Below are 63965 nucleotides of genomic sequence, written 5' to 3' on the forward strand. Positions count from 1 at the left end.
TCTGGCTCAGCCCATTAGCTTATAATTATCGTGAAATTGAATTAAAAACACCAAATTAGTCAAGGGGTCCCAATTGATAAAAATGAATAATAAATTTAACAATTAGAGTAAATCAGTAATTAAATTGGTGGCAAAAAGGGTTAAGAAATAGGAGAAAATAATGGCACATCAAAATCCCCCATACTTAGCCTTTTGCACTCCTGGGCAAAATGAAACAAAGAACAAAATCCAAGGATATCAAAGAGAGACAAACAAAAACATTTACATATTTCTCAATGAACATCAAGGAATGAAAGGAATGGGTAACATCTAACATCAAGAGATCTAAAGAGTCAAGACATTCATGAAAATCATCCAAGCAACCCAATCATGGCAAAATAGTTAATCAGCTCAAGTGATAAAGCCTCACAAAATATACTCTATCTCTCAAGTGTCTAGGCTACTATTTACCCTCAAAGCATCCATGAAAACCAACACCACATAAACTTGGCAAGATTCTAAAATTGACAATCAACCCATAAACACAAGCACATGAGGATCAAAAGGTTTTTTAAGGTTGTAATGGGGCCAAGGACAAGGTAGGGAAAAATATGGAATAAGTAGCTAAAACCCAAAGGAATAGAGGAGCATTGGGCAATAAGTGCATATTAAGAAAAAAATAAGAAAACCTAAAGATAAAATTTAAACATAAAGAGTAGAACCAAGAGTCTCATCATTCTTTTTCTATTTAAGATCTTATTCACTCAACTTTATTGCTTTTCTTTTTCTTTTTATAATTGATTCAACTTGAATTTTTTTGTTGCAGCGTAGCATTTGAGAAATAGCATATCATTCAGCATGTCCAACATTTAACCAATATACAATGCACATCAAGTATGACCCAAAATACATCATGAAGCATAGCCAACAAAACATGTTATCTAATGAAACAAAACACCCCACACTTATTCCCAAAACAATTCCAAAGCTCCAAAATTCCTTAAGGTTAAGGTGAGATCATGGTTTTTCACTTAAGGCTTGTAATGAGCTTCAAAATAAAGAAAGGAAAACATAGGCTCAAAGGGCTATCAAAGGAATTAATTCAAGGTAAGTCCATTTGGCTAGAGGCTTATAAGAACAAAATTGCCTAAATCATTTCCAAATATGCATGTGAATTAGGAAGCATCAACAAGAATCAAGCCAAGGCTATTGTGCAAGCAGTCAATGGGGCAAAACACACTAAATGATTATGATGATGGCTCAAATTCTCACAAAGGTAAACTTATCACTTTCAAATTGAGCTTTCAAAACTATCATGACATGTAGAGGAAAAACAAGGATTTAAAATCACAAAATGTTAAGAGACTTTTATTTTCAAAAAAATTACCCATTACTTGAGCATAACCTATAATTCAAAGAAAAACATGCAAAGTTGTACATACAAACAGAACTGACCTAAAATATTAAAATAGAAACCCAACAAAACTAACAAAATTAACAAATTTAACACAACTAACAAAATTAACAAAACCAACAAAACTAGCAAAACCAAAGAACACTCCACCATACTTAAACAACACATTGTCCTCAATGTAGCACAATTAAAAGATTAAAAGCAATTAAACCATCAAATAGAATCGGACAAGTGTAGTAAAAGCAAAGAAGGAGATAGGAAAAGTAGAACTCCCTAAGTCATGGTGGAGGAAAAGTAGTATGGAGTAAGGGTTGTCAATATGTGATTAAGCAACACATACACCAATTAACCCCTTGTTCATAAAGCACGAACGTAATTTAAGCACAGAGACAATTAATCGAACACGAAGCGTGCACAGATTAACAGAACGCATGTGGGTTAATTGGTGAAGGGAAAACCGATAGGAGAGCAACATTAATAACAGAACCTCAAAGAGAGTTACACTTCATCCTTAGAGGGAAACAACACCTGAAATTTAGCCTTCCATAAGTTCAACAAAAGCAGAAAACGTAAATGAAACTAGAAGCATAAACGTAAATGAAGCTAAAAGTAGAAAATGTAAATGAAGTTAAAAGCATAAGAAGGAACAAAAATGAACTTGCAATTGAAGGCAGAAAATGGAAAAATGCATTCACGTGAACAGTAAAACAAAGCTAAAAACGTAAAACCCTAAAACTCCCTGCACTCAGCTTGGGTATTTTCTCCTGAATAATAGAATCCTTTACACAAATCCCAAGGCTGCTATTTATAAGGGTCACTCAAAGTCACTGGGCCCTATTACATTATTTTGGCCTAAAACGAAATAAAATTAACTGAACGCAATAAAAAATGAAATTAAACGAAATCTAACAAAATTGTTTGCTCTCTACAATGTACATCAAGTATGACCTAAAATACATCATGAAGCATAGCCAACAAAACATGTTATCCAATGAAAAAAAACCCCCCACACTTATTCCCAAAACAATTCCAAAGCTCCAAAATTCCTTAAGGTTAAGGTGAGATCATGGTTTTTCACTTAAGGCTTGTAATGAGCTTCAAAATAAAGAAAGGGAAACATAGGCTCAAAGGGCTATCATAGGAATTAATTCAAGGTAAGTCCATTTGGTTAGAGGCTTATAAGTAAAAAATTGCCTAAATCATTTCCAAATATGCATGTGAATTAGGAAGCATCAACAAGAATCAAGCCAAGGCTATTGTGCAAGCAATCAATGGGGCAAAACACACTAAATGATTATGATGATGGTTCAAATTCTCACAAAGGTAAACTTATCACTTTCAAATTGAGCTTGCAAAACTATCATGACATGTAGAGGAAAAACAAGGATTTCAAATCACAAAATGTCAAGAGACTTTTATTTTCAAAAAAATTACCCATTACTTGAACATAACCTATAATTCAAAGAAAAACATGGAAAGTTGTACATACAAACAAAATTGACCTGAAATATTAAAATAGAAACCCAACAAAACTAACAAAATTAACAAATTTAACACAACTAACAAAACCAAAGAACACTCCTCCCATACTTAAACAACACATTGTCCTCAATGTAGCACAATTAAAAGATTAAAAGCAATTAAACCATCAAATAGAATCAAACAAGTGTAAGAAAAGCAAAGAAGGAGATAGGAAATGAAGAACTCCCTAAGTCATGGTGGAGGAAAAGTGGGATGGAGTAAGGAAGTCTCTTCCACCACTGCGTCCACTAAAGAAGGGTTTGTGAGGAATGGCTTAAGTCGGTGTCCATTGACCTTGAAGCTCTTGTTTGTGGAGTCGCTTTTTATCTCAACTATACCATAAGGAAAAACATTAGTAACAACAAAAGGACCAATCCACTTAGACCTCAACTTACCACTCATGAGTCCAAGCCTAGAATTATACAGTAACACTTTTTGCCCAACCATGAAGTCCTTCTTAATTATCATGCTATCATGGAACTTCTTGGTCTTTTCTTTGTAGAACTTGGCATTCTCATACGCTTCAAGGCAGATCTCATCTAACTCACTCCGTTGCAACTTTCTTTGCTCACCAGCTTGATCCATAGAGAAGTTTCAGGTCTTCACTGCCCAGTATGCTTTGTGCTCAATCTCCACTAGAAGATGACATGCCTTTCCAAAGACAACCCGATAAGGAGACATTCCTATGGGTGCTTTGTAGGAAGTCCTATGTGCCCAAAGAGCATCATCAAGCCTAGTACTCCAATCTTTCCTACTTGGCTGCACAATCAGTCCTATGTTGGAAATTTCTGCCTGTCCATTGGTTTGGGGGTGGTATGGTGTGGATACCCTGTATACGACCCCATATTTTTTAAGCAAGGCATGCATTGATTTGTTGCAAAAATGGGTTCCTTGATCATTAACGATTGCTTTAGGTACTCCAAACTTGCAAAACATATTAGATCTGACAAAATCTACAACAACCTTAGCATCATTACTTATAGTGGGCTTGGCTTCCACCCATTTTGAAACATAATAAACTGCAAATAGAATATAAACATAACCAAAAGAGATAGGAAAAGGACGCATGAAATCTATGCTCCAGACATCAAACACCTCATAGAATAGCATGGGTTGCTGAGGCATTTGTTGTCGCCATGTAAGTGAACTTTCTGCTCTTTGACACTGCTCACAAGTGCTACAAGTCTTCCACGCATCTTTAAAGATGGTGGGCAAATAAAAGCCACAGTCAAGCACTTTGCGAGCTGTCCTTTGAACACCTAGATGACCTCTCAGTGCGGAAGAATGACAGAACTACAGGACTGAGTCAGTCTCATGACCTGATCACGGCACAATTTCCCCAAGTAGGGGTCATCCCAAATAAAATGCTTAGCATCACTTTTAATTTTATCATTTTGAGCCTTAGATGCTAAGGGAGGAAAAATAGAAGCAACTGAATAATTTACAATGTTAGCAAACCAGGGAGTAGAAAAAGAATCACAAATACTATACAATATATACAAATGATCATCCGGGAAATCATACCGAATGGGTGAGTCCTCATCAGACACACGTTCGATCCAACTCAAATGATCAGCAACTAAATTTTGTGCTCGGCTCCTATCTCGGATCTCCAAGTCAAACTCTTGGAGCCAGAGCATCCATCGGATCAACCTAGGCTTTGAATCAGCGTTCTTCAACAAGTACTTTAGAGCTGCATGGTCAGTATAAACAATAATGCGAGTACCAAGCAAATAAGAACGAAATTTTTCAAGAGCAAAAACTATGGCTAGTAGTTCTTTCTCAGTAGTAGTATAATTCGCTTGGGCAGCATCTAAAGTCCTGGAAGCATAATATATCACCCTAGGAAATTTATCAATTTTCTGGGCAAGGACAGCCCCCAATGCATAATGTGATGCATCCCACATAAGCTCAAAAGGGGTTGTCCAGTCGAGTGCCTGGATGATGGGGGTGGTAGTCAGTACTTTTTTAAGGCAATCAAAAGCCTTTTTGCATTTATCATTAAAGTCAAACTCCACCTCCTTTTGCAACAAGTTGGATAGTGGAAGGGTTACTTTGCTAAAATCTCTTATAAAGCGCCTGTAGAATCCTGCATGACCAAGAAAAGATCGCACCTCTCGCACGCAAGAGGGGTAAGGCAATTGTGAAATAATAGAAATTTTTGCAGGATCTACTTCAATGCCCTTTGTCGCAACGTGCCCTTCGCGGGCAACCAAGGGTGAGGCTCACGGGTGCGCTTTCCAAAGGAGGAAAGATGTGCGGAGTCGCCACCAACGTTTATTTGTGGAAAACGTCAGAAAAACCAAAGGAAACCGGTCAAAATGAAAATTCTAAGTTTGGGAGTTGTATTTACGCTTGAGGAAGGTATTAGCACCTCTCACGTTTGTCTCAAAGGACAACAGCCTATTTTTTAGAATTGTGGAAATTGTGTTACCTTAACTTTATTTCTTTTTTTTTTTTGAGGTCGACAAAAGCGGGGCTCTTGCTCCTACGTACCCTCCATCGAAGAGGAAATCAGACCTACGTAGTTCTTTATTATGCGTGAATCAAGTGATTCTTTTTACTTGAAGGGTGATCATTTTAAGGCGTTGGACCTTAAAAATGATCCATTTTACTTAGTAAGAAACTGAAATGATAAACTTTCAAAAACCTATTTTTGTGGACGAGCTTGACTAGGCGAGTTTGATTTTAGCCTTAGTTTCACTTTAGTTATTAGTCAATTCAATTAAGAATGAGAAATCGCAAAGAGAAAACGTCCGATTGATTTTTCGCTTTACTTTACTAAAAGGTATTTTTTGATTATTATATTATTATTTTACCTCTTTTTTGATTTCCAACGTGGTTACGGCAAGACCGAACGGTCGGAATTCATTTTAACCGAAATTAACGGATGATACAATTCAAACGATCGGTGGAAATTTATTTTATTTTTAGATTAAGCGAGAAATGACTTAAATAAATGGCTTAAGCACGTCAAAAGAGGGTATAAAAAACGAATGAAAACGAGAATAAAAATACATGAAACAAAATGTGGACCACCACGGGTACATAGAATGAATTGAAAAGCTCGGTTTGAGGTACTTACCCGTTGAAGACTGAAGAAAACGAAGAACGAACGATGAATGTTGAAGAACGGTCGAGAATCTTCGTGTAATTACTCACGGAAACGTTACGGAAGCGCCTCGGCTTGGATTTTCTTCACGGAAATAATTTTCCTCAGCAATTTCGAGAGAGAGAAGTGCCAAGAAGGCTGAACCCCTTTTCTTCTTCACTCCTCCCCCTATTCATAGCAAAATAGGGGAGGAGCTTGCCACCCAGCTCGCCCAGGCGAGCAAGGTTGCTTCCTCCAGAAGCAACAGCCTTTTGGAGGAAGGATCTGGAAGGCCCAAGTGGGCCAGATTGCTATTTCTACCCCCCTTTTTACTAAATGCACCCCCTTCTATTTTTTTTGGTAATTCTTTTTCCCTAACGTTACGAAACTTCACGAATTTCGTAACGATACTTATTTTTCTTCCGCAAGGTTACGAATCCTTACGGATTATGTATTTTCTCTTTTTTAGCTTTCGAAGAAGTTACGGAAACTTACGGATTGCGCAAAAACACCTCTTTTCGATTTCCGCCACATTATGGAATTTCACGGATTGCGCAAGCCTACTTCCTTTTGATTTCTGACACGTCTCGGGACTTCATTCATTGTGCAACAAAGGACGCCAAGTGTGTCGAAGCGGCCAATCAAAGGTTGTATATCATCAAATAATAATCCCCGGACGAAATTAGGGTATGACAGTTGCCCCTCTTTACTTACCTCTCATCGGAGATAAGAGGAAAGCAAAGATAGGACACTGATTTCGTCCGTCTTGCCCTTTCCGTGATGACGACTCTCGTCTCTACTCCTTCTTTTTTCTTCTGCACAAAACAAAATACAAACAACAACCAGAACAACGAATATAATATACATATACACATATACACATATCTGGCAAAGGAACCGATCCGGAAAACAACAGAAGAACATATTCCCCAGTCACTAGAGGCTTCGCGCTTGATAATGGAGGACACATGAATAGCGCTAGGCAATGACATTCATGGGGCTCCGAAAAAAAGTGGAGAATGGAGGATTGCCTTGAGGGTCCGCACTTAGGCAATCATGAAACACAGCTCCAAACTCGAAAGTGGAGGACACATGAACGAAAACGCAATTCATGGAGCTCCGAAAAAAGGGGGAGAATGGAGGATTGCCTTGAGGGTCCGCACTTAGGCAATCATGAAACACAGCTCCAAACTCGAAAGTGGAGGACACATGAACGAAAACGCAATTCATGGAGCTCTGAAAAAAAGGGGAGAATGAAGGATTGCCTTGAGGGTCCGCACTTAGGCAATCATGAAACACAGCTCCAAACCCGAAAGTGGAGGACACATGAACGAAAACGCAATTCATGGAGCTCCGAAAAAGGGGGAGAATGGAGGATTGCCTTGAGGGTCCGCACTTAGGCAATCATGAAACACAACTCCAAACCCGGAAGTGGAGGACACATGAACGAAAACGCAATTCATGGAGCTCCGAAAAAGGGGGAGAATGGAGGATTGCCTTGAGGGTCCGCACTTAGGCAATCATGAAACACAGCTCCAAACTCGAAAGTGGAGGACACATGAACAGCGCTAGGCAATAACATTCATGGGGCTCCGAAAAAGGGGGAGAATGGAGGATTGCCTTGAGGGTCCGCACTTAGGCAATCATGAAACACAACTCCAAACTCGAAAGTGGAGGACTCATGAACAGCGCTAGGCAATAACATTCATGGGGCTCCGAAAAAAATGGGGGAGAATGGAGGATTGCCTTGAGGGTCCGCACTTAGGCAATCATGAAACATAGCTCCAAAATCGAAAGTGGAGGACACATGAACAGCGCTAGGCAATAACATTCATGGGGCTCCGAAAAAGATTGGCAGGACCGAACAGTCCACCGGGTTTTTCCACCTAAAAGGATAACATGATTTTTGTAAAGAAAAATAAATCATTCGCGAGAGCACCACATCTTAGAGAAACAATATACTTGTGCCAAGGGTAATCTTCCTTGTAACCGAGAATGAAAGGTAGGATGTCAACTTTTTGCTTTCAAATGAACATGCAAGGGAAACATCGGGCTAAGCTGAAAATAAATCACTCATAGTGTATAAAACTCACAAGGCAAGTGTTTTATCCTATTCCCAAACCATAATTGCACCATGACTTCATTTTGCACACGATTTCCTATCGAATCAAAGATCAAACGTACGATCACGGACCAATAGGATTTTCTCGAGGATAGTGTTTTTTGGAGAGGAAGCTGGGTGTTTCGGTCTTTTCCTCTTTGTTCATGTGGGGTGGGATATTTCCAGTCGAGAATGATTTCGAGTGGCAATCTGGCTTGAAGAATTTCTGTCCTCTTTCTTTCATTAATCAAGAATTGCTTCTTTTCCCTTTTCACTTCCCTTCGACCTTCGACCGGGAATCTTTCCTCTTCTTTTTTTGTTCTTTTCTTTATTTTCATCTTTTTTCTTTTTCTTTCTTCCCATTTCTTCCTTTTCTTTCTTTTCACTTCTCCTTCCCCATCCCTTTCTTTGGGAAATCGGGTTTTAGCATTCTATTCGCTCTCCCTTGAGGAGATTCTGCTGTCCTTTGCTTCGGGGGAAAGAATGAGGATTCCCTTTTTTATAGGCCAAGGTTCAAAAAGGTCTAAGGTTGTCTTTCAATGGGGTCTCTTATCTTGTGAACCCCAATCTTGATATCTGGGGCGAAACAAATTTGGGTGTCAAGGTGTCGATTTCGGGCCGAACTTCCATATTATTCCATAAGGCACACGTGACAATGATGATTTGAAAACAACGTGCAAAATTAGTCATGGCTACAGCCAGGTGGGCACTCAAGCATCCTGTTTATGGCATTGTGATACTACGGTTGGGAATTTACACAGACAGACCCAATGTTTCCAAGTTATGTTCTTTCATCAGTTCAATGAATTCATCCATCCTTATATCGGTTCATTCCGGAAAATAAACTCTTAGCATCAGTCCCTTGTTTCCAGAAGATACGTTTGCTCTTTACGAATGATTTATACTTCTTAACTATAACATGTCGACCTTCGCAGTCTTTCTTTCTCTTTACTTTTTGTTTTATTTTTATATATGTTCACTAAAACTATACACCTGTGGTCCTTTATGAGGAAAACCTTTCTTTGTACATCTATATTTTTATACATGACAAACTTTTTCTGTACACGCATTAGAACTCTTCTATTTACGTCACACGGTCTATATACAAACCCTATTTACATTCAAAGATTTTTCATTTTTCCCAACACACACTTATAGTTCACACAAAATTTTCTTCATATACACTCGTTGCTCACACACACAAGAATTTCTTTCCATGCATCATTTACACACAAAAACCTTCTATACACATTTTCCTTTTACATACATGTATAAATAAAACCTTTTCTTTTCTCTATGAACATGAATTTTATTCACAACGCTTCTTTCTTTTTATCATGATTTTGGTTCATTTTATTTTTAGGACGACATTCCTAAATGGAAAACTCCACACAACTCCGGAATTTCAAAAAACACTATTGACAACAATGAAGTAAATACTAACGTAACAGTTCAAACGACATGTATGCACAAAACAAAAGTCAATCAAAACGAAACAAACGTTAGTCCCTCAGTTAAACAAAAGATAGCATACAAATGATAAATGATGGAACATACGAATTTGGGGATCCCACGGTCATGTGGCTCCGTATGCCCCCGGACTCTTGGGTCACGGTAACAAAAAGTGGGGTGGTCGACAAAAGCAGGGCTTTTGCTCCTACGTATCCTCAATTTGTGATGAGGAACTCAGACCTACGTAGTTCTTGTTAACTGTGAGACTAAAAATAATCTCGGTGTTTTCTTTACCAAAATGCGAACATGCTTTAGTAAAGAGACAAAACTTCCAACTGATCAGAGCAACATATGCTTTTTGGATGAAAAACAATGTGTCTATCGGGGAAGGAGAGTATGTTGATGAAATTTCCTCATAACCATAAATGAGATTTTGGATGTTAGCACTTCGTTTCTAAACGACCATTTAGAGGAAACACTGGATCCAACAAAGATAGGAAAAAATCACTCAAAGTGTATCAATCTCACACAGGTAAGTGTTTTATCCTAATTCCGAACCATAGATATGTCATGACTTGATTTTGCAAATCATTTCCTATCAAATCAAGGATTACATGCGTGACCATGGATCAATAGGACTTATTTTGGGAATGGTTTTTAGGTAGTGAATTTGGCTTTGAGTGTTTTTGCCTTCTTCTTTTCTGTTTTTGTTTAGTGCGGGGCGAGAAAGTTGCTAGCGCACAGGATTTGGGTTGGCAATCAAAGGGAGAGGACCCCTTTAGGTCGTGGTTTCCTTTTTCTTGTTTTTTTTATTTGGTGACAATTCTGTATTGTTCAAATATTGTCTGGTCTAAAGACCTTTCTGCATGTTTCTTCTGTTTTCTTCCGATCCTTGATCGGGAATTTTCTTTCTTTTTTTTTTTTTGCTTTCTCCCACTCTTTCATTGGGAATTTTCTTTCTGTTTTGTGTCTTCTCCCTTTCTTGTATTGGGAATTCTCTCTTCTTTTTTTGTGTCTTCTCCCTTTCTTGGATTGGGAATTTTCCTTCTCTTTGTGTTTTCTTTCTGGTCATGCATGCACCCATGTGGACACTCAAGCATCAAGTTTTTATGGTCATGTGACACTAGGGCTCAGGATTCATTTTCCCTACTTTAAGTCAACCCAGTGTTTCCAAAATATGTTCTCTTATCAAATCATGCATTCATCCAAGTCCATTTTGGGCGTTCGGGAAAATTTTCACAACACTCACCCTTCAAATGTATACACATTTTTTCAAAAACTGGTTATGATCAGTGAATTTTTCAAAGAAAAGCTGGAAGTTATCTCTTTTCACAAGCATGTCGTTTTTTAGCTAGACAACCTTTATTATTTTTATTTTTATTTTTTTCCTTCCTTCTTATTCTTTTCTTGCTCGCTCTCTTTTTGCTCTCTTTTTTTCCATGAGGTATTTTGCTACCTAAACATACGTATATTTTTGTGAAGTATTTTGCTATATACATGTGTGTCCCAGGTATCTTGCTACCTAAACATACATATATATGTTTTGTGAGATATTTTTGCTATATACATGCATATCCAAGGTATCTTGCTACCTAAACATACATATATATATTTTGTGAAGTATTTTTGCTACATACATGCATATCCAAGGTATCTTTCTACCTAAACATACATATATATATTTTGTGAGGTATGACTACCTTCCGAGCTTGTGCTTGTTTTATTTAAATTCCTAGGATCATGAGCAACTAGGTGTGTCCTACTATTACTTGAGAAACAAAGGTGATCAAACAAGCAGAGATTTAAAAGTTACTAGGTTGCCTCCTAGTAGCGCTTCTTTAACGTCTTGAGCTGGACGCTTGATGGCTTGTCGGTCACGGACCTAGTACTTTGCTTACCTTTGACTTTGGACTTGGTCGCCTATTGGTCGGCCATGGGTCGTAAGCAACGCTCTAACCTTTTTGTGGATGAGCTGAGGTGAACTCTAGAGGTGATGGCGGTGCGTCTGTTGCCCGCTGCTGGCCATCCCCAGGCTACTGTGGTGTTTCGCCCTACGCCTGCCTGGGGACGCAGTACTTCTTGATGAAAGCTCGATTAGTAAGGGGCCTGATGCCCTTGCTGGAGGTGACAGGTACTCCGTAGAACTGACAGAGACCCGTAATTAGAGCTTGACAACTCCAAGACCCTGTTGGACTTCTTCGAGTCCACTGGGTGTCTTGCAGGCGCGATCCCTGCAAACAATAGATGAAATCAGAAATCAGTTGAGCGATGTGCATACTTACCTATGATGATGTGACCTTGCCGGGGGGGAACGGGCACCCTGTAGGACTACAGAGGCCCGTAACCAGAGCTAGAAACCCCAGGGCCCTGTTGGACTTCTCCAGGTCCACTGGGTGTCTTTGTGGGTGCGATTCCTGTAAACAATAGATGGTATCAGAAATCAGTTGAACCATATGTATACTTACCTATGTCACGATGGCATGACCTCGTTGGGGGAACGGGCACCCTGTAGGACTGACAAAGGCCCGCAACCAGAGCTGGAAACCCTAGGGCCCTGTTGGACTTCTTCGGGCTCACTGGGTGTCTTGTGGGCGCAATCCCTGCAAACAATAGATGACATCAGAAATCAATTGAACCATGTGCATACTTACCTATGTAATGACGACACAGACCAACTGATACATCTGCAGGGGGAGATTGGCATTGTGGTCACCGGGCAGAATGTTACTAAATAGCAACGTCATCCATATCCATGTAAAAGTGGTAATGTTGGTGCGCATGATCCACACTCGTCTTTTTGCAGCGGCACGGGTGAAATCTTGCCCCGGTATGCATAGTTGATGCGTGATAGCCTTCCTCTCTGGATGTGCTCGCACAGTTGGTCGCCCTCCAATATCAGGGGGTAGCCCAGGAACCGTTGAAAGGAAACCGTGGCCCCCGTAACCAGGAGCGCAAGTCTCAGTTAAGCATCTAAGGGCAAAGGACCTTATATTCTTCTAAGGTGTGGGTATGGAGCACACTGAAAATGAGGACGTGCAGCCCTCTGCAGGCGAGGGCGTGCAGCCCTCTGTAGGCGAGGATGTGCAGTCCTCTGATGGCGAGGACATATGGTCCTCTAAAGGTGATAGGTACTAGTACCCAAGGGTCCACCTTTATGAGAAAACAAGCGATCGGCCCATCGAGGGGGCCGGTCATCCAACAAGATTGGACACGAGATGTAGGAAATCTATGCAGTTAACATGATATTTAGGGATGCAGACGCATGCAACCTTTGTTGTGAAATTTGGTAACGCTAACCTCATATGAAACAATGCAATGCAATGGAAAGTTGTACAATGTTCATGACATTCTTTCCCTATTTTTTGATTTTGATTTTGATTTAATCTTTTTGGAAAACACAGATTGACTGTCCTTTTGAAAAAGGTGATAATTCATGCAACCTTATCCTATCTTTTGCAAATCTCTCTGAGAACTCCCTCAGAGTGTATGTTCTGTTTGATTTAGTCACTTTACCATTTTGGAGTGACGACAATGGAGCCGTTTGACGTTTAATCAATCTATTGAAATCCCAGGGCTTGTCTCCCTTTTTTTTCTGTTTAAAAACATCGACGGGTGAGAACTTTTGATCTGCCCCTATGTTCACTTGAGGCTCATGCACGATGCCCCTCATTGCCCCAGTGTAAGGCTTTGAGGTACCAATTGTTATCTTTCGTCATGACGTTGTAGCTGGGAACCTATTGGGTGAAAAACTTCTAATCTGCCCCTAGGTTCATTTGAGGTTTATGCATGGTGCCTTTCATTGCCCCAGTGTAGGGCTTAGAGGTACCAATTGTTGTCTCGTTTTCACAACCTCGTAGTGAGGAAGAATGAAAAAAGCAGTTGATTCTTGCAAAAAGAATTTTCCAAGGACGAGAAATAGTTGAAGGATTTTTTCAGTTGATGGATTTAAGTCAAATGACTCCTATGTAGAAGCAAGATGTTTTGATGTCTTTATGATGCTAAAGGATCAAGTGCTTCTAAGTTTTATTCAAGACAAGAATCCAAGAAAATCAAGATATATGATCAAGTTGATTTCTAGAATCTTTAGGAAGAAGTTTCCAAATTGAAAAAACAAAAGGTTTGACCAAAGAATGCTATCATTTCAAATTGAGATTTTCTCTCTGGTAATCGATTACCAGCAACTGAAAATGTTTATCACAGTCACTAGAAATTTGAATTTATAATGTGTAATTGATTACGCATGGATGGTAATTGATTACCAACAGTTTATTGAACGTTTTAATTCAAATTTTAAAGCCTGTAATCGATTACACATGTCTTGTAATCGATTACCAGAGGGGATTTTCAGAAAATAATTTCCAAGAGACATATCTATTCAAATGTTTTATGAATGGCCATTCAAATGTTTTAAAGAGAGTTTTCTTTGCCCAAATAGTTTTATCCTCTCGAAAGATTAAAAGTTTTTCTGAACTGAAATGTCTTATCCTCTCAAAAAAGATTCCTTGGTCAACCACTTGCATATTCAATAAGGAATTTTGATTGATCTTCATTGTACAATCTATCTCTTTTAAGAGAGATCTCTTCTTCTCTTCTTCTTATTTCCGAAAAGGGATTAAGAGACCGTGGGTCTCTTGTTGTAGAGGATTCTTGAACACAAGGGAAGGGTTGTCCCTGTGTGGTTCAGACTTTATAAAAGGAGTTTTACAAAGAGAGTGGAAAATCTCAAGTGGGTTCCTTGAGGACTGGATGTAGGCACGGGAAGTGGCCGAACCAATATAAATCAAGTTTGCATTCCTCTCTTCCCTTAAACTTCTTTTATTTATTGCTATTTATCTTTTGCTTTAAAGAAGTTTATTTTGAATTGTCTTTTGAGTAATTCATGTTAAGGGTGCATTGTTAATCCGAAGAGAGTGAAAGTTTAATTGGGGAATAGTCTTCGTATCTTAATTCAACCCCTTTTTTTTCTTAAGGTAACTGAGGCCATTTGTCCAACATCCTATTCTTGATAACTCACTTCTCTATAAAAGACAAACTTTCCGGAATGATAAAATGAGGTCACATGAATGTCTTGAAAACACAGTCAATCAAATGCTTTTTTTATTTTTATTTTGAAAATTATTTGTTTTGAACTTTACACGTTGTTTTACGGCAGCCCCACCAACGTGCAAGACGAGTAATCTCTGATTGAATGGTCTTGGAAATCCAAACTCAGGAGCACAGGTCGCTTGAGCAAATGGACCAATGGCTTGCACTCAATTCTAGTGAAAGTTGAAAATCCTGATGAGTCATTAGAGACATCTAACAACAGCTTTCAAAATTGCCCCATGTGTGGCATCTCTTGTTAATGTCAGGATTTACATGCGATTCTCCTCAAATTTCAGCCAGCCCGCATCAATTAGACCTTGCACCTTACGCTTCAGGCCCCTACAATGCTCAATGGAATGCCCCGGGGCTTCTCCATGACAAGTGATACAATCCTACCCCGCAAGGGCATTGGATAGAAAACTCCAAGTAGATTGGGCCAGAGATGCAAGAGAAGGCCCTAGGGTTCTTATGAGCCTTAGGGTAGATTTCGGGCCCATGGGCTAAGTATGAACCCACTTATCTTTGTAAATATTAGATTAAGGTTTCATTATTTTTGGGCCTTGTATTTAGGACTCCATAATGTAGGTAGGTACCCTAGAAATATAGGATTTTTTAGCCCTTGTATTTTAGGGCACCTAGACTAGTTTTTGTATTAGGGGTAGTGTTGTAATTTCACATGAACTAAGTGGATATTTGATGTGTGTGGTTGGAAATAAATTTAATTGAATTTGTAGAAGCCCAATCTAATTAAATTTTAGAGGGGGAGGTGAGCATTTGCTTACTACACCCCATTGCCACATCATATAGTCACACTTTGTGCATGTCCTTCATGCTTTTCATGCCTCATGACACCTAAGCACACTTAGTGGAGAATCTTGGAATTGATCTTGGATTAGTGGACTGAACCATAACTAAAATTCACTAATCATAATTAGTGAAATTTTGGCTCCAAAGTTTGGCTCCACAAATTCAATTTCAAATTCAAGTGAAATTTGAATTTCCCTCCAATTTTGTGTGACACTTAGGCTATAAATAGAGGTCATGTGTGTACATTTTTTTCAACTTTGATCATTTGAATATTAAACTTCAGATTTCAGAGCTCATTTGGAGCACAAAATTTTGTGCTCTTCTCTCCCTCTCCCTTCATTCATCTCCTTCTTCCTCCAAGCTCTTATCCATGGCCTCCTATGGTGGTGAGCTTCTTCTAGACTCATATTCTCCTTGAAGTGGCGTCTCCTCTCTCTCTCCCTTTCTCCATTCCGCTGCCATTCATCTTTCAAGAAGCAAAGGAATCCATTGATGAAGAAGATCCTAGGCCTACAAGCTCCAATGGAGCTTGCATCAACAAGCACACGTTGCGTTCGAGTCGTATTCTCAGAGAAATGGAGGTTGATGAACCTTGGTTAGGGTTATGGCTACCATTGAATTATCAAGTAGATATGGGAGCAAGTCAGCATAGGACACTGGAATTGGGGTGAATTCTAAGGCTTTCTCGCTGCAAAATTCATTTCTTGGTTGGTGTTTTTGGATTGTGCTAAAGGTGATGTTCGTCATTGGAAGTGCGGTAGACAGACTTTATGGTTGATTTAGGGATGGCCTTTGTCCATAACTGGGCGGTGGGTAAGGACAAGGTTTGTTATTGGCTGAGTAATGACATTGTTGGGTTGGTGGGAAACTTGGCTGTATTGGAATGGCAGTCACAGCACGGGCTTCTCCTTCATCCTCACCCTCTTCATTTGCCCCAGTTTTCTCATTCGTCCAAGCAGGATGAGTAAATTTGCCTTTTTTTTTCAGACCCACATCGATCCTTTCACTGGCAAAGACCAAATTCGCAAAGCTTTGAAGGTGCGTAGCCCACCATTTTCCATAGTAGAATACTGGTAATGTGTCTACTATCATTGTCATCGTTTTTTTTTCGTCATTGAGGTGCCACGTGAGCTGCCAGGTTCTCCACCTTTGGGCGTATTCTTTGAAAGATCCGTGCCCCCTTTTTTGCACATATTTTGTAGTTGCATCCTATCCGAAGCCATTATGCTGACACAGCCTAACAAAGGCAACCATTAGGTCCTTCCAAGAATGGACTCGGGAAGGTTCCAAGTTAGTGTACCAGGTAACAGCTACCCCAGTAAGACTTTCTTGGAAGGAATGTATCAGTAATTCCTCATCTTTTGCCATGCCCCCATCTTCCGATAATACATCTTTTGATAGTTCTTGGGGCAAGTAGTCCCCTTGTACTTGTCAAAGTCCAACACCTTGAACTTGGGAGGGGTGATGATATTGGGTTCTAGGAACAACTTTTCTAGGTTAGCAAAGGCATAATCTTCACCTCCTTCAATGGCCTTGAGCCTTTCCTCTAGATGATCCAACTTTCCAATTTCTGCCATAGCATGAGGGTTTTTACTTGTCGCGGAATGCAAGAGGTGTAGTTGTGGGTGATACTGAGGGCCCTCCAAAGGGATTTGTAGGGGTATACCACCAACTGCTTGCCCTTCAGTGACATATCGGAGCCAAGGCTCGAAGTCGGCTAGATTGTGATGGGGAATTTCATGTGTCTCCCCCACGGTTTAAGAGACATGTGCATGATCAGTTTGGGGTTGTTGGCTCTCAATGGGTATAGGAGTGGAGTTATTGACATTCTTATTGGAAGTGTACGCCACATTGGGTGGCGTATAGTTGAGAGGCAAGCCATATGGCGGGAAGGCGTGCTCGTTTTGAATTTGCACATCATGGGGGCCGCCCGTACTTCCCAAATCTTTGCCATACCATATCTGAGGTTGGATGATTCATTTGGTTGATGCTGGATGGGGACATCAGGTTCACCTTAGCAACAACGCTGGTAACGGCAATTACAACCGCATTGGCTTCCATTATCTTCTTCATGCTCATCATGGCCTCCATCATTGCGGCCATTTGCTCTTTCATAGCCTCCATGTCGGCCTTCACCTTCTCTTGTACCTCCTCTGCTTTACCCATTACTCTAGCTCTAGCACAGGTTTGGTAAGGGCGTCGTAAAGCGGGTTCTTTTTTTTTATTATTATAACAATGATTAAGTTCTCCCTTTTTTTTATTTTTCAAGGAAAGAATGTAATGAGCAATGCAACCAATGAAAAGCATGGATGTATGCGAATGATGCATAGTTGAAGTATTGCGAATTTTTACACAGGACATGGGGTTGAATCAATTTAGATTTTCAACTTGGTCCATGACATCTTTGTCAAGGTGAAACTGGAAGTAACAGGGACATCGACAGCCCTAAATGTGTTTGGCAGTAGACGAAGGAGCGATGTAACACGATCCATCTTTTGCCCCAATTTTTTGCAAGATGGTTACTTCCATACTTCAACTTTACTCAATGAACCTTTTCGTAAAAGCACGAGCTTGGTTCAACCCCATAACCCAGAGAATGGCAATTTTGATCGCCAATACTTCAACAACATTTCATAGGGATGAAAGACTCGAGAATACGCATGTTATGCATGGAAAATGTAATTATGAGATTGAGATGCCCGAAGAGACATCCTTTCTTAATTAACCACGCATTAGGTACCATGCTCAATCATTTTGTTTTGTTGTTTGTATTTTTTTGTAATTTTAGAAATGGGTTTATGATCCCAACATGGTTGGCTCATGGTACCTAACACATGCAACTAAGAATGCATCATGAATTTTCATGCTTCCCCTTTTTTGTTTTTGTTTTGTAGAGGAAAATACAAGGATCATGTATGAGCAAACATGTAGAACAAAAAGTATGTTGAACGCATATGCATGATGATGCAATGACTCATGCAAAATGGGAATGTGATAACGGACAAATGCAGGAACGATATGTTCATTATGATGCTGAAGAGATGTTTATGCAGTGCATGATATGAATGCATTTACGGACACGAGAGCCCGAAAAATTATCTCTCCTTATTGCGCATTTGGGGGGCGCAGTGCCCCATGTGTGCAGTGAAGACGATATGGATCTTCCGGCTTCCCATGACCAAAGACGAGACCCACATAAAACGCATGTGTGACGGTATGATGCAGATGCACATGCATGAAACGGAAAGAAAACAACACAAAGGGGTAATTCACACATACGAGACTGCAGAGATCCAACTTTAATGCTACGTTTTGGGCATGATGGCGCCTCAACGTAGTATTAAAAAGGTTACGTATTACTCTAAAGAAACCAAACATCACTAGCAAAACTATAAACTAGTGCTATTTACCAAAAAATGCATGAGAACGAATGGCACGGAGCGTGTTTGCTCTTTGCCCCTATTTGGGAACCTATAGGACAATATCTAGGGGTCTCTAATAACTACTCCCCAACAATTCATAACTCACACGGCTGTTTTCTAGAGGTATCATCACTCAAGATAATAATATTGTGGCGGTATGGAATACCAGCGACAACATATTATAAAGAGAGAAAGCTCTAGACGAGGTTTCACTATTATCAAGCAAGTCGGAGACCTAGCATGATGATAGATTCACCTCCACTCCTTAAATTCCCATGAACCCGGGTATAGGGCCCTTTTTTTACTCAAACCCGTGGGTGCTTAGAATGCAGTGTAAAGAATGCGAAATGGACAACAGTTATTTACATTTTACACAGTTCAACAAAAGCGCACACAAGGTTTCATAAATCCACAATTCCTTAAAATAGGCCTAACTCACAAAAAAAAGTCCCCAGTGGAGTCGCCAACTGTCGCAACATGCCCTTCGCGGGCAAGCGAGGGCGAGGCTCACGGGTGCGCTTTCCAAAGGAGGAAAGATGCGCGGAGTCGCCACCAACGTTTATTTGTGGAAAACGTCGGAAAAACCGAAGGAAACCGGTCAAAATGAAAATTCTAAGTTCGGGAGTTGTATTTACGCTTGAGGAAGGTATTAGCACCTCTCACGTTTGTCTCAAAGGACAACAGCCTATTTTTTAGAATTGTGGAAATTGTGTTACCTTAACTTTATTTCTTTTTATTTTTTGAGGTCGACAAAAGCAGGGCTCTTGCTCCTACGTACCCTCCATCGAAGAGGAAATCAGACCTACGTAGTTCCTTATTATGCGTTAATCAAGTGATTCTTTTTACTTGAAGGGTCATCATTTTAAGGCGTTGGACCTTAAAAATGATCCATTTTACTTAGTAAGAAACTGAAATGATAAACTTTCAAAAACCTATTTTTGTGGACGAGCTTGACTAGGCGAGTTTGATTTTAGCCTTAGTTTCACTTTAGTTATTAGTCAATTCAATTAAGAATGAGAAATCCCAAAGAGAAAACGTCCAATTGATTTTTCGCTTTACTTTACTAAAAGGTATTTTTTGATTATTATATTATTATTTTACCTCTTTTTTTATTTCCAACGTGGTTACGGCAAGACCGAACGGTCGAAATTCATTTTAACCGAAATTAACGGATGATACAATTCAAACGATCGGTGGAAATTTATTTTATTTTTAGATTAAGCGAGAAATGACTTAAATAAATGGCTTAAGCACGGCAAAAGGGGGTATAAAAAACGAATGAAAACGAGAATAAAAATACATGAAACAAAATGTGGACCACCACGGGTACATAGAATGAATTGAAAAGCTCAGTTTGAGGTACTTACCCGTTGAAGACTGAAGAAAACGAAGAAGGAACGATGAATGTTGAAGAACGGTCGAGAATCTTCACGTAATTACTCACGGAAACGTTACGGAAGTGCCTCGGCTTGGATTTTCTTCACGGAAATAATTTTCCTCAGCAATTTCGAGAGAGAGAGAAGTGCCAAGAAGGCTGAACCCCTTTTCTTCTTCACTCCTCCCCCTATTTATAGCAAAATAGGGGAGGAGCTTGCCACCCAGCTCGCCCAGGCGAGCAAGGTTGCTTCCTCCAGAAGCAACAGCCTTCTGGAGGAAGGATCTGAAAGGCCCAAGTGGGCCAGATTGCTATTTCTACCCCCTTTTTTACTAAATGCACCCCCTTTTATTTATTTTTTTTGTTAATTCTTTTTCCGTAACGTTATGAAACTTCACGAATTTCGTAACGATACTTATTTTTCTTCCGCAAGGTTACGAATCCTTACGGATTATGTATTTACTCTTTTTTAGCTTTCGAAGAAGTTACGGAAACTTACGGATTGCGCAAAAACACCTCTATTCGATTTCCGCCACATTACGAAATTTCACGGATTGCGCAAGCCTGCTTCCTTTTGATTTCTGACACGTCTCGGGACTTCATTCATTGTGCAACAAAGGACGCCAAGTGTCTCGAAGCGGCCAATCAAAGGTTGTATATCATCAAATAATAATCCCCGGACGAAATTAGGGTATGACACCCTTATTGGAAATAATGTGGCCTAAAACTATACCTTGCTAAACCATAAAATGACATTTCTCAAAATTTAGAACAAGTTTAGTTTCAGTGCATCTATTCAAAACCTTTTCCAGACTATCCAAACAAATATCAAAAGAGGATCCATATACAGTGAAATCATCCATAACCACCTCTATGCAATTTTCTAAAAAATCACTGAAAATACTGATCATGCACTGCTGGAAGGTACCAGGGGCATTACACAGGCCGAAAGGCATCCTCCTATAGGCAAAAGTGTCGAAGGGGCAGGTGAATGTGGTCTTTTCTAATCCTCAGGAGCAATAGTGATTTGCATATAACCAGAAAAACCATCAAGGAAACAGTAGTGAGATTTACCTGTCAGGCGTTCAAGCATCTGGTCAATGAATGGTAGGGGAAAATGGTTCTTTTTGGTAACCTGGTTCAGCCTCCTATAGTCGATGCAAACTCTCCAACTGTTCTGCACCCGAGTAGGAATTAGCTCCTCCTTCTCATTTTTGATCATGGTGAGGCCGGTTTTCTTCGGGACTACCTGGACGGGACTCACCCATTGGCTGTCGGAGATAGGATAAATGATTCCAGCTTGCAAAATCTTGGTTATCTCCCTTCTTCACTACATCAAGAATCACCGGGTCGAGTCTTCTCTGTGGCTGTCTTACTGGTTTAGCCCCATCCTCTAAATTTATCCGATGCATACATGTGGATGGGCTAATACCAGGAATGTCCGCCAGGGTCCAGCCTATAGCCTTCTTATGCTTCTTGAGAACTGATAACAACTTCTCCTCTTGCTCATCAGCAAGGGAGGCAAATATAATTACTGGAAAACTTTTTCTATCATCCAAGTAAGCATATTTTAAATTTGATGGCAGAGGCTTCAATTCTGGTGTGGGCAGTTGGATAATGGTAGAAAGAGATGGTTTCTCAGCCAGTACCTCATAAAGAAAGTCAAAGGTATGTGTACTTCCTGAAACATGGTTAGTTCTGTCTGACTCTAGAAAATCAATCTCAAGAGGTAAAACATCACCATACATATAATTAATATCAATTTTAGATTCACTCTCAGCATCAAATTCAGACATATGATCAAGTACAAATTCAGATTCAATGCATGATGAGTGACATGCATGCAGATTAGAATGAAGATCAGTCATGTATTCATCAACAATATGATCAATTATTTCAGCATGAAATACAGAAAGATCTTCATATGGGTGTTTCATAGCATCAAGAATATTAAAATGAATAGTTATATCACCAAACTCCATAGATAGTGTGCCTGCATATACATCTATCTTAGTTCTAGTAGTTTTCATAAAAGGTCTACCTAGAATGATGGGAATTGATCCTTGAGAAAATTCCTCCTCCATATTCAAAATATAAAAATCAACAGGGAAAATCAGTTCACCAACTCTAACTAAGACATCCTCTATGAAACCAGTAGGATAGGCAACACTTCTATTAGCTAAATGAATTACCACATCCGTTGACTGCAAAGGACCAAGAGATAGAGAATTAAAAATAGACAGAGACATAACACTAATAGAAGCTCCTAAATCTAACATGACATTGTCAAACTTACTGTTCCCTATAATACAAGGTATGCTAAATGTACCTGGATCTTTACATTTTTCAAGGATTTGGGGAACAGATTTTCCAATCAATGTGGATACATTTTTGCCCATGCTAATTCTTTCACTTCCTTTAAGCTTCCGCTTATAAGGGCACAGCTCTTTCAAGAATTTAGCATATCGTGGAATTTGCTTTATTGCATCCAACAGAGGTATGTTTACCTGTACTCTTCTAAATGTTTCCAAGATCTCTTTCTTTGCCTTTTCCATTTTTTTGTTGGAAATTACTCTTGGAGGGAATGGAAGAGGGATATGCTGCTGTTGTAAGTCAGAATTACAAGTAGAAGATTCACATACATCGAAATTGTTAGGCAACTTACTCTTTAAATTTTTGTCATCATCTTTTTCTGGAGTAGAGTGAGGTTGGGCAGGTTCATTTGCGGATGAAGAAGATGCTACTGGTTGAGGTCCTTGATACTGCTTTCCCCACCTCAATGTAATGGCACTCGCATTTATGGGATTCTGGACAAATTGAGAAGGCATCTTATCAGAGTTTTGTGATTGAGCTTGGTTCAGCTGGGTGGCTGATGTGCCATTATTTTCTCCTATTTCTTAACCCTTTTTGCACCATTTTAATTACTGGATTAGTCTTAATTGTCAAATTAATTATGCAGTTTTATCATATGGGCCTACTGGATTAATTTTGTGTTTTTAATTTAATTTCAGGAGAATTATAAGCAATTGGGCTTGAATCCAGGATTGGGCTTGGGCTTGGACTTGAAGAGAGTAGACTATTTTATTCTGGCAAATTTTATCTTATCTAGATTTTATCTTATCTAGATATTATTTAGATTTGATCTCATCTAGATATTATTTCATCTAGATCTCATCTTATCTTATCATATCTAGATTTTATTTTATTTATGGGCTTGGATTTAAAACAAATTTGTAAGCTTTGGGGCTGAAAGCTATATAACAGCACCAAGGTTCTAGTTTAGCGTTCTCTCTTCTCTCTCTCCTCTCTTCTCTCTCTCCTCTCCTCTCTCTGTTTTTCATTTTAGTTTTAGAGTGCTACTCTCTTTTTCGTTTTAGTCACTTTTCGTTTTAGCAATAAAATTTTGTTCTTGCTTCAATCTACACTTTCGTTCTCTATTGATTAATGGAAGGCTAAGTCTCCAGCGTTGTTTTCTCTTGAGGATCAAGCACAGTTCTCTTTGAGGTTTTATTATTACCATTAAATTCTGATCAGTTTTTCCTCTTCACCAATTACTCTGTATTTGTTGCTATTAATCCATGCATGCTTAGTGCTTGATTAATTGTCTCTACGCTTAATTTACGTTTATGCTTAATGATCGTTCATGATTAATTGGTGTGTGTGTTGCTTAATCACAGAATGAATGCCTTATGTTAAATTTTGCTTAGTAATTTAATTTAGGGTTGGATTAAGTGGTTGAACTGATAAAGGATAAACTCTCGTAACCTAGGATAAGAGACTTGCTTGTGAATCAAGGGGAAACAACGTGTTTTAATTCTGATATTTTCTAAGTCACATCTATTCGTTGTTTAATTTACAAAAGCAAACAACCGCCCCCCCCCCCCAATTCTTTACTATTTTCCTACTATCTGTTATGAACGTTTGGTTGACCATTGCTCGTTGGGAGACGACCTAGGATCACTTCCTAGATACTGCATTTTTAATGTTTATTTGATTCGGGTACGGCCTCGATCAAATTTGGCATCGTTGTCGGGGAGCAGTGTCCAAAGGTTCATAATAGCTAGTGATTCATGTTTTATGTTTAGTTGTTTTATGCTTTCATGTTGTGTTAGTATTGTGTTAGTGTTGTTTAGTGTCTTGTTATTTTGTTTAGTGTGGTGTTTTGTTTTAGTTTTTCTGTTCAGCGCTTCCCCTATTTCAGTTTTTGTGTTTTGCTGTGAATAGTGTTTCGCGACAGATTTAGCGACCACTTTTGCTGACCTGGGAAACAGAGTAGTAGTGCAAATCCATTAGTGACTGAATTAGTGACTGCTACTGACAATTTAATTGGCGATTTTTGTTTTGATAGTTAGGGTTGTTATTTTTGACTGAATTTTGGTGTGGTAGGTTCTTTTGACTCATATTTCGTGTGAAAAATACCAGGAACACTTATTGTGGCTAGGTTTGAGAGATTCAAAAAAATTGAGAACTTGTGTTTAGCAAAACTTCAAACGGCCATAACTTTTGATCCGGTTATCAGAATGACTATTATTATATATGTATTTAGGGTAGAAAAAAATTTCCCATACCATGGGAGTTGGCCAGAGGATGGCTAAGGTCTCTAGCTAGCCAGAATCGCCTGTTTACTAGTTTTTGTTTTTATTTTTCAAGGTTTATTGTTTTATTTTTCTAAACTTTCCTTAGGTAGTTTCCATAGTTAGACTTTGAATTTTTGTCTGAATATTTTTGTGCTATCTTTTCATGATTTTATAAGGTTTTTTACAAAATTTCAAGTCATTTGGATATCATTTGAGGGTAGCTGTAGTTCAAACCTACACTATTACTTGCATAAGAAGGAAACTAGTTGTGCATGCTGAATGTAGTGTATGACTAGAGGCAATCCATCTGACTTACATCCCTTTGATCCTGAGATAGATAGGACATTTCATAGATTAGTTAGGCATCCTTTTGTACCTTTTGAGCATCCTGAGCATTCTATTATTGGTGAGTCTAAGCATTCTATGGTTGGTAATTTTGAACATCCTGATTTTTAGTATTATAGTTTTGAACATTCTAATTTTGAACATTCTGATTTTGAACATTCTGAGAACATGGCACAACCTCCACCCCATGAGAGGACTCTAAGGGAAATGGCTGCACCTGATTTCACCAATGAAAGCTTGTGCATCCAATACCCTGATGAGGATGTCCCATATGTTCTTAAAACTGCACTGATCCATTTGCTTCCAAATTTTCATGGCCTTGCAGGTGAAGACCCGCACAAACATCTGAAAGAATTCCATATTGTCTGCTCCACCAATGAACCCCCAAATGTCCATGAGGATCACATATTTTTGAAGGCTTTTCCTCATTCTTTAGAGGGAGTGGCAAAGGACTGGCTATATTACCTTGCTCCAAGGTCCATCACGAGCTGGGATAACCTCAAGAGAGTATTCTTAAAAAAAAATTCCCTGCTTCCAGGACCACGACCATCAGAAAAGATATTTCAGGCATTAGGCAACTCAGTGGAGAGAGCTTATATGAATACTAGGAGAGATTTAAGAAACTATGTGCCAGTTGCCCTCACCACCAGATTTCTGAGTAGCTTCTTCTCTAGTATTTTTATGAAGGACTCAGTAACATGGAGAGAAGTATGATAGATGTTGCCAGTGGTGGAGCTCTTGGAGACATGACCCCTACTGAAGCCAGAAATGATGATATTGTCATTAGAGGAGTGCATGAAGTAGCCACGAATTCATCTTCATCAGCTGAGACTAAGAAGCTTGAAGGTAAACTAGATGCCTTGGTTAACCTGGTAACCCAACTGGCCATGAATAAAAAATTTGCTCTTGTCGCCAGACTCTGTGGTTTATGCTCCTCTGCCGACCACCACACAGACCTTTTCCCTTCTGTGCAACAATTTGAAGCAATTGAACAGCCTGAAGCTTATGCTGCAAACATCTACAATAGACCTCCTCAACCTTAGTAGCAAAATCAGCCACAACAGAACAATTATGACCTCTCCAGCAACAGGTGCAATCTCGGGTGGAGGAATCATCCCAACCTTAAATGGTCGAATCCTTCACAACAGCATCAACAACAACAACAGCCTTATTTTCAGAATGCTGCTGGCCCAAGTAGACCATACGTTCCTCCACCAATCCAGCAGCAACAACAACAACAACAGTAACAGCCCCAGAAACAGCAAACAGTTAAGGCTCCTCCGCAACCTTCCCTTAAAGAACTTGTGAGGCAAATGACTATGCAAAACATGCAGTTTCAACAAGAGACCAGAGCCTCCATTCAGAGCTTAACTAATCAGATGGGACAATTTGCTACACAGTTAAATCAACAACAGTCCCAGAATTCTGACATATTACCTTCTCAATCTGTCCAGAATCCCAAAAATGTGACTGCCATTACATTGAGATCAGGAAAGTAGCGTCAAGGACCTCAACCAGCAACATCTTCCTCATCCGCAAATGAACCTACCCAACCTCACTCTACTCCAAAAAAAGATAATGACAAAAATTTAAAGAGTAAGTTACCTAACAATTTCTATGCAGGTGAATCTTCCACTGGTAATTTTGATTTACAGAAGTAGCATATCCCTCTTCCATTCCCTCCAAGAGCAATTTCCAACAAAAAAATGGAAGAGGCAGAGAAGGAGATCTTGGAAACATTTAGAAAAGTAGAGGTAAACATACCTCTGCTGGATGCAATAAAGCAAATTCCTAGATATGCTAAATTCTTGAAGGAGTTGTGCACTAATAAACGGAAGCTTAAAGGAAGTGAAAGAATTAGCATGGGCAAAAATGTATCCACATTGATTGGAAAATCTGTTCCCCAAATCCTTGAAAAATGTAAAGATCCAGGTACATTTAGCATACCTTGTATTATAGGGAACAGTAAGTTTGACAATGTCATGCTAGATTTAGGAGCTTCTATTAGTGTTATGTCTCTGACTATTTTTAATTCTCTATCTCTTGGTCCTTTGCAGTCAACTGATGTGGTAATTCATTTAGCTAATAGAAGTGTTGCCTATCCTACTGGTTTCATAGAGGATGTCTTAGTTAAAGTTGGTGAACTGATTTTCCCGGTTGATTTTTATATTTTGAATATGGAGGAGGAATTTTCTCAAGGATCAGTTCCCATCATTCTAGGCAGACTTTTTATGAAAACTACTAGAACTAAGATATATGTGTATGTAGGCACACTATCTATGGAGTTTGGTGATATAACTATTCATTTTAATATTCTTGATGCTATGAACCACCCATCTGAAGATCTTTCTGTATTTCATGCTGAAATAATTGACCATATTGTTGATGAATACATGACTAATCTTCATTCTAATCTGCATGCATGTCACTCTTCATGCATTGAATTTGAATTTGTACTTGATCATATGTCTGAATTTGATGCTGAGAGTGAATCTAAAATTGATATTAATTAGATGTCTCGTGATGTTTTACCTCTTGAGATTGATTTTCTAGAGTCAGATAGAACTAACCATGTTTCAGGAAGTACACATACCTCTGACTTTCTTTATGAGGTACTGGCTGAGAAATCATCTCTTTCTACCATTATCCAACTACCCACACCAGAATTGAAGCCTCTGCCATCAAATTTAAAATATGCTTACTTGGATGATAGCAAAAGTTTTCCAGTAATTATATCTGCCTCCCTTGCTGATGAGCAAGAGGAGAAGTTGTTATCAGTTCTCAAGAAGCATAACAAGGCTATAGGCTGGACCCTGGCGGACATTTCTGGTATTAGCCCATCCACATGTATGCATCGGATAAATTTAGAGGATGGGGCTAAACCAGTAAGACAGCCACAAAGAAGACTCGACCCGGTGATTCTTGATGTAGTGAAGAAGGAGATAACCAAGCTTTTGCAAGCTGGAATCATTTATCCTATCTCCGACAGCCAATGGGTGAGTCCCGTCCAGGTAGTCCCGAAGAAAATCGGCCTCACCGTGATCAAAAATGAGAAGGAGGAGCTGATTCCTACTCGGGTGCAGAACAGTTGGAGAGTTTGCATCGACTATAGGAGGCTGAACCAGGTTACCAAAAAGGACCATTTTCCCCTACCATTCATTGACCAGATGCTTGAACGCCTGACAGGTAAATCTCACTACTATTTCCTTGATGGTTTTTCTGGTTATATGCAAATCATTATTGCTCTAGAGGATCAGGAAAAAACCACATTCACCTGCCCCTTCGGCACTTTTGCCTATAGGAGGATGCCTTTCGGCCTGTGCAATGCCCCTGGTACCTTCCAGCAGTGCATGATCAGTATTTTTAGTGATTTTTTAGAAAATTGCATAGAGGTGTTTATGGATGATTTCACTGTATATGGATCCTCTTTTGATATTTGTTTGGATAGTCTGAAAAAGGTTTTGAATAGATGCATTGAAACTAACCTTGTTCTAAATTTTGAAAAATGTCATTTTATGGTTGAGCAAGGTATAGTTTTAGGCCACATTATTTCCAATAAGGGCATTGAAGTAGATCCTGCAAAAATTTCTGTTATTTCACAATTGCCTTACCCCTCTTGCGTGCGAGAGGTGCGATCTTTTCTTAGTCATGCAGGATTCTACAGACGCTTTATAGGAGATTTTAGCAAAGTAGCCCTTCCACTATCCAACTTATTGCAAAAGGAGGTGGAGTTTGACTTCAATGATAAATGCAAAGAGGCTTTTGATTGCCTCAAAAGAGCACTGACTACCACCCCCATCATCCAGGCACCCGATTGGACAGTCCATTTTGAGCTTATGTGTGATGCATCAAATTATGCATTGGTGACTGTCCTTGCTCAGAAAATTGATAATTTGCCTAGGGTGATATATTATGCTTCTAGGACTTTAGATGCTGCCCAAGCGAATTATACTACTACTGAGAAAGAGCTACTAGCCATAGTTTTTGCTCTTGAAAAATTTCGTTCTTATTTGCTTGGTACTCGCATTATTGTTTGTACTAACCATGCAGCTCTAAAGTACTTGTTGAAGAAGGCAGATTCAAAGCCTAGATTGATCCGATGGATGCTCTGGCTCCAAGAGTTTGACTTGGAGATCCGTGATAGGAGCGGAGCACAAAATTTAGTTGATGATTATTTGAGTCAGATCGAACGTGTGTCTGATGAGGATTCACCCATTCGGGATGATTTCCCGGATGATCATTTGTATATAGTATATAGTATTTCTAATTCTCTTTCTACTCCCTAGTTTGCTAACATTGTCAATTATTTAGTTGCTTCTATTTTTCCTCCCTTGGCATCTAAGGCTCAAAAAGATAAAATTAAAAGTGATGCTAAGCATTTTATTTGGGATGACCTTTACTTGTGGAAATTGTGCAGCGATCAGGTCATTAGACGATGCATTCCAGATCATAAGACTGACTCAGTCCTCCGATTCTGTCATTCTTCCGCACCGGGAGGTCATCTGGGTGTTCAAATGACAGCTCGCAAAGTGCTTGACTGTGGTTTTTATTGGCCCACCATCTTTAAAGATGCGTGGAAGATTTGTAGCACTTGTGAGCAGTGTCAGAAAGCAGGAAGTGCACTTACATGGCGACAACAAATGCCTCAACAACCTATGCTATTTTGTGAGTGATCGAGGCCGTACCCGAATCAAATAAACATGAAAATGCAGTAACTAGGAAGTGATCCTAGGTCGTTTCCCAACGAGCAGTGACAAACCAAATGTTCATAATATACTTGCAGTAACAGTAACGATTGGGGGGGGGGGTTGGTTGTTTGGTAATTAAAGAGCAGAACAAGTAAACTGGAATACGAAAATACTAATATTAAAAACGGGTTGTTTCCTCTGATTCAGAAGCCATTCTCTTATCCTGGGTTATGGAAAATTCGTCCCTAACAGTCAACCACTTAATCCAACCCTGTTTCAATTTACTAAGCAAAAATCAACTTAGGGTTTTCAATACGTGATTAGGCACCACATACACCAGTTAGCCCTTCGTCCATTAAGCATGAACGCAAGTTAGGCTCAGAGGCAATTAATCGAACACGAAGCGTGCACTGATTAATATTCACGAAATTGGGATAACTGGTGAAGGGAAAACTGCCAGGAACCCACATTACAAGCGAAACCTCAAAGAGAGTTGGGCTTCGTCATCAAAAGGAAACAACACCAGAAAATCTAGCCTTCCATGGATTCAAACAGAAAACGCAAATGAAACATGAAACAGAAACATAAATGAACAGAAACGTAAATGAACAGAAACATAAATGAAAGTAGAAGAAGCACGAATGAACTCGTAATTAGAAGCAGAAAACGGAAATTTGCATTAAGAACGAAAATTGTAACAAGGGAACAGAAAAATGTGAAAACCTAAAACCAAAGCTCTGAATAATGAAAATAGCAGAATAGAATGCCTTGCACGAATCCCAAGGCAGCTATTTAAAAAGAGTCACTCAAAGTCACTGGGCCCTATTACAATACTCTGGCCCAAAATGAAATAAACACTGAACAACATAAAATAAAATTGCGAAATTTCCTAATTAGAAATTAACTAAGGTAAGCGTTGCTTTATTTGCCCTCTTCAAGTCCACAACTAAAATCCGGATTAAGCCCAATGTTTCATTAATTCCTGAAATTAGATTAAAAACATCAAATTAGCTAAATGAGCCCAAATAATAAAACTGCCTAATTAATTGACAATTAAGACCAATCAATAATTAAAATGGTGCAAAAAGGGTTTAGAAAATAGAAGAAAATGATGGCACATCAAAACCCCCCATACTTAGCCTTTTGCACTCCTGGGCAAAATGAAACAAAGAACAAAATCCAAGGATATCAAAGAGAGACAAACAAACACATTCATATATTCCTCAATGAACATCAAGGAATGAAAGGAATGGGTAACATCTAACATAAGGAGATCCAAAAAGTCAAGACATTCATGAAAATCATCCAAGCAACCCAATCATGGCAAAATAGTTAATCAGCTCAAGAATGAAAAGTGATAAAGCCTCACAAGATATACACTCTATCTCTCAAGTGTCTAGGCTAAAATTTACCCTCAAAGCACCCATGAAAGCAAACACCACATAGACTTGGCAAGATTCTAAAATTGACAATCAACCCACAAACACAAGCACATGAGGATTAAAAGGTCTTTTAAGGTTGTAATGGGGCCAAGGACAAGGTATGGAGAAATATGGAATAAGTGGCTAAATCCCAAAGGAATAGAGGAGCAAAGGGGAATAAGTGCATATTAAGAAAAAATAAGAAAATAAAAAGAAGTAAAGATAAAAATTAAACATGAAGAGTAGAACCACATCAGTTGACTGCAAGGGGCCTAGAGATAGAGAATTAAAAATAGACAGAGGCATAACACTAACAGAAGCTCCTAAATCTAGCATGGCATTGTCAAACTTACTATTCCCTATGATACAAGGTATGCTGAATGTACCTGGATCTTTGCATTTTTCAGGAATTTGAGGAACAGATTTACCAATCAATGCGGAGACATTTCTGCCCATGCTAATCCGTTCACTTCCTTTAAGCTTCCGCTTATTAGTGCACAGCTCCTTCAAGAATTTGGCATATCTTGGAATTTGCTTTATTGCATCCAACAGAGGTATGTTTACCTCTACCTTTCTAAACGTTTCCAAGATCTCTTTCTCTGCCTCTTCCATTTTTTTGTTGGAAACTGCTCTTGGAGGGAATGGAAGAGGGGGAATGTGCTGCTTATGCAAATCAGAGTTACCTGTGGAAGAAGATTCACCTGCACAGAAATTGTTAGGTAAATTTTTGTCATCACCTTTTTCTGGAATAGAGTGAAGTTTGGCAGGTTCATTTGCAGATGAGGAAGGTGCTACGGGAAGAGGGGGAATGTGCTGCTTATGCAAATCAGAATTACCTGTGGAAGAAGATTCACCTGCACAGAAATTGTTAGGTAAATTTTTGTCATCACCTTTTTCTGGAATAGAGTGAAGTTTGGCAGGTTCATTTGCAGATGAGGAAGGTGCTACGGGTTGAGGTCCTTGACATTGCTTTCCCGACCTCAATGAAATGGCACTGACATTTTTGGGATTTTGGACAGCTTGAGAAGGCAGCTTGTCAGAATTCTGGGACTGTTGTTGATTCAATTGGGTAGCCAATTGTCCCATCTGATTGGTTAAGCTCTGAATGGAGGCTCTGGTCTCTTGCTGAAACTGCATGTTCTGCATAGTCATTTGCCTCACAAGTTCTTCGAGGGAAGGTTGTGGAGGGGCCTCAACTATTGGTTGTTTCTGGGGTTGTTGCTGTTGTTGGATTGGTGGAGGAATGTATGGTCTGCTTGGGCCAGCAGCATTTTGGAAGGAAGGAGCAGGCTGTTGTTGTTGTTGCTGAGGGCTGGACCATCTGAGGTTAGGGTGATTCCTCCATCCAGGGTTGTATCTGTTGCTGGAGAGGTCATAATTGCTCTGTTGTGGTTGATTTTGCTGCTGAGGTTGAGGAGGTCTATTGTAAATATTTGCAGCATAAGCTTCAGGCTGCTTAATTGCTCCAGGTTGCTGCATAGAAAGGCAAAGGTCTATATGGTGGTCAGCAGAGGAGCACAAACCACAAACCCTTGCGACAGGTACAGATTTCTGATTCAAGGCCAGCTAGGTTACCAAGTTAACCAATGCATCCAGTTTGCCTTCAAGCTTCTTAGTTTCAGATGATGCAGATGGGTTTGTAGCTACCTCATGGACTCCTCTAATGACTATGGCATCATTTCTGGCGCTAAACTGCTGGGAGTTGGAGGCCATCTTCTCAATTAAATTTCTGGCTTCAGCAGGAGTCATGTCTCCAAGGGCTCCACCACTGGCAGCATCTATCATACTTCTCTCCATATTACTGAGTCCTTCATAAAAATATTGGAGAAGAAGTTGTTCTGAAATCTGATGGTGGGGGCAACTGGCACATAGTTTCTTAAATCTCTCCCAGTACTCATACAGGCTCTCTCCACTGAGTTGTCTAATACCTGAGATATCCTTCCTGATGGCTGTGGTCCTGGAAGCAAGGAAAAATTTCTCTAAGAATACTCTCTTAAGGTCATCCCAGCTCGTGATGGACCTTGGAGCAAGGTAATACAGCCAGTCCTTTGTCACTCCCTCTAATGAATGAGGAAAAGCCTTCAGAAATATGTGATCCTCTTGGACATCTGGGGGTTTCATGGTGGAGCAGACAATGTGAAATTCTTTCAAATGTTTGTGCGGGTCTTCACCTGCAAGGCCATGAAACTTTGGAAGCAAATGAATCAGTCCAATTTTAAGAACATATGGGACATCCTCATCAGGGTATTGGATGCACAAGCTTTCGTAGGTGAAATCAGGTGCATCCATTTCCCTTAGAGTCCTCTCACGGGGTGGAGGTTGTGCCATGTTCTCAGAATGTGCAAAATCAGAATGCTCAGAATCAGAATGCTCAAAATTATAATGCTCAAGATCAGGATGTTCAAAATCACCAATAACAGAATGCACAGCTTCACCAGTAATGGAATGCTCAGAATGATCAAAAGGTATAAAATGATGCCTAACTAATCTATGAAATGTCCTATCTATCTCAGGATCAAAGGGTTGTAAGTCAGATGGATTGCCTCTAGTCATACACTACATTCAGCATGCACACAACTAGTTGCCTTATCATGCAAATAAAGGTGTAGGTTTGAACTACAGCTACCCTCAAATGATATCCAAATGACTTGAAATTTTGTGAGCAACCTTATAAAATGATGAGAAGATAGCACAAAAAATTTCAGACAAAAATTCAAAGTCTAACTATGAAGGCTAAAAATGGTAAGTTAAGAAAAATAAGTGAATAAAACTTGAATAATAAAAAACTTTTGACAGAATCGCTTTTTTTGGACGATGGAGACCTCAGCCAGCCTATGGCAGGCTGCCACGGCGTAGGAAATTTTTTCTACCCCAAATGCATATATAATAATTGCGATTCTGATAACCGGAGCAAAAGTTATGGCCGTTTGAAGTTTTGACAAACACAAAATTTGCTAGTTTTTTGGAACTTTCAAATCTGACCAAACTAAAGGCTCTAGCTATTTTTCCCACAAAATATGGATTAAAAGAAGTTACCACAAAAAAATTCAGCCAAAAATAACAACCCTAGCTACTAAAACAAAAAATCACAAATAATTCAGCATGGGTGGTCGCTAAAATCCGTCTCTAATTGATTTCTACTACTACTCTGTTTTTGCCGCAAGCACACTCTTCACAGCAAAACACCCAAGACTGAAACAGGGGAAACGCTTAATGGGAAAACTGAAACAGAACACACATTAAACAAAATATCAGGACACTAAACAACATTAACACACATACTAACACAATACTAACAATTAAACATAAAACACGAAAGGATTAAACACACAACACTAGCTAGCTATTATGAACCTTTGGACACTGCTCCCCGGCAACGGCGCCAAATTTGATCGAGGCTGTACCCGAATCAAATAAACATGAAAATGTAGTAACTAGGAAGTGATCCTAGGTCGTTTCCCAACGAGCAGTGACAAACCAAATGTTCATAATATACTTGCAGTAACAGTAACGATTGGGGGGGGGGGCGGTTGGTTGTTTGGTAATTAAAGAGCAGAACAAGTAAACTAGAATACGAAAATACTAATATTAAAAATGGGTTGTTTCCTCTGATTCAGAAGCCATTCTCTTATCCTGGGTTATGGAAAATTCGTCCCTAACAGTCAACCACTTAATCCAACCCTGTTTCAATTTACTAAGCGAAAATCAACTTAGGGTTTTCAATACGTGATTAGGCACCACATACACCAGTTAGCCCTTCGTCCATTAAGCATGAACGCAAGTTAGGCTCAGAGGCAATTAGTCGAACACGAAGCGTGCACTGATTAATATTCACGAAATTGGGATAACTGGTGAAGGGAAAACTGCCAGGAACCCACATTACAAGCGAAACCTCAAAGAGAGTTGGGCTTCGTCATCAAAAGGAAACAACACCAGAAAATCTAGCCTTCCATGGATTCAAACAGAAAACGCAAATGAAACATGAAATAGAAACATAAATGAACAGAAACGTAAATGAACAGAAACGTAAATGAAAGTAGAAGAAGAAGCACGAATGAACTCGTAATTAGAAGCAGAAAACGGAAATTTGCATTAAGAACGAAAATTGTAACAAGGGAACAGAAAAACGTGAAAACCTAAAACCAAAGCTCTGAATAATGAAAATAGAAGAATAGAATGCCTTGCACGAATCCCAAGGCATCTATTTAAAAAGAGTCACTCAAAGTCACTGGGCCCTATTACAATACTCTGGCCCAAAACGAAATAAACACTAAACAACATAAAATAAAATTGCGAAATTTCCTAATTAGAAATTAACTAAGGTAAGCGCTGCTTTATTTGCCCTCTTCAAGTCCACAACTAAAATCCGGATTAAGCCCAATGTTTCATTAATTCCTGAAATTAGATTAAAAACATCAAATTAGCTAAATGAGCCCAAATAATAATACTGCCTAATTAATTGACAATTAAGACCAATCAATAATTAAAATGGTGCAAAAAGGGTTTAGAAAATAGAAGAAAATGATGGCACATCAGTGAGGTTTTGATGTCTGGGGCATAGATTCCATGGGCCCTTTTCCTGTCTCTTTTGGTTATGTTTACATTCTCCTTGCAGTTGATTATGTTTCAAAATCGGTGGAAGCCAAGCCCACTAGAACTAATGATGCTAAGGTTGTTGCAGATTTTGTCATATCTAATCTGTTTTGCAGGTTTGGAGTACCTAAAGCAATCGTTAGTGATCAAGGAACCCATTTTTGCAACAAATCAATGCATGCCTTGCTTAAAAAATACGGGGTCGTACACAGGGTATCCAAACCATACCACCCCCAAACTAATGGACAGGCAGAAATTTCTAACAGGGAGATAAAGAGAATTTTAGATAATATTGTGCAGCCAAGCAGGAAAGATTTGAGTACCAGGCTAGATGATGCTCTTTGGGCACATAGGACTGCCTACAAAGCACCCATAGGAATGTCTCCTTATCGGTTTGCCATTGGAAAGGCATGTCATCTTCCAGTGGAGATTGAGCACAAAGCATACTGGGCAGTGAAGACCTGCAACTTCTCTATGGAGCAAGTTGGTGAGGAAAGTGTTGAAGCAAAGCTTCATGGTGAATCAAAGGTGATTCAAAGGTGTTTTGATGATAACAAAAGATGATGACAAAGGTGATGACAAAAAGCTCAAAGATCAATCAAAGAACAACTTAAGTGAATCAAAGGTGAATCAAGAACAGTTAAAGAGTTCAAGATAAGAATCAAGAAGAATTCAAGACTCAAGAAGAAAGTTTAGAGTCATGAATCAAGTTTCAAGATTCAAGATCTCAACAATCAAGATCAAGATTCAAGACTCAAGATTCAAGAATCAAGAGAAGGCTTAATCAATTTAAGTATGAAAAGGTTTTCTCAAAAATTGAATAGCACATGGTTTTTCTCAAAACATGTTTACCAGAGTTTTTTACTCTCTGGTAATCGATTACCAGATTGTTGTAATTGATTACCAGTAGCAAAATGGATTTGAAAAAGTTTTCAAATTGAATTTACAATGTTCCAATTATTTTCAAAAAGCTGTAATCGATTACAATGTTTTGGTAATCGATTACCAGTGCCTTTGAACGTTGAAATTCAAATTCAAATGTGAAGAGTCACATCTTTTCACATAAAAGCTTTGTGTAATCGATTACACTGATTTGGTAATCGATTACCAGTGACTGTTTCTGAATAAATCAAAAGATGTAAATCTTCAAAAGATTTTTGACTTTTTCAAATTGGTTTTAAGTTTTTCTAAAAGTTATAACTCTTCTAAATGGTCTTCTTGACAAGACATGAAGAGTCTATAAAAGCAAGGCTTTGTTTTGCATTTTCATTCATTCGTTCAATCTTGAATACTTTTCCAATCAATCTCTTACAATCCCTTACAAGCCTTGAATCTCTTTGAACTTCTTCTTCTTCTTTGTACCAAAATCTTTCTAAAGTTTTCTGGTTTTCTACACCTTGAAAACTTATGCTATTCATCTATTCATTCTCTTCTCCCTTTGCCAAAAAGAATTCGCCAAGGACTAACCGCCTGAATTCTTTTTATGTCTCTCTTCTCCCTTTTCCAAAAGAACGAAGGACTAACCGCCTAAATTCTTTTGTGTCTCCCTTTTCCTTTGTCAAAGAATTCAAAACGACACAGTCTGAGAATTCTTTTGATTCTTCCCATTCCCTAATACAAAAGTATTCAAAGGATTAACCGCCTGAGAATTCTTTTGTATCCCCATTCACAAAGTATCAAAGGTTTAACAGCCTGAGATCTTTGTCTTAACACATTGGAGGGTACATCCTTTGTGGTACAAGTAGAGGGCACATCTACATGGGTTTGACTGAGAACAAGAGAGGGCACATCTCTTGTAGATCAGTTCTATTGGAGGGTACATCCACTAGGTTCAAAGATAACAAGGGAGGGTACATCCCTTGTGGATCTTTGCTTGTAAAAGGATTTTTACAAGGTTGAAAGAAATCTCAAGGACCGCAGGTCGCTTAGGGACTGGATGTAGGTAGGGTTGTTGCCGAACCAGTATAAAAACTCTTATGTGTTTGTCTCCTTCTTCCCTACTCTTTTACTTTCCGCTGTGCATTTAATTTCCACTTTTACTTTCTGTTAAGTTTCTCTTCTACTCCCCATTCTCTTAACAACTTAGTAAAAGCCTTAGAAGAGTAATTTTTAATTAGTAATGGTTTAGGAATAATTAATTCAACCCCCCCCCCCTTCTTAATTATTCTGAGGCCACTCGATCCAACAAGTGGTATCAGAGTAGGTTTCTTGTAGAAAGTTTAACAATTTCAAGATTAATGGCCTCTTTAGATTCTTTGTCTTTCAAAAGTATTTTTAGGAATAGGTTATTCTAAGATCATGATGAAGACCAAGTCAACTTGTGTCTCATGACAAAATCTGATGAGAATAACAAAGAAGATTCTATAAGGAAGAAATGGTACATAGAGAGAACACTAAACTAGAACCTTGGTGTTGTTATATAGTTTTTAGCCCCAAAGCTTACAAATCTGTTTTAAATCCAAGCCCATAAATAAAATAAAATCTAGATACGATAAGATATAGATGAAATAATATCTAGATGAGATCAAATCTAAATAATACCTAGATAAGATAAAATTTGGTAGAATAAAATAGTTTGCTCTCTTCAAGTCCAAGCCCAATTCTGGATTAAAGCCCAATTGCTTATAATTCTCCTGAAATTAAATTAAAAACACAAAATTAATCCAGTAGGCCCAAATGATGGTGCAAAAAGGGTTAAGAAATAGGAGAAAATAATGGTACATCAGTGGCCATCTGCCCTATCTGATTTGTTAAACTCTGAATTGAGGCTCTAGTCTCCTGTTGAAACTGCATGTTCTGTATTGTCATTTGCCTCACTAATTCTTCCAATGAAGGTTGAGGAGGGGCCTCAGTAGTGGATTGTTGTCTCTGTTGATGCTGCTATTGTTGTTGTTGTTGTTGCAATGGAAGAGGAACGTATGGTCTACTTGGACTAGCAACATTTTGGAAGGAAGGAGCAGGCTGCTGTTGTTGTAGTTGAGGGCTAGACCATCTGAGATTAGGGTGATTCTTGCATCCGGGATTGTATCTGTTGCTAGAGAGGTCATAATTATTCTGCTGTGGTTGATTTTGCTGCTAAGGTTAAGGAGGTCTATTGTAGATGTTTGCAGCATAAGCTTCAAGTTGTTCAATTGCTCCATATTGCTGCACAGAAGGGCAATGGTCTGTATGGTGGTCGACAGATGAGCATAAACCACAGAGTCTTGCGACAGGTATAGATTTTTGATTCATGGCCAGTTGGGTGACCAGGTTAACCAAGGTGTCTAGTTTACCTTCAAGCTTCTTAGTTTCAGATGATGCAGATGAGTTTGTGGCTACCTCATACACTCCTCTAATGACTATAGCATCATTTCTGGCGCTAAACTGTTGGGAGTTGGAAGTCATCTTCTCAATTAAATTCCTGGCTTCTACAGGGGTCATGTCTCCAAGGGCTCCACCACTGGCAGCATCTATCATACTTCTCTCCATGTTACTGAGTCCTTCATAAAAATATTGGAGAAGAAGCTGCTCAGAAATCTGGTGGTGAGGGCAATTGGCGCATAGTTTTTAAATATCTCCCAGTATTCATATAGGCTCTCTCCACTGAGTTGCCTAATGCCTGAAATATCCTTTCTGATGGCTGTGGTCCTGGAAGCAGGGAAAATTTTTTCTGAATACTCTCTTGAGGTCATCCCAGCTCGTGATGGACCTTGGAGCAAGGTAATATAGCCAGTCCTTTGCCACTCCCTCTAAAGAATGAGGAAAGGCCTTCAGAAATATGTGATCTTCTTGGACATCTGGAGGTTTCATGGTGGAGCTGACAATATGGAATTCTTTTAGAAGTTTATGAGGGTCTTCACCTGCAAGACCATGAAACTTGGACAACAAGTGGATTAGTCCAGTTTTAAGAACATATGGGACATCCTCATCAGGGTATTGAATGCACAAGCTTTCATAAGTGAAATCAGGTGCATCCATTTCCCTTAGAGTCCTCTCACGAGGTGGAGGTTGAGCCATATTTTTAGAATGTTCAAAATCAGAATGTTCAAAATTATAATGCTCAAAATCAGGATGTTCAAAATTACCAACCACAGAATGCTCAGACTCACCAATAACAGAATGCTCAGGATGCTCAAAAGGTACAAAATGTTCAGGGTAATCAAGATGCACACTATGCCTTACTAATCTATGAAATGTCCTATCTATTTCAGGATCAAAGGGTTGTAAGTCACTTGGGGTGCCTCTAGTCATGCACTATATGCAGTAGTTCATGTGTTTCTCAGACAGGGCAAAAAAGGTGGGTTAAAACTACAACTATACTCAAAAAATATCCAAATGAGCTGAAATTTTGTGAGCAATACCCTAAAATCATGAAAAGATAGCACAAAAAAGTTTAGACAAAAATTCAAAGTCTAACTATGGAAACTGCCTAAGGAAAGTTTAGAAAAATAAAACAATAAAACTTGAAAAAAAAACCTATTAAACAGGTGATTATGGCTAGTTACAAACCTCAACCGAGCTTTTCTGGGTTGCCATGGTATGGGAAATTTTTTTCTACCCCAAATACATATATAATAATAGTCATTCTGATACCCGGAGCAAAAGTTATGGCCATTTGAAGTTTTGCTAAACAAAAGTTCTCAATTTTTTTTTTTTTGAATCTCTCAAATCTAGCCACAACAAGTGTTCCTGGTATTTTTCACACAAAATATGAGTCAAAAGAACCTACCACACCAAAATTCAGCCAAAAATAACAACCCTAACTATCAAAACAAAAAATGCCAATTAAATTGTCAACAACAGTCACTAATTCAGTCACTAATGTAATGTTGTGTGAACAGTAACACTGAATCAGTCTCTAACTCCGTCACTAAGCATTATTCTTAGCAAAACATAAAACTAAAATAGGGGAAGCGCTGAACAAGGGGTACTACTAAATTTCAAAACAGAACATCAAATAAAACAAAACAACACACTAACACAACACGAACACACTAAACAAATGAATTAAACGTAAAACAACTAAACATAAAACAAGAATCACTAGCTATTATGAACTTTTGGACCACTACTCCCCGACAATGGCGCCAAGTTTGATCAAGGTCGTACCTAAATCAAATAAACATTAGAATGCAGTAACTAGGAAGTGATCCTAGGTCGTTTCCCAACGAGCAATGACTAATCAAATGTTCATAATATGATTCGTTATAACAATAACAATTGGGGGGTGTGTTTGTTTTGTGAATATAAGAACAAGCAGATTGGAATATGAAATTAATAGTATTAAAAACGTGTTGTTTCCTCTGATTCAGAAGCCATTCTCTTATCCTAGGTTATGAGAATTTCACCCCTGGCAGTTAACCACTTAATCCAATCCTAATTTAATTTACTAAGCAAAAATCAATTTAGGGTTGTCAATATGTGATTAAGCAACACATACACCAATTAACCCTTTGTTCATTAAGCACAAACGTAATTTAAGCACAGAGGCAATTAATTGAACACTAAGTGATGCAAGCTCCATTGGAGCTTGTAGGCCTAGGATCTTCTTCATCAATAGATTCCTTTGCTTCTTGGAAGATGAATGGCAGCGGAATGGAGAAAGGGAAAGAGAGAGGAGACGCCACTTCAAGGAGAAGATGAGTCTAGAAGAAGCTCACCACCATAGGAGGCCATGGATAAGAGCTTGGAGGAAGAAGGAGATGAATGAAGGGAGAGGGAGAGAAGAGCACGAAATTTTGTGCTCTAAATGAGCTTTGAAATCTGAAGTTTAATATTCAAATCATCAAAGTTGAAAAAAATGCACACACATGACCTCTATTTATAGCCTAAGTGTCACACAAAATTGGAGGGAAATTCAAATTTCACTTGAATTTGAAATTGAATTTGTGGAGCCAAACTTTGGAGCCAAAATTTCACTAATTATGATTAGTGAATTTTAGTTATGGTTCAGCCCACTAATCCAAGATCAATTCCAAGATTCTCCACTAAGTGTGCTTAGGTGTCATGAGGCATGAAAAGCATGAAGGACATGCACAAAGTGTGACTATATGATGTGGCAATGGGGTGTAGTAAGCAAATGCTCACCTCCCCCTCTAAAATTTAATTGGATTGGGCTTCTACCAATTCAATTAAATTTATTTCCAACCACACACATCAAATATCCACTTAGTGCATGTGAAATTACAAAACTACCCCTAATACAAAAACTAGTCTAGGTGCCCTAAAATACAAGGGCTGAAAAATCCTATATTTCTAGGGTACCCTACCTACATTATGGAGCCCTAAATACAAGGCCCAAAAATAATGAAACCTTAATCTAATATTTACAAAGATAAGCGGGCTCGTACTTAGCCCATGGGCCCGAAATCTACCCTAAGGCTCATAAGAACCCTAGGGCCTTCTCTTGCATCTCTGGCCCAATCTACTTGGAGTTTTTCTATCCAATGCCCTTGCGGAGTAGGATTGCATCACTAAGTGTGCATAAATTAACAGAACGCATGTGGGTTAATTGATGAAGGGGAAACTGATAGGAGAGCAACATTAAAAACTGAACCTCAAAGAGAGTTACGCATCATCCTCAGAGGGAAACAACACTAGAAATTTAGCCTTCCATAAGTTCAACAAAAGCAGAAAACATAAATGAAACTAGAAGCAGAAACGTAAATGAAGCTAAAGGCAGAAAACGTAAATGAAGCTAAAAGCATAAGAAGGAACAAAAACGAACTTGCAAGTGAAGGCAAAAAATGGAAAAATGCATTCACGTGAACAATAATACAAAGCTAAAAACATAAAACCCTAAAACTCCATGCACTCAGCTTGGGTATTTTCTCCTGAATAATAGAATCCTTTACACGAATCCCAAGGCTACTATTTATAAGGGTCACTCAAAGTCACTGGGCCCTATTACATTATTTTGGCCTAAAACGAAATTAAAATAATTGAACGCAATAAAAAATGAAATTAGACGAAATCTAATAAAATTGTTTGCTCTCTTCAAGTCCAATCTGGCTCAGCCCAATAGCTTATAATTATCCTGAAATTGAATTAAAAACACCAAATTAGTCAAGTGGGCCCAATTGATAAAACTGAATAATAAATTTAACAATTAGAGTAAATCAGTAATTAAATTGGTGACAAAAAGGATTAAGAAATAGGAGAAAATAATGGCACATCAAAAACCCTAAAAATCTAAAGCTAAATGTAAGGCTTTCTACCCTAAAGTTCAGACAAGTAAAAGAGAAAAGGAAGTAAGGAACTTACTTGTATCGTTGATGCTTTGTGATTGGAAGTAGATAATGCAAAAAGAAAGAACAAATGTAAAATGCGCAAATTTTTGGAGAGAGAGAGAATGCAAAGAAGAAGTTTGTGAAATCTGGCAATTGTGAGTGTAACTGGCGTTACACTCACTTAAGTAGTTTCCGACCTTCTCACTTAGCGGACAGCTGCGCTAAGCAAGCCAGAGAGATGTTTGGTTTCTCAATGAGGCTTGCTTAGCGGATCCGCGCGCTTAGCCGACGTTTGAAATTCAAAATCAGTTTTTTTTTCACACATAGAGGGCTTGGCTTAGCTCTCAGATAAGATCGCTTAGCGAGTTATGCAGATTAGAAAACCTACAACTCTCGCTAAGCCTGGCTCTGGGCTGGCTTAGCTAAAATGATGCATCTTAAGTACATAGGAGAGAGCGCTTAGCGAATAAGGAATCGCTTAGTGCTTACATTGTCGCAAGGACTTCAGCTTAGCCATCGTGACTGGCGCTTAGCTCCATGAACCCCAGTTCTGGCTGCAAGGAAATGAGCTTGGCGACAACAAGTCACGCTTAGCCAAACAATACACTACGCTTAGCGGTTTGGCCATTGCTTAGCCGAATTCAGATCGAATTGAAATTGGCTTAGCTCAGCCTTGGCCAGCTTAGCGGACCAAATCAGCCTCAGATGCAAGGGTTGGGCGCTAAGCGCTTTAGACTCTCGGCTTAGCGCATGACCAAAGATGCGCTTAGTGCGAGGCTTGCGCTTAGCGAAAGGACTGTTTTTCATAAAATATTTTCTAAGTTATTTTTGAGTCCTTTTTTTTCAAGAAATTGAAAACCTTATATCTAACATTCAAGGATAAGCTTATATACTCCAATGTACATATTATAAAGCAAGTTCCACATGATATATGCATGAAAAACAAAGATAACAGAAATTAAAATTGGGTTTCCTCCCAGGAAGCGCTTCTTTAACGTCATTAGCTTGACACATTTACCTGAATGGGTGATATCAAATAAATAGTGTTATGTGCCCTTTCAAATTCTTCACCATGGTACAATTTTAGCCTCTAGTCATTTACTACCCATGTTCTGTCAGGATTCTGAGATTGTGGGTCATATAGCTCTATTGCACCATAAGATCAAACTTTCTTGATAACAAAGGGTCCAGACCATTTGGACTTCAGCTTACCAGGAAATAATTTCAATCTTGAATTAAAATATAGTACCTGTTGTCCCGGTTTGAAGTCTTTCTTCAACAATTTTTTGTCATGGTAAGTCTTGACTTTTTCTTTGTAAAATATTGAAGATTCATAAGCTGTTAATCGCATTTCTTCTAGCTCCAACAATTGGATCTTTTTGTGCTCCCTGGATGCCTTCTCATCAAAGTTTAGAAATTTCAGAGCCCAATATGCCTTGTGTTCCATTTCGAATGGTAAATGACATGATTTGCCATACACCAGTTGAAAAGGAGACAGACCAATTGGAGTTTTGTATGTAGTTCTGTAAGCCCACAGTGCATCTTCTAATTTGGCTTACCAATCTTTTCTGGTTGGCGCAACTATTTTTTCTAGTATTTTCTTTAATTCTCTGTTGGATACTTCGACTTGCCCATTAGTTTGAGGATGGTAGGGGGACGCCACTCTATGATTCACATGGTATTGACTCAACACCTTTTGAAGTTGAGTATTACAGAAATGCGAACCACCATCACTGATTAAGATTCGAGGTACCCCAAATCGAGCAAAAATTTTCTTCTTGACAAATTTCACCACAATCTTAGCATCATTCCTTGAAGTGGCCATAGCTTCCACCCATTTAGACACATAATCAACAACTACCAAAATATATTTGTCATACCCTAATTTCGTCCGGGGACCATCTGTTTGTTGGGATGCGACCCTCGCTTGACCACTTCGAGGTACTTGACACTCATCGTTAGACAATCCGTGAAGTTTCGCGACATGTCGGGAGTTGAAAGGAAGTGTTAATGTGCAATCCGTAAAGTTTCGTAACATTCCGGAAGCCAAAGAAGGGATGATTGCGTAATCCGTAAGGTTTCGTGACATTACGGAAAGAAAACAAGTATCGTTACGTAATTCGTAAAGTTCCACAACGTTACGAAAAAAGAATCAACAAAAAAAGGGCAGAGGGGATGTATTTAGTAAACAGGGGTGTACAAATAGCAACCAGACCCACTTGGGCCTTCCAGGATCTTCCAACAGAAGGCGATGCCTTCTGGTGGAAGCAACCCAGCTCGCCTGGGCGAGCTGGGCGGCAACCACCTCCCTCTGTTCCCCTATAAATAGGGGGAGGAGGGCAGAACAAAAATGTTCAACCCTCCTAGTATCTGAGAATCACTTAAAATTAGTGAGAAAAATTGTTTTCGTGAAGAAAATCTAAGCTGAGGCGCTTCCGTAACGCTTCCGAGATGTTTTCGTGGGTGATTTCGCGAAGATTTTTCACTGTTCTTCATCGTTCTTCGTTCGTTCTTCATCGTTCATCGTTCCCCACTTGTTTCGCATGCTTTTATTTTCATTTCATTTACTTTCCGTACCCCCTTTTGATGTGCTTTAGTCATTTATTTAAGTCATTTCCTCGCCTAATCAAAAATAAAATAAATTTCCATTGATTATTTGAATAGTAACATCTTTTAATTTCTATTAAAATAAAATCTAACTGATCTGTCATGTCGTAACCACGTTTAAAACCAAAAAGGAGGCAAAATAATAATATAATAATAAAAAAATATCTTTTAATAAAATAATAAAAAAATCAATCGGACGTTTTTCTTTGGGATTTTTCTTTCTCGAATTGACTAATAACCAAAGTGAAACTAAGGCTAAAATTAATTCATAAATCAAGCTTTTGTCATCACCTAGAAACCATTTTTAAGGCCCAACGCCTTGAAATGGTCTTTTTCGCTTTTATTGGTTAAACGTGGATTTTTAAAAGCCTAAAATTAACACATAGTTTTGTCACATCTTTCAAAAAACCAAGAGATCATTAATGGTCCAATGCCTTAATGTTTTCTCTCCTTTCAAAAAGAATCAAAAGATCGTTTAATGGTCCAACGCCTTAAATGACCTTTTATTCAATCAAAAATATATCTTGCAAAAAAGATAAAAACAACTTAGCCAACGTTTAGTTCTCGAAGAACTACATAGGTCTGATTTCCTTACTACAATTGAGGAATACGTAGGAGCAAGGGAAACTCCCTTGTCGACCACAAAAAGATAAAATATATAAAAGGCACAAAAAGACATAAAGACGTAAAAGGGAACATAAAACATATTGAAGTCATGTTTGCACACTTAATTAAAAGTTGTCGTCCCTTGCGACGGACACGTGGGGTGCTAATACCTTCCCCGTGCGTAAATACAACTCCCGAACCTTTCACTTAAAGTTCGTAGACCATGTCCTTTCCGGTTTTTCCGACGTTTTCCTCAAATAAACATTGGTGGTGACTCCGCGCATTTTCCTTTCATGAAAGACGCACCCGTGAGTCTCGCGTCGCCCTCCCATCGAAGGGTAGGTTGCAACAGTTGGCGACTCCACTTGGGACTATTGTTAGAGAGTTAGGCCAATCAATCAGTGTACTTTCCTTACTATGACTCCCCTTTTGTTCTTTTTCTTTGTCTTTTTTCCTTATGTTCTTGTTTGTATAAACTCGTTTGATGCTTTTAGTGTGTTTTAAAAATGTATGCATGAGGTAAATATTTATTCATTTGATGCACACAAACACCAACACTATTTGCACACACGGTGAGTTGAAAAAGGGCCTTATACCCGGGTTTGTGGGAACATAAGGAGTGGAGGTGAATCTGTGGTCATGCTAAGTCTCCGACTTGCTTGATTACGGTGAACCCTCATCTAGAGTTTTTCTCTTTGATAACATATTGTTGCTAGTAGTCCCTACTGCTGCAATATGTTCTTCGAAGGGGATGATACCTCTAGAGACCATCAAGAGAGATATGACCACCTTGGGAATTATCACTAAAACCCTTTTAGCTCCCTACCATGTAGGTCCCTAAAATAGGGGCACGGAGCGAACACGCTGTGTGCCACTTTTTTTACTGCCATGCATGTAGTCCTAAGTGTCATGTACCCCTTTGCTTATATTTGTTTGTGGATATTGTCATACTATGTATATCCCCGTGTTGGGCCTTTCGCATATGCATCATGTGCGGGTTTTCGTCTTGATCCCCTCACTTTGGCAAACCAACGGAGAGTCTCTGTCACCTTTTTAAATACATACATCGGGCGCCGTGCTGCCCCAAACGTTGTATCTAAGAAGGGGACAATTTCCCGGCCTCCCATATTCATAAATTGCATCTGTGTCATATGCATTTCTTCATGCATTCATCCATTCCACCCATGATAGATGTCGGAGTTTTGATTTGCACTGGGTTTTGTTTCACTTTAGTAAAACATGGGAACAAATCAAACTGGAAAAAGATTCTATCAAGATTAAGGGCCTATATGTCACCAGCATTAAGGAGTTGGGGCGGTTGATGGGACCTCTCCAAATGCAAGCCTTCCGCAAGGCGTACGGAAAGATTTTAGATTTGACCATAGCAAAGATATTCATGGAAGCCGTTGTATCACTCACCCAATACTATGACCTGCCTTTGAGATGCTTCACGTTTGGAGACTTCCAATTAGTACCGACTATTGAAGAATTTGAGGAGATTCTAGGATGTCCTCTTGGGGGAAGAAAACCGTATCTTTTCTCCGTGTTTCTTCCCTCCTTGAGCAAGATTGCGGTTGTGGTCAGGGATTCGGCAAGGGTGTTGGATCGTGTAAAGCAAACTCGAAACGGCGTAGTGGGCCTACCACGAAAGTACTTAGAAGGCAAGGCAAGGGATATGGAGAATCAAGAGGAGTGCATCCCGTTTATGGACGTATTAGCATTGCTAATCTTTGGGGTTGTCCTCTTTCCAAACATGGACGGTTTGGTGGACCTAGTCGCAATTGATGCTTTCCTTGCATATCAACATAGCAAAGAAAGCCCGGTGGTAGCTATCTTGGCAAACTTATTTGATACATTTGACCGAAGGTGCGAGAAGAGTAGCGCACGGATCATCTGCTGCTTGCCCGCTCTTTGTGTATGGTTGGTTTCGCACCTATTCCAACAAGACATAAGACACCCATGTCCGCTCCGAAGTCATCGCTCGTGTGTCGAAAAGAGAAGAGTAGATTGGGACCAACATTTGGCTAGGATAGGGGGCAGAATGATCAGCTGGTTTCGTCGATGGAAGGAAGGAAATGAGGAAGTCCTTTTCTCATGTGGGGAGTACCCAAACATTCCGTTGATAGGGACGAGGGGTTGTATTAACTACAATCCCACACTTGCTATAAGACAGTTAGGGTACCCTATGAGGGGAGCACCGGCGGAAGAGAGCCTCTCTCCTTTCCTTGTGAGAGATTTCGACGCGCAAAGTTTCAAGATTATACAAAGAATCCACAAGGCATGGGAAAGCCCGTTAAGGAAAGATAAAGAACTTAGGGGCATCCGTAATGGCATCATCGGTGGTTATCATGAATGGTTGAAAGTTCATACACGAGGGTTAGATTGGCTCTCCAAGTTGAAAATTATTAACGAGGAGAACTTCGAAGCTCCGGAAGAGGATGAAGAAGTCCGAGCTCTAAAAACTGAACTACGAAAAGCAAGACTTGCCAAAGAAAAATTCAAGTTAGTCGCTACAGACATCCGGAAAGAGTGAGCCGAGTTATGAGAAGAAAATGCAGCTACCGCAAGAGCCCTTGAACAAGAAACCAAGAGGGCTTGCAAGGAAGAGCATGGCCGAGACAAATTACGTGGAGCTTTGTGGGGCAGCAACAATGAGCTCAAGCTTCGAAGGGAAGAGAGACACCAATCATGAGCATATAGCATGGTCTTGAAATAGGAGTTAGCTACTTGCTCAAGGTCCAAAAGAAACTTGTCTCAGCGTTTATGCGAGACAGAGACCAACATGTTAGCCATCATCAGCAATTACCAAGAAGAATTAAATCTAGCCTCGGCCCACGAGCACAAAGTGGCGAACGAGTATGCCCGAGTATATGCAGAAAAAGAGGCTAGAGGAAGGGTGATCGAATCATTACATCGAGAGGCAACAATGTGGATGGACCGATTTGCTCTTACTTTGAATGGGAGTCAAGAACTTCCCCGATTGCTAGCCAAGGCCAAAGCAATGGCGGATACCTACTCTGCCCTCGAGGAGATCCACGGACTTCTCAGCTATTGTCAGCATATGATAGATTTAATGGCCCATATAATTAGAAACCGCTAGGAAGTTTGTATTGTCACTCAGATCTTGACTAGTTATAACTTTCTGAATAAAATGAGTTTATCCCGCGTTTTTTACTCCAAAGATCAGTGTGAATCAAATCACTCCCGCATTTTATCTCTAGCATGCATTCATTTTTCTTTACCCACTCCTCATGTTTGGTTTTTTAGGGAAAACGCCATAACTAAACGCGCCCCAAGGCATCCCTATCACACCAGATCCAAATCTAGGACGATGGGTGACCAAGAGGAGATACAAGAACAGATGAAAGCCGACATGTCAGCTTTGAAAGAGAAAATGGCTTCCATGATGGATGCCATGTTAGGAATGAGACAACATATGGAGAATAACGTGGCCACCGCTGCCGCTGTTTGTGCAAGTGACGTGGCCACTCACTATGTTTGTGCAAGTTACGTTTCTCTCTCTACAAACATTATTTCACATATCCCAACTTCGAGATATTGAGAAAATGAGTTGCAAAGGTGGTGTCCCAATTTCACAACGATCTAACGGTTAACGAGTCTAGGATCGGAGTTTTTCTGGGACAGGTTTGGGTGTATGCGGGAAAAAGATACGGTTTTGGGAGAGGAAGAAGGGAAAACGAATTTGAGAGGAAGAAAGAGCATAGAGCGTAGAGATGTAAAAATTGATCTAATATGACTCTATTTATAGTAAGGGTATTCTTAGCCTATTATTTACTCTATTTTTCTTTATTTTATTATCTTATTAAAAGGAACTATATTTTACTCTTTCATTGCACAAATAACCAATTAAAACATTCCTTTATTTTTAGGGTACTAATTTTTGTGTTACCAATCTATTGAGTTAGGTGTCAACAGTTGTCAATAACTAACTTTAGTGGGCAAGAGCAACAACACTTTGGTTGTCACATAATACAATGGGTGTGTTGAAGGAAACTTACAACTCATTAAACACAGTCTGAATCCAGGATAATTCTATAGTAGTTTATGCCAAACTACGATATTTTTCCTTTGTACTTGATCATGCAGGTCCACGAAGATATATGATAAAGGCCCAAATATATGGCAAAACCTGAAATTCACCTTTAGTGATCAACATTTGATGCCCAGTTTGCATCACAAAGGGCTTGAATAGAGTAAGGTTGACCTAAAACAACAACTTTAAGATGAAGACCATGCAAAATTGTACCTTTCATGTACCTTAAGATTGTTTTCATTGTAGTTCAGTGTGACTTTAAAGGATTGGCCATAAATTGGCAAACCTTATTCATAGAGTAACTGATCTCAGGTCTAGTGATGGTCAAGTATTGTAAAGCACCCACTAGGGACTTGTATAAAGTGGGATTTGTGAAGAGATTTGAGTCTATTTTAGTAAGTTTACAATTGAAGGCCAATGGAGGAGATAGATTAACTAAGCTTCTATCATATTAGTTTTCTGTAGTAAATCCATTGTATACATGTTATGAGTGAGAAGTAAGAACTAGTTAGAAAGAGATTTAACCTCAATGCCAAGAAAGCAATCTAGTTGACCAAGTTGTTTAAGAGAAAATTTTGAGTTGAGCTGAGTGGTAAGGTGTTGAATCAACTAAGAAGAGCTACCATTAATGATGATATCATATACATAGACTAAGAGATTAGTAGTTTGAAAAGCAGTCTTGTAAATGAAAAGAGAGGGATAACACTTTCTTGCCACAAAATCAAACTGAAGATAGTAGATTGGAGTCTTTCAAACCATTGTTTGGGGGCCTGCTTAAGGCCGTACAAAGCTTATTCACTTTGCACTCTAAAGAAGTATTAGATTGTTGAAAATCAGGAGCCTGAGACCAGTAAAGAGTCTCATTAAGTAAGCCATTCAGAAAAACATTATTCAAATCTAATTGAGCAAGATCCCACTGATTTTAAATGGCTAAAGTAAAAATAAGTCTAATAGTAATTGGTTTTACTACTAGAGAAAAGGTTTATGAAAAATCAAACCCTTGGACTTGATTCATTCCAGTGGCAACTAGAGGAGCTTTATACTTATTTATTGAACCATTTGCATTTTTGTCATCCTAAATACCCACTGGCCTTCCAATTAGATGAAAGAGGTACTAGTTTCCAAGTATGATTCTTCATCAATGCTTCACAATCTAGTTGCATAGATGACAACCAGTTTGGATAAGTCAAGGCATGTTTCACATTCTTTGGTTCACAACGAGTTAGAAGAAGTGAAGGATTAATACTAAGTAAATGAATACCTGACTTGGATCTAGTTTGCATATAGGATGAGTATTTGGTGGCGCAAAGAGGTTCAGGGTTCATAATTTGAGTAAGAATATTTAACCTATATCAGTTCGGGCATTGATGAACTTTCACCATCCCAGAAGAAGAATAAACAAGAGTAACCAAAGGTTTTTAAAAAATTGTAATCATGAGATTGCTTAAAGAAAACATGATAAGGTATGTAAAAGTTAAGAGAGGCTTCGGGAAATTTTTTTATGAGGTAAACAAAAGTGAGAAAGACAAAGTTCCAAAACTTTAAAGGCAAGGAGGCATGATGTGAAAAGGTAAGACAAAGTTCAACCACATGTGTTTGTTTTCTTTCCACCACCCCATTTTAATGATGGGTGTGAGGGCAAACAATTTTGTGATTAAATCACAATCAACCAAAAAATGTGCTAACGGATTAAATTCTCCTCCCAAATCAGTTTGCAAGGTAGAGAAACACGCTTCTGTTGGGGGTGTATAAACAAGGTTAAAGGGTATAATTGGTACTAACAAATTTAATAACAAAAAAGGGGGTTAACTTAGCAAACAATGAGGTTTGTTTAATAATAGCCCTATCAAAAATGCCAAATTTAGGTAAGACATGACCCCCTCACGAACTGTTTGGCCTATTTTCATCCTACCAAACACTTCTAATACTAAGGAAATGGAAGATTATATTATCTTAAAATTAACTTGTTTTTAGTTATCTGATTATTGAATCACTCTAAAGATTGTATAGTCTAGTGCCTTTTCAATAGACAAAAGCCCAAAGGCACAATGTTTGATACAACAAAATTGCTAAACTAACAAATTCCCAAAGTCGATCAGGCTATATAGCTGAAAGTTAGTTCTAGAAAGCAAAGAAAGCTTACTAGTGATAGAAAAAAAAATTAGAACAAGGAAGTAAGCAAATGGAAGCAATTACTATTTTATTTTTGTATGATTGAATTTTAAAAAGTAATAAAGATTAATTTTAATTGATTTATTCAATTACTAGATAAAATTGTATGTTACTATTTTAAGTACAATCTGCATGTTGAGTTTGAGGCTTCAATTTAGCTCATCTTGTTTATGGGTTAAGCCATTCTTTTAATTATTGAATTTGTAAAATTGCACATAATATCCAAGCCGAATAACAATTAAATTAATTAGAATTTACTTTTGTGTAAGAATTTTTTAAATGTCATTTAATTTAAGATTATTATATAATTAAAAAATCAATAATTGTTTTAAAAGTTATATTTAAGGTGATTAAAGATTTATACCTAATGTTTCAAAATTAAAATCATCTACAACTTATAACTAGCTTAACCAATAAAACCTCCAAAATAAAATAATATTTGGATAAGCGAGCATGATCCATGTCTTTGTTAAAATATTATAAATTGTTAAAATCATGCAGAAGAAAAATTGACAACAACTAAGTGCACATTTGGAAATGTTAGAAAACTCGCATATTTAAAAAATCACATCAAATGACACTCACATGTGGAAACTTATGAGCTTTGAGTGTGATGTTAATGAAAATTCAGTGCATATCTCATAAACTTATTATAGATTCAGACATCCAGAGAAATTTTTGATTTTTTAAGAGAAGCGAGATTATTTCATTTCATTATGAATTAAAGACAAGATACATTTTGGAATGCAATCATACTCAAGGATACGAGCATTAAACCGAGAAGTCATTGCAAGGGAATAAGCTACTTGATTTGCTTGTCTCTTAGCAAAACTCACCATTGAGTTTGGAATAACTATCATCCTTGTTCTACATTCAAGAAGTATCATGTGGTATTAAGAAGAACCATGTTGATTTGCTTGCCGATTATCAACCAATGCCATACAATCATTCTTAAAAAAACCTTTGAGATGTTTAACTCTTGTGCCCATTTTATAGCACGGTGTAAGGCATATGCTTTCGCTTCCTTTGCTTTTAGACTTCCTGAATCTTGCATAGTTTATGCCTTAAAAAATGTTCCTTCCTCAATGCGTAGACAGAGACCAATGCAAAATGATAGAGATTGAGATGTTCAAGTACTTCCTTTGTGATTTTGTCCATCGCGAGTGTGCATAAGCTATTTAAAATTCTCTTGGTAGTTAAGAGAACTTTTGAGCATGGCTCCATTTGAGGAGGAATTGCATAAAGATAGAGATTGAGATGTTTGGAGTAGTGTCTACCTAATTCCTTAGTTTTACATTTTGCCTTTTCCAAATACACCACAGAACCATAGCAATTCTTGATTGGAGAATGGAATTACTCAATTATTGGTTTCTAAGAGCTTAAATGTAAGCTTGATTGTGGGTTCAACCTGATAGAATTTTGGCTTAATTAAACTACAAAGTCCAACAACTTTGGACATGTTCACAACCAAAAAACATGTGTAAGTCATTCTCAAAATTTTCATGACAATAACAAGTAGAAGGGCACACATTTCACTTGGTCTGGAGCCTAACACGAGTAGGAAGACAATTTCTAAGAACACGCTATAAGAAATGTTTTACCTTGGGTTGGACTTGTAATTTCCAGATAAGGTTTTCCCAATTTTTAGCTACCTTTAAGTTGTTATTTTGGACAATTGTTTCCATGACATTGTGGTAAGATGATTTGACGTTGTACTCACCATTTGCAGTTAATCTCCATAAGATTTTATCATTGACTTTGTTGTTCAACAGGGGGAGGGAAGCAAAATTTCATTGGTCGTTGTCATTGAAAATTAGTTGTAGAACATCTTGACGCCAACATCGTTGTTGGTTGTCGATGAGTGAACTGACTTTAAGATCATCAAGATCGAGCAGGGTTGATGAAGTGATATATGGGCTTGTTGATGCTCACACCCAAGGTTGGGTCCAAACGTTTATAGAGCTACCATCACTTTTTCTGCACTAAATGCTTTCCTCGACCAATATATGTGAAGCAAAAATACTATACGATGTATAGCTTGGTTTATTCCCTAGTTTGGCATCTAAGAATCCAACATTTGGATAATATTTATTTTTGAGAATTTTATAAATTGTAGTATGTGGGTGTCGTAACCTACCCTTCGGCGGGAGGGCGACGCGAGGCTCATGGGAGCGTCTTCCAAGAGAGGAAGGCACGCGGAGTCGCCACCAATGTTTATTTGAGATAAACGTCAGAAAAATCAGAAAAGGTGTGGTCTACGAACTTTAAGTGTGAAAGGTTCGGGAGTTGTTTTTACGCACGGGGAAGGTATTAGCACCCCACGCATCTGTCACAAGGGACGACAGCATTTAATCAAGTGTGCAAATATGACTTCAAAATGTATTTTTCCCTTTTTTTATGTTTTTTCGCTTTTTATGGGTCTTTTTGTATTTTTTATCTTTTTGTGGTCGACAAGGGTGTTTCCCTCACTCCTACGTATCCTCAATTGCGATGAGAAAATCAGACCTACGTAGTTCTTTTAGAACTAAACATTGGTTAAGTTGTTTTTATCTTTTTTTTGCAAGATATATTTTAACCAAACAAAAGTTGTTTAAGGCGTTGGACCATTAAACGATCTTTTGATTTTTGGAAATGAGAGAAACGTTAAGGCGTTGGACCATTAACAATCTCTTGGTTTTGAAAGGAGAGAAACGTTAAGGCGTTGGACCAGTAACGATCTCTAGATTTTTTAAAGGAGAGAAATGTTAAGGCGTTGGACCATTAACAATCTCTTGGTTTTTGAAAGGAGAGAAACGTTAAGGCGTCGGACCATTAACGATCTATTGGTTTTTGAAAGGAGAGAAACGTTAAGGCATTGGACCATTAACGATCTCTTGGGGTGGTCGACAAAAGGGGGGGTTTTGCTCCTACGTATCCTCAATTGCGATGAGGAAATCAGACCTACGTAGTTCTTGCAAAAGCGGCAAAGTTATATGTTGATTTTATACTTTTGAACGGTCCATGTTAACCGATAAAAGCAAAGAGGACCATTTAAGGTGTTGGACTTTAAAACGGTTTCAAGTGATTTTTGCGGACAAAGCTTGATTTGTGAGTTGATTTTAGCCTTGGTTTCACTTTGGTTATTAGTCAATTAATTCAAGGAAACTTTCAAAGAAAAAACGTCCGATTGATTTTTTCTTGATTATTTTATTATTATTATTTTTTAAAGATATTTTGATTATTTTATTATTATTTTGCTTTTTTTTTAACCGAGGTTACAACGTGAACGATTGGTTAGATTTTGTTTTAACAGTGATTAAACAAGATTACAACACAAATGATCGGTTGAAATTCATTTTATCATTTATTAGGTGAGAAAAGGGCTTAAATAAACGATTAAAGCACGTTAAAAACGAAAGAAAAGAAAATCAAAAGTGAATGAGATGAAGATGAAAACAAACAAAACAAGAAATGAGTTGAAAGTCTCGGATTCAAACACTTAACGGTTGAAGAACGAAGAACGAACGAAGAACGGAAGAAAATCTTCACAGATTTGCTCACGGAAACATCTCGGAAGCGTTACGGAAGCACTTCGACTCGATTTTTCTTCACGGAAACGTGTTTTTTACCCAAAATAGACGAAATGCATAGCCTAGGGGTCATGAACATTTTTGAAACAGCCCCCCTCCCCTATTTATAGGGATAAAGGGAGGTGCTTGCCGCCCAGAGGCTTCTTGAGGAAGATTTCTAAGCGCACCCTAATTACTAAGTTCACCCCCTTTTCGTACTTTACGGAAAAGTTATGGAAGCCTTATTGAAGTGTTTTGGATTTGATTTTCATCTTTTTTTCTCTTCCCTTTCGCCAATATTAAGTGAAATATGCTTACCCAAGGTTTTCGGAAATTTTACGGAAGCATTACAAAAGTCACGGAAGCCCTGGAAACCATTTTTCAACAAAACGTGGAGGAGCTTGCCGCCCAGTTGCTTCATCCTTAAGCAACCCAACTTCCAAAATGTTTCGAAAAGGCCTAGATTCGAATTGCTATTTACATCCCTATCTTGATAAGTTCACCCCCCATTTTTGTGTTTTTGGCTGTTTTCTTTCCAAAATCTCACGAAACTTTACAGATTCTACCGCGATGAGTGTTAAGCCTTCCGAAGCGATCAACAATGGTCCTCAGATGAAATTAAAGTGTAACAGTTTATTTACACACACCCCCACTTTGGTAAATACACTCTCGTTTTTGTGTTTTTGACCGGTTTCTTCCCGAAACATCTCAAAACTTTACGGATTCCACAACGATGGGTGTAAAACATTTTGAGGTGGTCAAACGAAGGTCGCATGTCGACAAACAATGGTCCCCGAAAGAAATTAGGGTATGACAATGGGTTATTAATCAAATTCCAACCCTGCTTTCCTAACATGACTAGGTTGAATCTGTGGAGATTACAAAATCCTATACCTCCAAACTTCTTCTTCATGGAAAGCTTGTCCCAATTGAGCCAGTTTATTCCTCTTGTTGATGCACCTTTGGATCCCCACCAAAATAAATTCAGCATCATTTAAATCTCATCCTCTAGTGTGGTTGGAAGCAAGTGGATACTCATGCAATATGAAGGGATTTCCTAATTAGAACTTCCTTATTACTAGCTTTGGAAAGATACTTTCTCGAGTAGTGATTGATGCATTCCAAAATTCGATCCTTTAGACAACTGAAAATTTCTTTATTTCATTTGCCTATGATAGAAGGGAGGCCTAAGTATTTTCTAGACCCTATGGTTGTAGAGGCACCCAAAAGAAACATGATTGTTTGCGTCAAATATTGTTGAGTGTTGGTGCTGAAAAAATTTTATGACTTGTCTAAATTAATCATTTGGTCAAAAGCCCTTCCATAGGTATCAAGGATTTGAGTGAGTGTAGTTGCTTATTTCTCTGATGCCATGCAAAATAGAAAACAATCGTCAAACAAATAAAAGGTGTGAGAAGACAGAGGCCCCTTTGCACACCTTTATACCATGAATATCTCCCTTACACTTAGGTTTTTTAAGGAGAGAGGAGCACCCCTCTATGCAAAGAATGTAAAGGTAGGGTGGCACTGAGTCACTTTATCTTAGTTCTCTTCGAGGAGAGATTGGTCCTGCATGGTCCCCATTATTTTGACTTGGTAGTTTATAGTTTCCAAACAAAGCTTTATCCAGCCTATCTATTTCATGTGAAATCTCATTTTATCCATCACTTGCAAAAGATAACTCCAGTAGGTTCTATCAAATTCTTTGCTGATGTTGATTTTGAAATCCATGTCACTTGTCTTGCCTTTTGTTTTCCATCTCTTATGGTGAATAAATTCAGAGGAAATCAATGCATTATTAAGAATGGATTTGCATTCAACCAAAGAAGATTGTTTATTAGATATACATTTATGGAGGAGTGGTTTAAGTCTACTGGCTAAGGTTTTAGAGATGATCTTGTACAAGATGTTGCAATGGGAGACTATTCTATAGTCTGTCATGATTTTCGGATTATTTATTTTGGGGATAAGGACAATGGAATTTTGGTTTTCTTGTACTAGGATAAAATCTTGTTCAAGCCAAGATGTAGCTACTGAAAAAATATCAAGGCCATAAAGATTCCAAAATCTTTTGTAGAAAGTTGGGTTTAACCCATCAGGGCTAGGGAATTGGTTAGAAAACATGGAAAAAAGGGCATCCTTAAATTCTTCAATGGAGAAAGGAGCAATTAAAGTAATATTATTAGCAGATGAGGTATAAGAAGGAATTGAGTTTATTATTGGATCAATGTCCACACTGGAAGCAACATACATGTTATTGAAATAAAATTTTGCAATATCACAAAGATCAATATGGTTTGCAACCTCATTGCCATCTTCATGGGTTAAAGATTCTATAGAATTCATCCTTATCCTTGTTGAAGCAAATGAAGGGAATAAATGAGAGTTGATATCACCATTCTTTAGCTAGAAGGCTTTAACACATTGTTTCCAATAATGCAAAGAATTTAATTACCAAAACAGGTAATTAACATGCAGATATTTAGAATTGCATAAAAACCTCTTTCAAATTCAATTATAATTTTAAACTATCAATAGATTTTTTTTATTTTATTAAATAATTATGGTAAATGCATTACATTTTACAATTTTGCCTTAATACTTGCAATTTCAACACACAATGTTGGCTAAGTATACTCCTCCCTTCTCTTTATTGTATATATTATATTTATATCATTTTATTTGTTAAAACATAATTTTGGACTATTCTTTCTAAAACAATTTACATCAATTCCAAAAAGTAATTTTAAGAATTATGTTTTAATAAAATACACATAATTATGGAAAGTATTTTTTCTAGAAAACCATATATAAGTTCTAGAAAGTAATTTTCAAAACTATGTTTTAACACATTTAACACAAAGTTCTAGAAACTACTTTTTGGGATTGAGATATGTTATTTTGAAAAGTAATTTGGGATAGTCATCAAATCTTTCTTGACGAGCTACAATAGTTACTAATGGTAGATTTTGATGCTAGATATTGATAAACTAATATCCTATATCTAAAATTCCCAATGGATAAAACGTGAAAAGACAACTAATGTAATTCAACAACTTTGATTTATGATTATTGTCACACAATTTTTTCTTGTGTAAAAAAAGAGTATTATGTATACTATATAATATGTGAAGCCAACCATGGATGTACATTGAAATGTAGCATCACATGGAGGAAATATACAATGTCACAAATAAATTTTATGAAAAATGTGGTATTACATAAAAAAGGATTAAAATATAATGAATAAAGAGGTTCAACCTTTATAACAAAGATATGATAAAAAAAAAAATAGGATTTAAAAAGTAACAAATAAGGAGCAAAACATAGGATTTAAAATTGTATACTTGGTAATAAGAGAAAAAAAAAAGTGAAATAGTATACTTAGAAATATTATGCAAATAGCAAGTGCATTCATTTTTATGTAAGTAAGCTATTTATTTGACTTGGTGACCCAATATTGGATTGGGCTTGGCCCAAATAATGTTTTAATTATTTTTTATTGTTTATAATTTATTATGTATATGTTTATCATAATTTATGATTTTTTTATATTTTTTTTATTTTACCTTTAGACTGTGATTACTTATAAAAGTATGCATTGGGTTTTTGCTTTTCGATACATGATGAGTTTTAGCTTTTTGACTCTATCAGGTTCTTTCAGAAATTATATTTTCGTCTTCCTTATTGTTAGTTTCTATTAGGTTCTTTCTCTATTGCATTTTCAAAAATCATATTTTCTTCTTTCGTCATTTTTAGGTTCTTTCTATGTTATTTTGAGAGAATTAATCATATCTTCTTCCTCAAATTTAGTTTTTTACGCTATTATCTTTATATTAAATCATATTTTCTACTTCGTTATTTATCATTTTCTTTCTCTATTTTGTTATTTTTGAAATTACCTGTCCAATTTAATTCAAGCACCCAGTTTCTTAATCATCATGATAAATATAATATTTTTATTTTTATATTCTAAATTTTTTCATCTTTTCGTTGTGTTTTCTCCTTGAATTTTTATTTGGAGTATATGCCCATGTTTTGCTTTGGTTGGATTCTAGCTCGTTTTTGTTTCTTCATATTTAATTATAACATTTCTTGTGAATTTCTTGATATTTTTGACTTTGACTCATTAGTTTTCTGTCGTTATTGTAGTATAGGCTATTCCGATTCTTGATGTGAGCCGCTGCTATGTGTATGTCTTAAGAAACCTTAATTTTGTTGTTTATTTAGGTATTTTCCAATAGAAGTTGAAATCTTGAGCTAATCTTTTTAGGTTTTGATTTTGTTTTTTATATGTTCTGTAGTGATAATTTCATAAATAAATTCATACGTCAAACTTCAGATATTTTCAAATAATTGAGAATAAAAATTTTGTTACTTAGGAGAATTTATAATTTATTTATTTATAATTCTGTTGTAATTTTGTCACTGAGCTGGCTTTATAATTTATTTATTGATGATTTTGTTATTAATTCATAATTTATTTATTAAATAATGTTGTTATTTAGAAGAATTTATAATTTATTTATTTTTAATTTTGTTATTTACCATAACTCATAATTTATATTTTTATTATTTATTTTTAATTCTGCTTAGCAGAATTCACTACTAAAAAAAGGGCTTTTTATGACGGTTAATAAGTACATTTAACGACGGTTAATAACCGTCATTGTTTAAAACATCGTTAAAATGAAATTAGTTTTTACGACGGTTATTATAACAATCGTCTTTGAATATAGGAACCTTTCAAAGACGGTTATTAGTAAATAACCGTCTTTGAATGTTGTGTTAGAGTTTACATTAATAACCGTCTTTGTATGCTGTGTCAGCGTTTAGATTCAAAGACGGTTATTAGCTAATAACCGTCTTTGAATGTAAAGTCCAACACAACATTCAAAGACGATTATTAGCTAATAACCGTCTTTGTATGTTGTGTCAGCGTTTAGATTCAAAGACGGTTATTAGCTAATAACCGTCTTTAAATGTTGTGTCAGAGGTGATTTTCAAAGACGGTTATATGCTAATAACCGTCTTTGAACGGTGTGTCAGAATAGACATTCAAAGATAGTTATTAGCTAATAACCGTCTTTGAATGAAGTGTCAGAGTTGACTTTCAAAGACGATTATCAGCATTGTACAACACTACAACTAAGCAAAATAGGTAGAGGGAGTTTATAGAGTTCAGAGAAGAAAGTTGAAGAGAAAAAAAAATAATTTAGAGGAAAAAAATAAAGAAACCAGGTAGACTCAGTCATTTGGCTAGATAATTTTATAAGTGATATATGTATCAAATTTAATACACTATGTGCCCAAGACAATATTTACATGACATGCACAAACACTAATAATTAAAGCACAACCTTTAGAAATAAAGGTCAACTTACAATAGATGAAACATGAGATTACAGACACAGACAGATTTAGGCCTTTGATACAGAGTGGATATAGCAAATGCCTAGATTTAATTTATCTGGACCAAAAGAATTAAGAAGCGGCCCAATTTATTGAGAACCCACTTAATCTAATTAATCCCAACCAAAAATCAATAGGTAACCGAAGCTTACTAACTAATTAGACCAACCCAAATAAGTTTAACAAAATAAACCCAAAAGAAAAATAAATGAAATATACAAATAAAAAGTAAAAATATCACAAAATAAAAAAATTTCCAATATTTAGCGGGATAAAATTTCCTAAAGCATTAACACGTGTCTTAATAAAACTCAGAAATATTAAGTTAAATAATTTAGTAATGAAATATGTTTTTTTCTCACAAAAAATAGTTTTAATTCTTAAAATTAGTAAAAATAAATTATTTTAATTCTTATTTTTCACTTCCCTGAGAATTTAAACAAAATTTTCGTAATTTTGAGTATTAAATGAATTGACTTTCGTATTTTTAGAATTTGATATAATATAATGTGCTGCTACTCATTTAATAATGGTATGGTTTTACTTTATTTGTGATAGCAACCTGGATAATTCTCTTCCAATAGGGAGTGGTGGCAGGTAAAGCTAAATATAATTGTAGCCAAGAGCTTCTTTCAATAATAATAATAATAAAATATAATAAAATAAAAACTCATACCTGCGTCCATTAAGCCAAGACCTATTTTTGACTGATAAATGACTCTCATGGACAATACAATTTTTTTGTCAATTATTTCTTCAACAAGCCTTTGAGACTTCTGATCATATACCTAATGTCAGAAATAAATAAATATTAAAATACAAGATTGATGGGCAGATAAACCTCTCATTACCTAATAGATCCATGCAGAGCTCTGATAGATTCTAACTTGTCCACTTCAATGCCCAAGCCATCATTGTCCTCCATGAGGGAAAAGTCAAGCACTCTTTTTCCTGGCTTATAAGATGATGTTGACTTTTGGGTAGGCATGTCCTGGAGCTTAACATCAGAAATGGGCAATAATCTCACACTTAAAAATTAATAACACACGACAGCTAACGATTTAGATTAAATTGTCAACATGGCATAATTTGTTGCTTTCTATATATATATAGAAAATAAAATTAACAAGGATAACAACTAAAAATAAAAATAAAAACTACCTCAGGATGCATATCAAAGAAATCAATCAGCTTAGATTTAAAATATCGTCGAAGAGCCAAATCAGCAGATTCGCCAGAGCAATCTTCCACAACCTCAAATTTCAAGGTGATCTTCATATCAGGCACCATACACAAGCTTTTCTTATCATGAACAAGCACCCTATCTATACACACACTTTTAGGGAGTATATACTTCATCTGCGCAAGATGGGCATGGGAGAATTTCCTAAAAACAAAACACTAAACTCAATTCCTCACCCATCAATCAAAAACTCCAAGAGAATGGCAATTCATAACCATTAATTAATTTATGGCATTTAAAGATTTTAAAAGAAAAAAAACAATCACCTCTTCGAAAGAACTTCAATCTGGCGGCAAACATTTTGAAAAATTGAAGCCTTTTTACACAGATGCAACAATCTGAGTGAACAACTCATGTGACCAAACAAATCAGCAAACATAGACTATCTGCAAAAAAGAAAATTAAAATACAACTCAGCATACAAAAACTAAAAAAGCAAAATTTCTACCAAATTTTAAAGAAAAAATGCAAAGAGCTGAATTAGGGCACGCACTTTTCAAGAAGGTTGGTTTGTCCCTCTCTGGATTTGACAGTTAGGGGTTCCTCATTCTTCTGTGGAGTGGGGCATACGATTGATTCATCAACTGTTTCGAGAACCTTCTCGCACTTGAAATCCGAAGCAATTTTTGACAATTCCTTACACGCATTTTGTTCCATTCTGCTATAGCGGCGAAAGCTATAATGAATTGAAGAAAAAACAAACAGTGAATGAATTCGAAAAGATTACAGTGTGGTTGCATTGGAAGGAAAAGATGAATTGACGAAGAAATGCGATTACCTGATGCAAAACCCTAGGTGAGGTGAGTTCACTCTATTAAACTTGCGAGGGAAAAGTGTATTAAAAAATCTTTTTTTTTGGTGAGTTCACCCTCCCAAACTCAGAGACAGAGAGAGCAATGAAGGAATTTTGAGCCGTCCACCTCGTCGAGTTCAATGGAAGAACAAGGATGATGCAATCCTACCCCGCAAGGGTATTGGATAGAAGACTCCAAGAGGATTGGGCTAGAGCTGCTAAAGAAGGCCTTGGGGTTCTCATGAATCCAAGGGTAGATTTTTGAGCCCATGGACCAAGGTTGAGTCCTCTCTTCTTTGAAAATATTATAATAGATTTTTCCTTCTTTTGGGCCTTGTATTTTGGCCATTCTATTAGTATAGGATTTTAGCCTTGTATTTTAGGGCATTTTGAGTAGTCTTTGTAGTAGGGACGTTTTTTTTGTATTTTCATGTATTTTGTCAAGGAGGTG

The 63965-nt window shown here is 37.8% G+C and overlaps 3 non-coding genes across 3 annotated transcripts; 2 read left to right on the forward strand and 1 right to left on the reverse strand.

Annotated features, from left to right (window-relative positions):
• Positions 1-25714: 25714 nt before the first annotated feature.
• Positions 25715-25821, reverse strand: LOC114377780. Its single transcript, XR_003659215.1, has one exon. It is a non-coding gene; the product is annotated as a small nucleolar RNA R71 (small nucleolar RNA).
• A 7300-nt stretch (positions 25822-33121) lies between these two features.
• On the forward strand, positions 33122-33228 carry LOC114377790. Its single transcript, XR_003659224.1, has one exon. It is a non-coding gene; the product is annotated as a small nucleolar RNA R71 (small nucleolar RNA).
• Positions 33229-60361: 27133 nt separating this feature from the next.
• LOC114377732 lies at positions 60362-60454 on the forward strand. Its single transcript, XR_003659170.1, has one exon. It is a non-coding gene; the product is annotated as a small nucleolar RNA R64/Z200 family (small nucleolar RNA).
• Positions 60455-63965: the final 3511 nt, after the last annotated feature.

Source organism: Glycine soja, chromosome 11 (genome assembly GCF_004193775.1).
Source record: "Glycine soja cultivar W05 chromosome 11, ASM419377v2, whole genome shotgun sequence".
Lineage (NCBI taxonomy): Eukaryota > Viridiplantae > Streptophyta > Magnoliopsida > Fabales > Fabaceae > Glycine > Glycine soja.